We start from the raw sequence: 72089 nt of genomic DNA on the forward strand, positions 1-72089 counted from the left end.
GGTCTATGATTGAGAACCACATTATTTTTGGGTTTTCTGGAGAGGCTCAAGCGTTGTTGGAAGGGGCAGGGGGTTCTCCTCAAGCCAAAGGGCGAAGCCATCCTTTCTGCATTCACAGGCCTCCGCTTTTGAGATCCAAGTGTCCTCCTTGAGTGGACACCCACGCCACTTGGTGAGGTATTCGGGGAAGCCTCTTTGTTCCCAGCGTCGGAGGAATGCTTCTACTTTGAAGGGACCGTTGGAATGGAACATTGGTACATGCCGTCCCCATTGGTTGTCAGGATAGAACCTGCGCAAAAGACGAGCATGAAATGCATTATGAACACAAACACTGTCTGGTAGGTCCAGTTTGTAGGTGACTTCGTTCAGCACTTGAGTGATTCGGTAGGGTCCATAGTAGCGGTGATTGAACTTGGGGGTCATGTTTTTGGGAAGTGACATATTCTTGGAGCTAACTAGGACCATGTCTCCTTTGGCGAATAGTACAGCCTTTCTCTTCTTGTTTGCTTGCTTTGTCATGGTGATCTTGCTCTGCTCGAGGCTTTGCTTAGTTGCTGCATTTCGGTCTCTCCATTTCTTCAAGAATTCTTCTGCATCTTGATCTTCCGCTTTGGCCGCTCCGAATGCTAAGGCCAGTGGGGTAATGACTTCTTTTCCTATGGGTAACTCGAAGGGGGTATACCCCGTTTCCGAGTGGATGGAGCTATTATAGTGGAATTCCAAGACATCAAGGTACAAGGCCCAATCTTTCTGGTCCACTCGGGCATAGCTCCGAGGATAATCTTCGATGCCTTGGTTGACTCGTTCTATCTGTCCATCTATCTCCGGGTGGAAGGATGATGAGAATCTCAATTGTGTTTCCAGGGTCTTGAAAAGTTCCTTCCACATGTCGCTCATGAATCTTCCATCTCTATTTGATACAATGGCCAGTGGTAAGCCATGAAGTTTGAATGCATGTGTGAAGAAGAGGCGTGCTACCTCCTTGGCATTCAGTGGTGGTTTGGTCAGGATGAAGTGTGCCTGTTTGGAAAAATAGTCCACCACTACAAAGATGATTATGTACCCATGGGACTCAGGTAGTTCCACAATGAAGTCCATGCTGATGACGTCCCATGGGCGGTTGGGTACTGGTAATGGTTGTAGTAGTCCTGCTGGTCTTGATCGTGGTGCTTTGACTAGTTGGCAAGTGGGGCAAGTTTTGATGTAGTCTATCACTTCTTCCTTCATATTCCGCCAAAAGAACTGCTTCCTAAGGGCCTCCAAGGTTTTTCTTTGCCCTTTGTGGCCTCCAATTTTGCCATCATGTATCTCATGCAAGATGAGTTTCTTCAACTCCAAATTGTTGGGGATATACAATCTCTTGCCTAAAAATATGATATCCTCCTCTAAGGTGTACATTCCATGTGGGGTCTTCTCTGCTTCCACATCTCTGATTATCTTGTGCATTTCTTGGTCTTGCTCTAGGGCCTCTTTGATGAGTTCTATGAAGTTGCTGTGCTGACCACACTGACAGCTTTCAGGTCAGCTTTTCGGCTCAAGGCATCTGCTATCTTGTTAGTGGAGCCGGGCTTGTGCTTAATCTCCAGGTCGAATTGGGTTAGGAAGTCTAGCCAGTGGGCTTTCTTTGTTGATAACTTGGGTTGAGATTGGAAGTATTTGAGGGAGATATTGTCAATGAAGACTATTATATGCTTGTCTTGAACATAGTGCTTCCATTTTCTAAGGCAGTGGATGAGTGCCAACATTTCCTTCTCATGTGTGCTCCACCTTGTTTCAGCATTGGTAAATTTCTTTGACTCATAAGCAATGGGGTGACCTTCCTGTACCAGTACACCTCCTATGCTGTACTCGAATGCATCTGTAGAGATTTCAAAGGGTTTGGTGAAATTTGGCACCCTTAGGACGGGAGTTTGGCTCATGCACTTCCTCATCTGCTCAAAGGCTTCCTGTTGCACGTTCCCCCATGTAAAAGAGTGATGTTCTTTGGTGAGGTGGGAGAGGGGGGTAGTGATGAGGCTTTAATCTTTGATGAACCTCCGACAAAATACTGTGAAGCCAAGGAACTCCCACACTTCTCTTACAGTCTTCAGTACAGGCCATCTTTGGATGGTATCCACTTTCTTACGGTCCACTTTGATTCCATTTGCTCCTACAATAAAGCCTAAGAACTCCAACTCTTTCACTGTGAACTCACATTTTTCCGGCTTGGCATATAACTGATGCTGCCGCAATTTCTCAAAAACTCGGCGTAAGTGCTACTTGTGCTCTTCTAGGGTCTTGTTGTAAACTAGGAGGTCATCTATGTAGATAATGACAAAGATATCTATCTCCAATCTAAAGATTCCATCCATGAGGCCACAAAATATGCCTGGCCCATTGCTTAGGCCGAATCCTAATACTAACCACTCAAAACTACCATATCGGGTGTGGAAGGCTGTTTTTGGGATATCTTCTTCGGCTATGCGGATTTGGTGGTATCCTGATCTAAGATCAATACTGCTAAAGTACTTGGACCCATGCAGTCTATCTAAGAGGTCTTCCACTAGGGGCATGGGGTATTTGTTTTTTATGGTGATTTTGTTAAGGGTCCTATAATCTACACAAAGTCTAAGTCCCCCATCCTTCTTCTTTACAAATAACACTAGGGCACCAAAGGGGGATTTGCTAGGGCGAATGAATCCTTGTTCTTCTAGTTCATGTAGTTTCTTCTTCAATTCCATGAGCTCAGTGTGGTTCATGCGATAGGGAGCTCGGGCCGATGGGGCAGACCCTGGGATCAGCTCAATTTTGTGATCCACATCTCGCCTAGGTGGTAGACCCTCAGGTAGCTCGGCTGGCATTACATCTTTGAATTCTTCAAGTATTTCTACCACCTCTGTGTTCTTCTTTTGTTGTTTGGGTTTCTTGCCATTTTCTTCTTCTTCAATTGGTCGGATCATACACAAATAGACCATATCTCCTTGTTTGACTGATTTTTCGACCTGCTTGGCACTGCATGTCATGATACGTGGCCTGATAACGGTCCCTTGGACCGATGCATTTTGGGTCTGGCCCCTTGGTTGGGTTGTAGTTGGTTTCACTGTTTGGCATGATACTCCTGCTTATTCTCCTTCATTTGCACTTTGATTGGGGTCCTGCTGGGCAGTTGCATTCTTTCACATGGTACTCTGATGCCTTCTCCTTGCATATTTAGCATCATTTCATTTAGACCTTTAGCAAACATTGCAATGGCATACTTGTCATAGAATTCCAAGCCCAATATCACTTCAAAATCATCCATGGGGATTACTAAGAAGTTGAGTTTTGCTTTCCACTTGTTGGCTTCTACTTGGACTGCAAAGACTTGTTTCACTTCCTTGGCTTCTCCTTGTGAGAATGTTACTGTTAATCCTTCCAAGGCCTTTGATAGTTTTAATCCATGTTTTGCTGCACACCCTGGTGTCATGAAGTTGTGTGTTGCTCCTGTGTCCACCATGATAGGTTGGTCTCCTTCGCCCACTCGGCCTTTGATGTATAGATGGTGAATTGCCGCTACTCTGGCTGCCATGCATTGGGGTTGGGCGCTAACTAACCCTACCCTTGGGTGGTCCATGCTTTCCTCACTCCCATTTGGGATTTCTTGGATACGCGGTGGTTGTGGTTCTTCTCCTCCATATGCGCTAGTTGCATTCACCCTTGATCCACTTGATGAAGTTGTATCTTCTATTGGACATCTGCTTTGGTAGTGTGGACCCTTGCATTTGAAGCATTTGATTCTGACGGACAGGCATGGGGGTCTCCACCATGATGTATTTGATCCTGCGGGCCCATATGATGTGCTAGGGGTTGGCCTGTAGTGATTGATGTCAAGATTGTGGGAGAGAAGGAAGGAGTCTCACTTGTAGCTTTCTTGCTTGCACAATGGGGGAATACACACAAGGGTGGAGGCTGAAAACAGTTTTCCTCTTCTTAGTTGTGTAAGCCAAAAGAACTCACTTACAAAGAAATAGAAGAACCCTATATATGGGTCTCAAACCAAACTCAACTAACTAAGGTGGCATACTAACTAAGCCACGAACTAGAGTAGATAAGGATAGCTATCAAATAGCTATTATTCATGGGCGGTGTACCAATCGCGCCTGCAACTGACAAGTCGGTGACATAAATACACAACGGTCACCCTGGCGTATCATGAGTGGAGCTCGATATCTCAACACTCCCCCTCGAGCTCAATCCCAATTCCTGCACACCAAGCAGGTCTATGAACTTGCGCAGCTTCTCTGCACCCAATGCCTTTGTAAATATGTCAGCTACCTGATCCTCTGTGCTGACATAAACTAGATCAATAAGACCTAGTAAAACCCTCTCCCGCACATAGTGATAATGCACCTCAATGTGCTTTGTTCTAGCATGATAGACTGGGTTATTTGCCAAGTGTATACTACTCATGTTGTCACAATAAATGACAACTGGCCCATTTGTAGACTGATGCATATCATAAAGTAGCTTATGCAACCAAGCTACCTCACATGCAGCCATTGCTGCACCCCTGTACTCGGCCTCTGTGCTCGACAAGGTAACTGTAGGCTGTTTCTTGCTGCTCCAAGTGACTGCAGCACTCCCAAAAGAGAACATATATCCACTGGTAGATCGTCTATCAGAAATACTACCAGCCCAATCAGCATCAGTGTATCCATGCAGCTGTATCTGAACCCCAGTCTCATAAAATAGTCCATACTGCAATGTGGACTTCACATACCTGAGTATGCGTCTAGCCGCATCCAAATGCAGTTTCCTTGGAGCCTGCATAAACCGACTTACCAATCCAACAGCATAGCTCAAATCTGGCCTGGTAATAGTCATATAAATCAAACTTCCTACTATGCGTCTATACATAGTAGGGTCCTCTAGAAGCTCACCTGCATTTGTGCTCAGCTTCACATTCTGCTCCAAAGGAACTGAAATAGGCTTACAGCCTGTCATCCCATATTTGGACAGCATGTCCAATCCATACTGCCTCTGCAAGAGCTGTATCCCACTTGGTGATCTAATCACCTCAATGCCCAAGAAATAATGCAGCTCTCCCAAATCCTTCATCTTAAACTTCTGCTTCAATAGCATTTTCACATGAAGGATATCTTCATCACTGTCACCTGTCATAATCAAATCATCAACATAAATGACAAGTAGCATAATACCTTTCTCTGTTTTTCTCACATAAAGTGAGAAATCTGCCTTGGAAATCTGAAAGCCAATAGTGACAAGATACTGTCCTATCTTGTCAGACCATGCTCTAGGTGCTTGCTTCAAGCCATACAAGGCTTTCTTCAACCTACAAACAAACTCAGGATGAACATCATGCACATAACCTAATGGCTGCTCCATATAGACCTCTTCTTGCAAATCACCATGCAAGAAGGCATTCTTTACATCCATCTGATGTAAAGACCATCCCTTTGATGCAGCCATAGCAATGACTGCTCTTAGGGTTGCCATCCTTGCAACCGGACTGAGTGTTTCTTCATAATCAATGCCATATGTTTGTGCATACCCTTGACTACTAATCTTGCCTTGTATCTGTTCACAGAACCATCTACATTGTGCTTCACCTTATAAACCCACTTACAGCCAATTGCATTCTTACCTTTAGGCAAAGGTACCAATTCCCATGTAGCATTTGCTTCCAAGGCATCCATTTCTTCATCCATGGCTTTCTCCCATTTTTCTTTTCCCATGGCTTGCTCAAAAGAAGTGGGTTCTGGTTCCTGTATCACCTTGACCATATATGCATAGTGAATGGCTGTAAATCCATCATAGTTCAGCCTATCCACAGGATACCTAACTCTGGTAGACCTGCGCAAAGTGGGTTCACTCCCAGGTGCTCTCAAAACATCCCTGGTCTTCCTTACTTCAGGTGTAACAATAGAAGGAATACCCAACTCATCATCAATGCTCTGTTCTGAGCCACTGGATTCACCATCCACATAAGAGTGACCTGCATTCACATCAAACATGGGCTGATCTACCTTCTCTTTTCCTTTTCGTGATACCTGCATACCACTATCTGCATTACTTTGAGAAGATTCTCCTTATCTCAATCTGCCTGTCCATGGCGAAGAATGTGAACCACTCCTAGAGGACACTCCAGGTCCACTAATATTTTGTGACTGCTGCTGTGAATTTTGTGCAGCATTACCATTTTGTGCATCTACATCATCAATCACATTTACTGGTTTATACCAGCTACTCATCTCATAAAAAACAACATCTCTGCTCACTGTAAACTTACGAGTAGAAGGGTTATAGCATCTATACCCTTTTTACTACAGAGAGTAACCAATAAAGATGCACTTCTCAGCTTTTGGATCCAACTTGGATCTCAACTCATCTGGCACATGTACATAGGCAATGCAACCAAAAATTTTCAAATGAGAAATATCTGGTTTCCTACCAGTATACCTCTCCTCTGGAGTCATTCCATGTATTGCTGCAGTGGGAGTCCTATTCATTATGTAGACTGCTGTAGCAACTGCTTCAGCCCAATAAAAATCTGGCATGTATTTTTCATTAAGCATGGCACGAGATACCTCTCCAATATGCCTATTTTTTCTTTCTGCAATTCCATTTTGCTGTGGGGTATGACTGCATGAATATTGCTGCTTTATGCTATGCTTCTGCAGAAACCTTGCAAACTCATTTGAGAGGTACTCTCCCCCTCCATCTGACCTTAGGCATTTTATTTGCGGGCCTGTTTCTTTTTCAACCATAGCTTTAAGAGTTTTGAAATGCCCAAAAACTTCACTTTTCTTTTTCATAAAATACACCCAAACTTTTATGCTATAGTCATCAATAAAAGTGACAAAATAATGACAGCCTCCAAGAGATGCAGCTTTAGTAGTCCACACATCAGAGTGGATTAATTCCAATGGCTTCTTACTCTCTTGAACATGTCTAGGAAATGGTTTCCTTGCCTGTTTTCCAAACTGATAGGCTTCACATACCTTATGCATTTCTGCAACCTTGAACTTAGGCAATCCTGCAACAATGTTTTGGGCCTGCATTGATTTAAGTCGCTATACATTAACATGACCAATGTGTTTATGCCAGATATCAATATCTGCAACTACACCGGTCCCATGTGCAAACATTGCTGCACTCAATTCAGGCATGTCTGCATCCAATGTAAACATTCTGCCCTTCTTCTTTCCTTTTGCTATCAAGCGACCTTTATTTTTCATATCCTCAACAAAGCATCCATGAGGATTAAATCTGACCTGCAAGCCCTGTTCAACCATTTGACCAACAGAAACCAGATTCTTGGTGATATTCGGGACATGAAATACATCAGACAGGTATTTCTTTTTCCCATCCTGCATAGACAAAGAAATTTTTCCAATCTGCACAATCGGATGTGCAGTATCATCACCAGTCTCCACAAATCCTGTTTTTTCCATTTTCCTTGCATCCTCCATCCATTCTGCATGACCTGTCATGTGGTTTGATGCACCTGAGTCAACATACCACACATCGTTGCTTTCTTCTGCACTTGTCACAGAATTGTTCGTGTGCTGCACCATAAACAAATGCTCATTTCTGTCATCACCCTGTCTACTAGAAGATGCATAATTTCCTTGTTGCAGTTTTCCATTCATGATGTCATTCTGCTTTTTATAGCAGTCTTTAGCCATATGACCCATTTTACCACAATAGTAGCATTCAACATTACTGTTTGCATTTTGACCTCTTTGCCATCCACCACGACCTCTTTGGCTCCCCCTGCCTCTAGAGTTACCACGTCCTCCTCCATAGGACTGGTTTTCTTGAGTTTGCTGCATATTCTGATTTCTACCACGGCCTCCAAATCGGCCTCCTCTACCTCTGCCTCTACCTCTTCCAGCATTTGAGTAGAAGACAGCTTCTTTTGAAGTTCCTCCTGAAGAAGATGCACCACCATTTCTCTGCTCCTCAGAAATTAGAAGAGCAATCAACTCCTCAAAATCAGGAAATCTTTCACGAACTGAAATGGATGTCCGAAACTGTGCATAATCCTTTCCTAGACCATTCAAGGTCACAGAAACTAAATCATCATCTTCCACTGGCGACCCAATGGAAGCAAGTGCATCTGTAATCTTCTTCACCTTCATGTGGTAGTCATTGATGCTCATATTTTCTCTTTGCACATTGTGCAACTCTTGCTTGAGCTGCATTTTCCTGGCTTGCGTATTTGTGCTATACATTTTTGACAAAGTATCCCATGCCTCCTTTGGCGTACTTGCATCCTGAATATGCACAATCATAGAGTCTAAAATACTGATAGACAGCCAATACATAACTTTCCTGGCTCTCTCATGCCATGCTTTAAATGCCTGCATTTGCTGTTGATTGGGAACATCAGGAAGAACTGGTTCTTCTTCATTTCCTGCAACAAATTCCCAATATCCTTTTCCCATAAGGAAATTCGTCATTCTAAACTTCCATGCTTGGAAGTTGTTCTTGTCAAGCTTTTCAGTGACAATCTGTGAGAGAGAATCAGACGCCATTACAGAACACTGCAAAAAATTATGTCACTGCAAACAGCACAGCTTCAGCCTCAGAAAGGCAAATCTGCAAAACTGACGAAAGTGGTATTTGACCACACAGTCACTTCCTAGTGACGATTTTGCATCAACAGGCAACAGGGATGATTCTGTAACTCCCAATGTCTCTGCACACAAGCATACGATGCAATCTCTGTGGTAACTTTTCACCGACCTGTAGAACAGTGGTCGCACAGCATAAAACAAGGCCTTTTCCTGAGTGCGTGCAGAAAACTTCCGCCTTCAAAACAGGCCCTGAAATGGCCTCAAATCAAAAAAACAGGGTCGCCAAGAGCTAAAGCTCTTACCCGCAGCATATACTGCCCTCTTGCTTCACCGCGAAGGGCGTCTCAACCTGAGACAATGCACTCCTGCAATTTCCGGCTGTGCTACCTGCAGAGATCTGCTCCCAAAACAGAAAATGAAAGCAACACTGCTCCTCTTACCAGAACACCGCGAGCTTGGCTTGCTTTCTTGAGCTCCTTACCACGAACAAGGCTCTGATACCATGTCAAGATTGTGGGAGAGAAGGAAGGAGTCTCACTTGTAGCTTTCTTGCTTGCACAATGGGGGAATACACACAAGGGTGGAGGCTGAAAATAGTTTTCCTCTTCTTAGTTGTGTAAGCCAAAAGAACTCACTTACAAAGAAATAGAAGAACCCTATATATGGGTCTCAAACCAAACTCAACTAACTAAGGTGGCATACTAACTGAGCCACGAACTAGAGTAGATAAGGATAGCTATCATGTAGCTATTATTCATGGGCAGTGTACCAACCGCGTCTGCAAACTGACAAGTCGGTGACATAAATACACAACGGTCACCCTGGCGTATCACGAGTGGAGCTCGATATCTCAACAATTGTTTCCCCATCTTCTTGCTGCTCCTCTTGGTACTAAAGCGGCTTGTGACACGGCCATGGTGGTGGTGGTGTTTGGCTCCTTGTATCTGTGAATGCCCCTCTAGGAGCATTGGGCCTTTGGTTCCATGAGTTGTTGTTCTTGAAGGTGTTGTTGAAGTTGTTGTTGAACCTGTTTTGGTTCCCTTGTGTTGTTCTTTTGCCTTCTAGGTCCACTATTTTTTCGGTCATTCTCATGGCTTCTGCTAAGCTTGTTGGCTCCTGTCTCTCCACATCTCTTCTAGCCCATTCTTGCATCCCAAACAAAAATCCATGTAGCTTAGTGTCTATATCCATGTTTGATAGCTGCAGCATGATCTGCCTATATTTGCTGACATATTCTTTCATCTTTCCCTGTGTTTGCTTGAGGTTCCTCCATTCATCTCTCACTTTGAATTTTTCCATCTTTGGAATGAAGTAGTCTTTCAATTCTTCCTGGAGTTCTTTCCATGAAAAAATGGTGTGGCCTTGCTCTTGTTCCAGCAGGTACCATGGTACTGGCAGCGTCCTCCTCCAAGTAAATGGCTACCACCTCCGCCTTCCTGCCTTCGGTTATTCATGAATACTTCAAGTACATGTCCACCTCTGTGATCCATTTCTTCAGAACCAACCCATCTCTCTCTCCCTTGTAGTTGGCTGGTTGGGGTATCTTGAATTTCCCATAATCATCTTCTAAACTATCACTATCTTCCTCCTCTTTACGGTGGTGTTTCTTCTCCTTCTTCTTGTCTTTCTTTTTACTTCCTAATTCTACTACTTTCTCCTTCTCTTTCCTTGTATCTTGCGCCCTCCTAGATGTCTCCTCTCTACCCATTCTATGCATCTCCTCTTGCATTCTGTGTCTTTTCTCCTCTTCTTGTTGTTATATCACCCATTCTCTACAGCCCTGCTCCACTTCTACTTTTTTCTTCCTTTCTTCCTCCTCTTCCTTTATCTGCATGTTCCTCCATATTGACTCCAACATGCCTGACATACCATCTAATTGTCTTTCTAGTCCAACCACCTTCTCCTCTTGGGCCACTCTCCATTCTTGTCCTCTACTCTTCTTCCTCTCCTCCATTGTTGGTAGGGTGACGTTCTCCCTTTCGTCCTCCATGTGGTTGGTAGTGGTGTCGACGCGGGGAAGCTACGTTTCGCATGTGGTGGTGTGGGTTGTGCCGTGGGGAAGCCGCGTCACATCTTTAGACGGTGGGGTGTCAAGGTTGGGGCGTCACGCCGGGGCCGACGCGTCGGGGGGGAGGGAGGGGAGGGGGGTGGGTGTCGCGACGTGGGGCGACGCGATGTGGGGCATTGTGTTGTGGATCGTTATGACTTTGATCTCTTCGGGGCACAAGATCTTTCCTCCTGCTTCCATGAGCACTTCTTCACTCCGAGCAAGAGTTGCTCTGATACCAAGTGTGATAAACCTGCACTTGTTACGCACTCAACACGGCACAAAAAGGCGACACGATATATGAGCTCAAGGTATACTCTTGTATTATTCAATCCAAAAAGTAGGACAACATAGACACATCCTAGGACTACATCCTCATGACGCCGCACATGAGAGGGTTCACCACCATTGGGTATAGGGAATCACACATAGAGTGGAAACAAGGCAGGGATTTGAGTCACTACTACTCCCTATATAGGTGCATTCGGTAGCAACGGCATGGTATAGCTACAAAGCCCTTACAAGGGGGGGGGAGGGGGGGGGAGCGTGGGTTAAAGTCCCAAAGAGAACCCCCCCTTTGGCCTAAGTTATGGTCCACCTTTTCAAATCTTGGCCAATTTTTGGCCTCTTTCCCGTCCGAGCTCCATTTCAACCTCTGAAAAATCTTGCGCATCCATCTCAACATCCCACATTGACTGGCACCTCTTGGAATCCTGTACGGCAGTCGAAAAAATTATCAAAAATCCGCAAGTGTCGCTCGGGCACCTTTAAAAGCCATCTTTCACTTAGTGCTTAAAATCGTCTTAGCTGCAGCCTCCGCCTTCAATGTCGAATATTTTTTCCCTAAATTTCGGATTTTTTGGCAAATTTTAGGCACATTCCGGGCTCAAAAATCCACTCTCACCTTGGCAAGTTTTGGTCAAATACAAAATGATGAAAAGAGGATACTAGCCCTTCATAAAAGGGACCAAAGTAATTTACCCATCCAATCCCCTTGATGTAGAAGATGATGACTGGGCTCAAGCCATCATCATGCTTCATTTAGATGAATCTTTAATTCATCACATTCACCAACTCTTAACTACAAAAGAAAAGTGGGATGAGCTCAAAAGGCTCTATGGTGCTACAGGGAAGAACTTCAAGATATTTCTCAAGATTGATTTTTTTAGCTTGGAATACAAACATGAAGAAGATCTAAGCAAGGTCATTTCACATATGAAGGGGCTTATGGCACAGCTTGCCTCCATTCAAGCACCTATCCATGATGAAGATGCCATTTCCATCCTGCTAAAATCTATGAAGAAGGTCTTTCCAACCCTTGTGACTACCCTAACTAATATCATGAACCCAACTTTAGCAAGTACCATCTAGTCATGCTTGGATGAAGAGAAGAGAAACAATACTGAAGGTTCTTTAGCATTTACTTCGTGTGAGCAAGTGTTAGTCCATACAGCTTCTACTAAGTGCTCCTTCTATCACAAAAAGGGGCATATTATGAGCAACTGCTTGAAGATATATCCCAAAAAGATGAACTGCAATAAATGCAAAAAGATCGGGCATATCACCAGTAAGTGTCCTAGTGTTCCAAAAGTACTTAAGGAATTGGAGGTCAATTTTGCCTCCCAATCCACAGGTGACCGACTCTTTTGAGTCTTGTAACTCTCTCTACCTATAACCTTTTCTTGTAGCCTGATTTATAAAGGCATCTCATTGAGAATTAAGGGGAGGCATCCTATTATGTTTTATCCAATGCCACCTAGCATTGAGGGGGGTGTTGAAAGATAAAGCATAGGAGCTCTCCTTACACTGGAGAGGATAAGGGTAACTAGGTGTAAATGTAATGGAGGACAAGGGAAACCCTAACCCTAACTCCTCCAGAGGCTATATAAATAGCCTAAAGTACACACTCAAGTAGAGGAGAGTGTATTAGTTGTACTTTGAACAACTGACTAAACAAGATCTTGTTCTTGTACTTGAGCTCTCTCCCTCCCTCTTGTGTACACTCTCTCATGCTTTCAACTATTATTTGCAGTAAGTTAGACTCTCAAAGGTCACAAACCATGAAGAAGATGGTATATCAAGGACACATCTCTTTCTTACTAGAGGGTCATGAACTGAGGGAAGGATTTCTTAGATGATGTCGGAGCATTTGGGATCAAAATTCTACCGTGGGGGTAAGAGACATTAGGATGAAGGGAGATTCATGGAGAGGAGTAGATGGAAGAGAAGGGGTTTTAAGAAATAGAAGATATAGAAGAATACTCACATAGGTGAAGGTTGCTTTTACATTATGAGAATATAAATCTCTTATAGAAAAAAATGTGCATAAAACAATAACTTCCTCTATGCTGCTCAGACTGCCAATTTGATGCTTCCATTGGCTCTAAAAGGGGTGCAAAATACTAGGGCACTTGGCCAGAATTCGGCCAGATCACTCCTTCATCTCCTGGTTTAGAGTGTTGTTCACTGCTTGAAAACTGTGATCACACATCGCGCAATTTTGCCAATCCTTCTTTTTACATAAAATCCTCCCAAAAATGGCTAAAAGCTACATGCTTTCTTTTACATGTCATCCTATTCTAGAAGTTGTCTATATTTTTTGGATTTTTACAAGAGATAATATCTAAAATATAAAAAATCAGCTAAACTTGTCCACAAATCTAGTATTTTTGGACCATCCACATTACGAACACTAACATTAATGACTAATATGGCATTGGCTCTCTAGATCCATGAGAAAGCCACACTCTAGAGTTTTTCACACTATGTGCACATAGTGGAACGACATCCACTCCTCCTAACTTTCACAATGTTAGAAGAAGTATCCTCTACCATGTCAATGTCTTCATCTTCTATCTCTTCTTCTTCCATTTTCTCATTTTCATACTTAGCAAAATCTTGAATGACTTCATATATCTCTAAAGTGTCAACATAAATAACCTCTTTTTTGCCTTGTTTTTTAGCATTAATTGCTGCAAAAATTTCAACCATTGCATCAACATCAACTAACCTTGAAATACCTTTATTTGCAGTCATCAAACCATATGTCTTCATCGCTTTTTCATTCCATCCTACATATATCTTTTCAGCCTTGCACATGGCTCAAATATTCTTAAAACTACCAAGACTACATGCTGTCCATTCTTGCAATCCAAACACAAACACATTTTTCCCTTGCTTGGAGGCATAATTATCTTCCTAAAGGCCCTGCCATAGCCTCCACTTATATCAGTGCTATCTAAAAACCCTTAAACTCTCATGCATTAGGTGGCATGGGATTATCCCGCAGCCTATCCCAAGCAATTGCGGGGATAATTCACACAAACAGTGAGAAATTGTATTGCCTTTGTATTGTCTTTACTCCGAACCTGAGCATATGAAGAACCATCATCTAAGACTTTTGTTTCCAGCCTTGATTCCAAAATATAGGGCTACCCCAAAATCACTAGATAACTGCATGAATCGTGTACAAAAAAATGATATTCGTCCCTAACATCTCCAATAGTCATAGGTACATTCGGACAAGCTACATAAAGAACCCCTAATGAATTGTTTGTTGCCCGTATGCGCCATCCTAGATCTACATCAATCGGCCAACCTCCATTCTCATACAAGCTGCATGACATAACATTGATTTCGAAACCATTATCCAAGAGGGCTATGCAAGACATCTCTCTTTCTCCCACTTTAACAATTGTCTTGTTGTAGCACGAGCCCAATGTGTTCGTGAATAATGACTGCTTGGAATAAAATGAGCATCTTCTTCTTCATGTGCTTGTTGATGGACATCCCCATTATATATAGCCTTCTCTCTATGCTTACTATTGTCCATAATACAATTTAGCCACAAGCTTGCTATCTACAGTCCCATTTAATCCATTTTTAACATCAGCCTACCCTAAATCAACATTGCATGCATCATCATATTCCCTCTGAAGTTGATCCTCTATGTCTTTGTCAACCTGCATCGATTCTTGCAAAACTTCACCATCAAACTTTCTTTTTCATTTTAACATATCAATGATTGCATCATGAAATTTACGCTTTGTGACTCTAAGAACTTCACCAAGTGTAAATTCCACTCTAATTCCAAGTATGCGATCTTCCAAGATCTATTTAAGGTTTGTGGCAATCTCAAGATCTGATTGTAACCTGTGACCAAGCTGCTTATCCCTTTTCTTCCCTTCTTATTTCTTCTCTTGAGATGCATCCTCCATAACATGCTCAGGTATGGCTTTTTCTGCCTCTTTCTGCTGCTCCATCTTAATTTGTGTTATGCATTTAGATGGGCCTAAAGAGAAAGGACCACGAGTGTCCTCATCTCTTCTTCTCTTTTCTTCCACAAGAGCTTCTTGATTATGAACCTCAGCCAAATAAGCATAGGTTGAAAATGAATCCATTGGTGCACTCCATCTTGTTCTCCCTCGTATACTATAACTTGCATCAACCAATTCAAACTTTGCTATTTTGCCCTTTTCCATGCAATCCAATGCCTGCGTCCAAACACGAGATTTTGCTTCAACCATGATTCCTTTATGAGCTTCTTCTATCCTTTCATTTCTCAACCCATATGTGGTTGCATCTATGGCAACAAATGTTATCCTTGCAGTCATATCTTCCAACCTCTTCTACATGCCACCATTTCCAAAATTTGGTTCTATTGGAAGACCAATTTCTGTTGCATGTATTTTTCCATCTTTCCAAAAGACTAACCTTTTTGCTTCTGCTTCACAGTAAGTTGTACAGTCTTGCTTTTCATGCTATAGACTATCACACCAAATGCATTTCCTCTTGTACATGTCTCTATATGGCCTTTGGGCTATTGCCCAAGCCTTCTCTTCTACCTTAGCATCCAAATTTTTGACCTTTGCATAGATTTCTATCAAATTTAGCCTCAAATCATGCATGACTTTGATTAATTCATCCGCAACATCACCTTTAAGAGTCAGACCAACATGTATAGCTGGTTGTTTCGCCATACCTACAGGCTTCTTGGCTGCAATTTCAGCCCCCTTTTGAGCACTGGCAAGTGTGGTTTCTGTACCCCGTCTTAATTTTATCATTCTCTTTCTCTTTACCAACATATGCACTGCCTCAGTTACATTATTCCAATCTGATTTCAGCCCTCTTTCAGAAGAGGCATCTTCTAAATGATCAGTCATCTTCTCTTGCAAGATACGATTTGTAGACTTAAAAAACAAAACAATTTGATTGCTGCGCATTAGCATACAACTACGCATACCGACTTTCAAATTCACGAAGCAAAGCTGTAGCAGCCATCCAATCTATAAATTTCTTTTTAGTTACCAATCATGCATCTTCCAAGAAAAAATCTTCTCTCAAAGCTTTCTTAAAAGCTGCCCAATCAGCATCTTGAAAGGTGAGAAGGATTGAAGCTTGCTTGGAAGAGCTATGGCGGGAGAGCAAGAGTAAGAAAGAGAGAGAGACCAAATGGGAACTACAACAGTCGACATAATGTGTGACTGGCTTCCTTTATTCAAAATATCACTAAAAAAATAAATAATAAAGTGACGGTGATGGGCACCCGCCGCCTCCAATGTGTAGTGGCGAGTGTTGTCAGTATAGTAATACACGAGTGGCTAGAGGCAGAGGTGCATTTATCCCCAATAACCTCCCACTTAAAGGAAAATCTGCCCCTAAAAAGAAAAAAAAAAGACACTACAATGTACATATGTACAACAAGATGAGGAAAAACGTCATCTCATCCAATGCCCATCAATCTCCTAAGGAAGGCAAAGCGCTCAATAGTGAGGCTTTTCGTAAGCAGATCTAAAGGATTTTCGTCAATGGAGATCTTGACAAGGTTAAGAGACTTGTCCTCCATGACCCCACGTATGAAGTGATACCTCATCTCAATGTGTTTAGTCTTCGCATGGAAGAACAGATTCTTGGCTAGCTGAATAGCACTCATAGAATTGGAATGCAGCGTATGTTGAGATATCGAGCTCCACAGATACGCCAGGGTGACCGTTGCGTATTTATGTCACCGACTTGTCAGTTGTAGACGCGGTTGGTACACCACCCATGAATAATAGCTACATGATAGCTATCCTTATCTACTCTAGTTCATGGCTCAGCTAGTATGCCACCTTAGTTAGTTGAGTTTGGTTTGAGACCCATATATAGGGTTCTTCTATTTCTTTGGATTAGAGTTCTTTTGGCTTACACAACAAAGAAGAGGAAAACTGTTTTCAGCCTCCACCCCTGTGTGTATTCCCCCATTGTGCAAGCAAGAAAGCTACAACTAAGACTCCTTCCTTCTCTCCCACAATCTTGACATGGTATCAGAGCCATGTTCATGGTAAGGAGCTCAAGAAAGCAAGCCAAGCTCGCGGTATTCTAGTAAGAGGAGCAGTGTTGCTTTCATTTTCTGTTGTGGGAGTAGTAGCACATCTGAAAATTGCAAGAGTGCATTGTCTCAGGTTGAGACGCCCTTCGCGGTGAAGCAAGAGGGCAGTATATGCTGCGGGACAGGGCTTTAGCCCTTGGCGACCCTGTTTTTTTTATTTGAGGTCATTTCGGGGCGTGTTTTGGAGGCGGAAGTTCTCTGCAAGCACTCAGGAAAAGGCCCAGTTTTATGCTGTGCGACCACTGTTCTACAGGTCGGTGAAAAGTTACTGTAGAAATTGCATCGTATGCCTGTGTGCAGAGACATTGGGAGTTACAGAATCATCCTTGGTTCCTATTTATGCAAAATCGTCACTAGGAAGTGACAATGTGGTCAAATACCACTTTCACCAGTTTTGCAGATTTGCCCTTGTGAGGGTGAAGCTATGTTTTTTGCAGTGACAAAATTTTTTGCAGTGCTCTGTAATGGCGTCTGATTCTCTTTCACAGATTGTCACTGAAAAGCTTGACAAGAACAACTTCCAAGCATGGAAGTTTAGAATGACGAATTTCCTTATGGGAAAAGGATATTGGGAATTTGTTGCAGGAAATGAAGAAGAACCAGTTTTTCCTGATGTTCCCAATCAACAGCAAATGCAGGCATTTAAAGCATGGCATGAGAGAGCCAGGAAAGTTATGTATTGGCTGTCTATCAGCATTTCAGACTCTATGATTGTGCATATTCAAGATGCAAGTACGCCAAAGGAGGCATGGGATACTTTGTCAAAAATGTATAGCACAAATACGCAAGCCAGGAAAATGCAGCTCAAGCAAGAGTTGCATAATGTGCAAAGAGAAAATATGAGCATCAATGACTACCACATGAAGGTGAAGAAGATTGCAGATGCACTTGCTTCCATTGGGTCGCTAGTGGAAGATGATGATTTAGTTTCTGTGACCTTGAATGGTCTAGGAAAGGATTATACACAGTTCCGAACATCCATTTCCATCCGTGAAAGATTTCCTGATTTTGAGGAGTTGATTGCTCTTCTAATTTCTGAGGAGCAGAGAAATGGTGGTGCATCTTCTTCAGGAGGAACTTCAAAAGAAGCTGTCTTCTACTCAAATGCTGGAAGAGGTAGAGGCAGAGGTAGAGGAGGCCGATTTGGAGGCCGTGGTAGAAATCAGAATATGCAGCAAACTCAAGAAAACCAGTCCTATGGAGGAGGACGTGGTAACTCTAGAGGCAGGGGGAGCCAAAGAGGTCATGGTGGATGGCAAAGAGGCCAAAATGCAAACAGTAATGTTGAATGCTACTACTGTGGTAAAATGGGTCATATGGCTAAAGACTGCTATAAAAAGCAGAATGATATCATGAATGGAAAACTGCAACAAGGAAATTATGCATCTTCTAGTAGACAGGGTGATGACAGAAATGAACATTTGTTTATGGTGCAACACATGAACAATTCTGTGACAAGTGCAGAAGAAAGCAATGATGTATGGTATGTTGACTCAGGTGCATCAAACCACATGACAGGTCATGTAGAATGGATGGAGGATGCAAGGAAAATGGAAAAACCAGGATTTGTGGAGACTGGTAATGATACTGCATATCCTATTGTGCAGATTGGAAAAATTCATTTGTCTATGCAGGATGGGAAAAAGAAATACCTGTCCGATGTATTTCATGTCCCGAATATCACCAAGAAGCTGGTTTCTGTTGGTCAAATGGTTGAGTAGGGCTTGCAGGTCAGATTTAATCCTCATGGATGCTTTGTTGAGTATATGAAAAATAAAGGTCGCTTGATAGCAAAAGGAAAGAAGAAGGGCAGAATGTTTACGTTGGATGCAGACATGCCTGAATTGAGTGCAGAAATATTTGCACATGGGACCGGTGTAGTTGCAGATATTGATATCTGGCATAAACGCATTGGTCATGTTAATGTACAGCGACTTAAATCAATGCAAGCCCAAAATATTGTTGCATGTTTGCCTAAATTCAAGGTTGCAGAAATGCATAAGGTATGTGAAGCCTGCCAATTTGGAAAACAGGCAAGGAAACCATTTCCTAGACATGTTCAAGAGAGTAAGAAACCATTGGAATTAATCCACTCTGATGTGTAGACTACTAAAGCTGCATCTCTTGGAGGCTATCATTATTTTGTCAGTTTTATTGATGACTATAGCAGAAAAGTTTGGGTGTATTTTATGAAAAAGAAAAGTGAAGTTTTTGGGCATTTCAAAACTCTTAAAGCTATGGTTGAAAAAGAAACAGGCCTGCAAATAAAATGCCTAAGGTCAGATGGAGGGGGAGAGTACCTCTCAAATGAGTTTGCAAGGTTCCTGCAGGAGCATGGCATAAAGCAACAATATTCATGCAGTCATACCCCACAACAAAATGGAGTTGCAGAAAGGAAAAACAAGCATATTGGAGAGGTATCTCGTGCCATGCTCAACGAAAAAGACTTGCCAGATTTTTATTGGGCTGAAGCAGTTGCTACGGCAGTCTATATAATGAACAGGACTCCCACTACAGCAATACATGGGATGACTCTAGAGGAGAGGTATACTGGTAGGAAACCAAATATTTCTCATTTGAAAATTTTTGGTTGCATTGCCTATGTACATGTGCCAGATGAGTTGAGATCCAAGTTTGATCCAAAAGCTGAGAAGTGCATCTTTATTGGTTATTCTCTGCAGCAAAAAGGGTATAGATGCTATAACCCTTCTACTCGTAAGTTTACAGTGAGCAGAGATGTTGTTTTTGATGAGATGAGTAGCTGGTATAAACCAGTAAATGTGATTGATGATGTAGATGCACAAAATGGTAACGCTACACATAATTCACAGCAGCAGTCACAAAATATTAGTGGACCTGAAGCGTCCTCTAGCAGTGGTTCACATTCTTCGCCATGGACAGGCAGATTGAGATCAGGAGAATCTTCTCAAAGCAATGCAGATAGTGGTATTCAGGTATCACGAAAAGGAAAAGAGAAGGTAGATCAGCCCATGTTTGATGTGAATGCAGGTCACTCTTATGTGGATGGTGAATCCAGTGGCTCAGAACAAAGCATTGATGATGAGTTGGGTATTCCTTCTATTGTTACACCTGGAGTAAGGAAGACCAGGGATGTTTTGAGAGCACCTGGGAGTGAACCTACTTTGCGCAGGTCTACGAGAGCTAGGTATCCTGTGGATAGGCTGAAATATGATGGATTTACAGCCATTCACTATGCATATATGGTCAAAGTGATACAGGAACCAAAACCCACTTCTTTTGAGCAAGCCATGGGAAAAGAAAAATTGGAGAAAGCCATGGATGAAGAAATGGATGCCTTTGAAGCAAATGCTACATGGGAGTTAGTACCTTTGCCTAAAGGTAAGAATGCAATTGGCTGTAAGTGGGTTTATAAGGTGAAGCACAATGCAGATGGTTCTGTGAACAGATACAAGGCAAGATTAGTAGTCAAGGGGTATGCACAAACATATGGCATTGATTATGAAGAAACATTCAATCCGGTTGCAAGGATGGCAACCGTAAGAGCAGTCATTGCTATGCCTACATCAAAGGAATGGTCTTTACATCAGATGGATGTAAAGAATGCCTTCTTGCATGGTGATTTGCAAGAAGAGGTCTATATGGAGCAGCCACCAGGTTATGTGCATGCTGTTCATCCTGAGTTTGTTTGCAGGTTGAAGAAAGCCTTGTATGGCTTGAAGCAAGCACCTAGAGCATGGTCTGACAAGATAGGACAGTATCTTGTCACTATTGCCTTTCAGATTTCCAAGGCAGATTTCTCACTTTATGTGAGAAAAACAGAGAAATGTATTATGCTACTTGTCATTTATGTTGATGATTTGATTATGACAGGTGATAGTGATGAAGATATCCTTCATGTGAAAATGCTATTGAAGCAGAAGTTTGAGATGAAGGATTTGGGAGAGCTGCGTTATTTCTTAGGCATTGAGGTGATTAGATCACCAAGTGGGATACAGCTCTTGCAGAGGCAGTATGGATTGGATATGCTGTCCAAATATGGGATGACAGGCTGTAAGCCTATTTCAGTTTCTTTGGAGCAGAATGTGAAGCTGAGCACAGATGTAGGTGAGCTTCTAGAAGACCCTACTATGTACAGACGCATAGTAGGAAGTTTGATTTATATGACTATTACCAGGCCAAATTTGAGCTATGCTATTGGATTGGTAAGTCAGTTTATGCAGGCTCCAAGGAAACCACATTTGGATGCGGCTAGACGCATACTCAGGTATGTGAAGTCCACATTGCAATATGGACTATTTTATGAGACTGGGGTTCAGATACAGCTACATGGATACACTAATGCTGATTGGGCTGGTAGTATTTCTAATAGACGATCTACCAGTGGATATGTGTTCTCTTTTGGGAGTGCTGCAGTCACTTGGAGCAGCAAGAAACAGCCTACAGTTGCCTTATCAAGCACAGAGGCCGAGTACAGGGGTGCAGCAATGGCTGCATGTGAGGTAGCTTGGTTGCATAAGCTACTTTATGATATGCATCAGCCTACAGATGGGCCAGTTGTCATTTATTGTGACAACATGAGCAGTATACACTTGGCAAATAACCCAATCTATCATGCTAGAACAAAGCACATTGAGGTGCATTATCACTATGTGCGGGAGAGGGTTTTACTAGGTCTTATTGATCTAGTTTATGTCAGCACAGAGGATCAGGTAGCTGACATATTCACGAAGGCATTGGGTGCAGAGAAGCTGCGCAAGTTCAGAGACCTGCTTGGTGTGCAGGAATTGGGATTGAGCTCGAGGGGGAGTGTTGAGATATCGAGCTCCACTCGTGATACACCAGGGTGACCGTTGTGTATTTATGTCACCGACTTGTCAGTTGTAGACGTGGTTGGTACTCCGCCCATGAATAATAGCTACATGATAGCTATCCTTATCTACTCTAGTTCATGGCTCAGTTAGTATTCCACCTTAGTTAGTTGAGTTTGGTTTGAGACCCATATATAGGGTTCTTCTATTTCTTTGTATTAGAGTTCTTTTGGCTTACACAACAAAGAAGAGGAAAAATGTTTTCAGCCTCCACCCCTGTGTGTATTCCCCCATTGTGCAAGCAAGAAAGCTACAAGTGAGACTCCTTCCTTCTCTCCCACAATCTTGACAGCGTAGATATAGCATCAATCCCAAGGTCATGAACCAAACATCCTAACCATATGGCCTTCTTGTAGGCCTTAGTGGCTACAACATACTGGGTCTCAGTTGTAGATAGAGTCATACACTTCTGAACTCTGGCCATCCAAGAGACAGAACGTCCAACATAGGTGAATACATAGCCAAAAGTGGACTTCCTACTATATGCATGTCTTGCATAATCGGAGTCTGTGTACCCCACAACTCCTCTATCTTGGATGCCATAGCAAATACACATATCTATTATCCCCTTCAGGTATCTCATGATACCCTTCATAGCATCCCAATATTTCTTGCAAACAAGTGTAGCCATATAGCATGCCACAACACCAACTACAAAGGCAATATCTGGATGAGTGGCTATCATGGCATACATCAAACTACCCACGGCTGATGCATAAGGGATCTTGGCCATCTCGGCCCTTTGCTCATCTGTCTATGGACAATTGGCCTGTGAAACCTTCACATAAGAATGTAATGGAAAGCCAATAATCTTCACGTCCTTCATGCGAAAATGATCAAGGACTTTATGAATGTACTCCCTCTATGAGAGCCCTTTGTGAGAGGCAGAGTGGTCCCTGATGCCTGTCATGCTTAATGCACATATCAAGAATGTGAGAGGCCTATCCCAAATCCTTCATCACAAATCTCTTTTTCAGTTGAGATTTAAGAGCATCCAGCTCATCATGAGCTTTCCCTGCTATCAATATATCATCCATATAAAGTACCAAAATAAGCAATGAGCCATCATGGGCTTTCTTCTATAAAGACACAGATCCATAGCACTCCTGTTGTAGCCCTGTGACTGCATAAAGGCATCAAACTTATGATGCCACTCCCTAGGTGTCTACTTCAAGCCATAAAGACTTTTCTTCAACTTGCACACTGGGTACTCCCTGCTAGGTTCTGCTAAGCCCTTAGGCTACTCCATGTAAATCTCATCATATAAATCCCCATGCAAGAATGCAGTGTTTACATCCATCTGATACATTCCAAGTCAAGCTATGGGACTAAGGCCAAGAACAAGCGTAGGGTGTTCATCTTGACCACAAGAGAAAAGATTCATCAAAGTCAACCCCATGCTCCTGTTTAAAACCCTTAGCAACAAGTCTCGCCTTATAAGCTAACTTGGGGTGTCTAGGGGTACTTTTCAGCTTGTACACCCATTTGCATGGTAGAGTCTTCTTGCCAACAAGCAAGGAAACCAAATCCCAAGTCATATTCTTATGCAAGGAGTCCATCTCAAACTGCATAGCCCTCTCCCAAGAATGACTATCACCTCTACACATAGCCTCATCATAGGTGAGAGGCTCTCATGCATCTGTAACACATCTGTAACCAAGACATAATGCTCAAATCCATTAGGTGGACATCTAGCTCTAATAGACTATCTCATTGCAGGGTCTAATGCATGTCTAGCATCTTGTCCAATACCTTGGCCATGTGTGCCAACTATGGCTACAGGTTTTCCAACTGGCCGTGTAGGAGCACATGCTCCTCCAGGAATATAACCCTATGTATCTCTACCACCTTCTCAAGTTGCCTATGCATCTTGTCTTCATAGAAGACTACATCATGGCTATGGATGACTTTTTGCACTTGCATATCCCAAAGGCAGTAACCCATCTCACCAACATCTCCATAGCCAAGGAAAATGCATTTGACACTCTTAGGATCCAACTTACTACGCTTGTCCTTGGGCACATGGCAGAATGCCTCACATCTAAAGACACACAGATGTGCATAAGATGGAGGTTTCCTATTCCATACCTTCTCGATAACCTAAAAATCTAAACCACTAGAAGATGATCTATTTATGATATGCACATCTTGTAACGTGTCCACCTGTTCCCTTACAGGACACGTCTTAGCAGCCCATCGGAAAGAGGGTCTATAAGGCTCCGCCCGGCACTCCCATGGAATGTTACGGGGTTTGCGATCTAGGTCTTTCCAAGTTTGCCACGTAGCGAAAGTATTCCGACCATTCCCACTTAGGACCGACCTGAATCTGGGTTTCTCCTAATGGTCAATTTTCTAAAACAGCAGCTAGCGTCGAACCCCAGGCAAACTACTTTACGTAGAAATGTCAAGGTCAACTGCACTTGGTTCAAGGAGAATGGGAAACGAGAGGGATGCAAAGCTCGACCTCTCTACTCATAAGGCATAGTCCCATTCCGTTCCCCTAAAATAGTATAAATCGGGATTCTAAAGCCTAAACTCTAGGTCAGCGCTCTTGCTGTTCCTTTCCCTCGAGAAGAGCTCCTTGTCGTCCATTTTGTTTGAGAAAAGTTCCCGGCCAACTAGGACCACCCATCCATAGGACGAACCCATGGCCACATCCACTCACTTTCCTCAGGGTTGCTTTAGTTGTCTAATTACCTACCACATTTAGTTGTACATGCATCAAGCAGCTTCCTTAATTAGCTAGTTAGACACCAGTTCCTTCACGTAACCTTAGCACTTGACATAGAAAAACAGTGTCAAACCAGTTCCTTTTCAACAGGTTATCTTATTATCTTTGGAGTACATCCAAATAATCCAGCCCGTAGGCTATTCCATAATCCACCTGAAGGCTATCCATAATTCACCCAAAGGCTATCCAGCAATCCATAGGGATTACTAATCCAAGATTCCGCCTGTAGACTGGATCCAATCCCGAGTCGCATTGGCCTCTTTGCAGGGCCCGGAAGGCAAGGGATTTACGGCCAATGCTGCCCAGCAAGTACCATCAAAAGTACATAAAATCAGGATGATTTAGCATGAAAATTCCACATCAGTCCTTGCATAACTTCTTGCTATAATAAATTATAGCCAGGTACAATGAGAACAAATTGTAGGCAAAATGAATACACCAAGTCAACGACTGACTATCAAAGCATAATCAGCATCAAGTGGGCATAAATCAACATGTGACAGTCATATGGACATCAAGAAAACACCCAAGCATGTCCAATGAATCCGTCAATAAGCCAACACACCCGCTATATAATAGGGCAAAGTGTACACAACACCAGAAAGTCCTGACACAAGGAGGTGTATGCCGAGGGAGTGCAAAGCCCAAATCAGCCCACATACATCTGTGAGGACCAGCACATATCAACCATGCAACATCCAAGTGAAGATCTCCGTCTCAAGTATCCGAATGCTCAAGTAGCATAAACTACCTAGTCAATGTCTGTCAAGCATAACAAGACACTCCCATTGGCACAAAAGCCGTAAATATCAAACAAAGAAGCTCAACAAGGGCATATAATAGCACCAATGCTAGGCTGCCCTGCTTCATAAAACCTATGGACTTAAGTAAAGTAACAAAAGAGAGCTCCAATACCTTTGAAGGAATGCCCTAAGGGTGCCCAAATGGGTCGAGTAGGTGCTTGGGAAGCCAAGGAGTGATCGAAGCTTGAAGGAGTCATATATGGCTGCCAAGAGTGAGAACCAATGGTGTAGGGATTTGAATGAATGTTGAAGGAGTCACGGACCAAGTTAAAATGCTCAAGCAACCATGCTATAATACTAGTTGAAAGGTGAGAAGGATCAAAGCTTGCTTGGAAGAGCTATGGTGGGGGAGCAAGAGTAAGAAAGAGAGAGAGACCAAATGGGAACTCCAACAGTCACAATGTGTGATCGGGTCTTCCTTTACTCAAACGGTCACTAAAAGAATAAAGAATAAAGTGACGGTGATGAGTGCCTGCCAGCTACAGTGTGTAGTGGTGGATACTGTCAGTGTAGTAATACATAGGCGGCTAGGTAAAGGCGCCTTTACCCCCAACACATCTCTTCTATGTAACTCATCAATCCGATCATGTAATGCATGCATGGCCAAAAAGGAGAAATATAGACTCTATGTATATTGTGGTATCCCATGAAACAATATCTTTTCTTTATACAACCAGATGAAGGCCAAAACATTTTGACCCTCAAACTGCTTCAATTATTGTCCCGCTGCCTACAATGCATTCACAACTAAGGAATAAATTCTTTATGCTGCTTACCAAGTTTGTATTTGTTGTTGTAACAACAACTACTATTGTTATTGTTGCTGCAATAAAGCAATCATCTATTGTAAAGCATCACCACCACTTGAACCTGTAGAATCCCCCATCTTTACACACCTACTACCAACTTTCATGTCGGGTTCACCATTGTGGGAGCATTTGGGGTCGAAAGTCTACCACAGGGTAATAGATAGTAGAGTGAAGGGAGATTCATAGAGGAGTAGATAGAAGAGAAGGGGTTTAAAGAAACAGAAGATGTAGAAGAATACTCACAGATGTGAAGCTTGTCAATTTACTTCTGCAATATGAGAAGATAAATCTCTTGTAGACAAAAACATGCATAAAATAATAACTTCCTCTATGCTACTCAAACTATCAATCTGATGGCTCCATTGGCTTTGAAAGCGAGGTAAAATAACAAGACACCTAGCCAGAATTTTGCCAAATCACTCCAACTTCTGGTTCAAAGTGTTGTTCACTACCTGAAAACTGTGACTGCGCATCGCTCGGTTTCACCAATCCTTCTTTTTACATAAAATCCTCCCAAAAATGTCTAAAAGCTACATGCTTTCTTTTATATGTCATCCTATTCTAGAAGTTGTCTACAATTTTTGGATTTTTACAAGAGATAATATCTAAAATATAAAAAATTGGCTAAACTTGTCCAGAAATGTAGTATTTTTGGACAATCCACACTAGGACACTGACATTAATGACCAATATGGTATTGGCTCTCTAGATCAATGAGAAAGTCACACTCTAGAGTTTTTCACACTGTGCACGTAGTGGTATGACAACGACCTCCAGCACGAATGAATGCCCAAAGCTAGTATGAGTTGAAAATGGTCCACACAGAGTCGCATCTAAATGCAATGTTCTCAATTTTCTACGAGTTGCCGTATTGGACCCACTTTACAGATAAATCACTTGTTGAATCCCGTGCATATTTTCAAGAATGTGGATAGCTTACTATGGGACCACATCATAGAAAATAGAGACACTGCAAATAATGGCACGAATGGATTTGAAGGAGGTAGGCAAGATGGAGGTACTTTGGCCACAGTCGAATGTTGATGGTCGTTTGCAACTACCTCGCACTCATTGGGTTCTATCCACTAAAAAAGAGTGCATTGTGAAGCCAATTATCAGGTCTATTTGCACTCTGACGGGTATGATGTGTTCTCTCAGATTTGCTTTCTCTAAAGATGACCAACTATTAGGGCTAAAATCCCATGATTGGCATAAGATACGTCAAGTTTGTACTACCAATGGATTGCAATTAGTTTGCATATTTTTCTAGTTGTCAAATTTAGTGCAATGGATCTCAAGAAGGAAGGAGATCAAGACATCCTCTATTGAATACACAAGGCAGGGAGTAGTGGAGATGGTCTGTCTCTTTGAGAAGTACCTGCCCACTAGCATGCTCATGATACAAACCCACCTCCTGGTGCATCTTGTAGATGAAGTGGAGATTGTGGGACCTGTCCATATATGCGATGGATGTTCTTCTTGGAGTGCTTCATGAAAACCCTGAAAGGCTTTGTGCGACAACGAGCTCGGCTAGAAGATAGCATGGCTAAAGGTTGATTGATGAGGCGTTAGTTCATATTTCACAATGGCTACCAACGGTGAATTCAGATAATAGTATGCTATGGTCGCTGAAGGATGATGATAGACTCACCGGAGATGTGGTGGTTGGAAATGGAATAGTAAAAAGGATGAATGTTGCAATGGAGGAGAAAGTGAATCTTTTTTGTATGTTGCACAATGCATCCACGGAGACATGGCTCGCTAGGTACGAGCAAGCCAAGTTTTTTTCCTACGAGGGAGCTCTAGGAGATCTAACGCCTAGAGAGTGCTTCTTTGAGTAGTGCTAGACAAAGGATTTCAGGTTCTATCAATACATATTGATTTGATTCATTGGGCTTTATCATTATTGTGTTTACCTCTTGTGTATTATTTATCTTCTCTTCCATCTCCTATCTCTACTTCCTTCTATCTCTGATCCCCAGTGGATTCGACCTTTCAACAAAAACCCCTCGGACATTGGTGAACCTGACGTGAAAGGTTGTCAGAAGAAGGAAAGACAAGATGAGAGAACCTTCGAACACAATCTCCAGTTATGTTTTGCAAGAGTTGGTGCAAAATATGAATATGCTTATGTAGGTACAACAACAACAATAGGTGATGCAAGCTTCTGCTCAGACAAAAAGTGTTGTGATGACTGCTTTGCAAGCAGTTGAGCGTGAGGTGAAGTTATTCAATGGTAGGAATGTATCTACATATCTACATACCTATTCTCAAAAGATGGAATTCTTTGGAGTGGCTCAACTCGCATGTAGCCGGTATTTTGTACCTGTTACTGTACATGAACTGAAACTATGAATCGTTGAATTATACATGTAGGATGTTGACTAGGTAGCTTTCAAGAAGACACTTAGGGAAGAATTTTACATTGAAGATACCAATTTGATTACACACAAGACCTTTCAGGATTGGGTTTTACAACCCAATAAGGGTCTTGTGGCTACAAAATTGTTAAGAGAATTTGAAAGTCGATTTGAGCAGTTGGATCTTGCAAAATAGCAAGCTCTTGCAAGTCAGAAAATTGAATTGTTTCTACAGACAGCTAATCCTAAGCTTCAAGAGAAGCTTGATGATTTGCTTGAGGATCAAACTACAGAGACAAGTCTTAAAATAGAGTGGAGACATGTCAAGGAAGCTGTTACTGCACTTGTGAAGAAGCATAGAAGAAGAGAAATATTTCATATCTCTAGCTTGCCCACTATTAGGAGCAAGACAGTTGATGTATCCAGTAAGCCACCTACATCTGTGGTGGGTAACCCTATGGCTGGACATGTTATTGTTCCCTATGTTAGGGTAGATGTCTTAGATGACTTGGTCAAAGGCATGCGGGATCTTCAATTGAAGGTTGCAAAATTGGATGAAAAAGGACAAGAGGAAAGGGGACGGCGGACAGTAGCCCCTAAGCCAGGAAAAAGATGTATGTGGTGTGATAGTTTGCAACATGAGAGAAAGGATTGTGCTGCCTATCAAGAGGCATTGGCATGACTGCTCATCTTTTGGAAAGATGGCAAGATCCATGCACAAGAAACGGGATTGCCTCTTGCTTTGAATTTTGGAAAGGGAGGTATGCAGAAGTTATTGGAAGACTTGGATGTCCGAAATATGCGACGGTACATGCTTCTACTTTTGGTCTACAATTGGATAGAATGCATGGCCAAGTGATGGTTGGTCCAAAGGCTGAAATATGGACACATAAATTGCATGCGGTTGAAAGGAGAAAAGTTACGGATAGTGAAATATCTCATGCAGGGTAAGAAATTTATGACATAAGTGGCTAGGAATCACCGATAGATGCATATTCAGTGGATGCATATTTAGCAAAAGGGCAAAACATAGATGTATTTGTAGAAGAGAAATAGAAGAGAGATGAAGATTCTGCAGGAATATCTAAGGAAGTGACAAAAAGAAATGTGGATTTGTCTAAAGCTACAAATCAGCCACCTCTCGAGCAGTTATGGAAGAGATTGGGCAGGAGCAAAAACAAGATAGTGAGCAAGAGGACAAACAGCTGGGATATAAGTTGTAGTCTGATATTGAGACAGGCAGAGATACCTTGAAAGATCCTGTACTAGAAGATTTAGCCATTGCATCTATATATTTTCTTAATGTATTTGAAGAGATTTATGAAGATCATGTTTTACTTGATGCAGGGAGTCAAAGGGAGATTGATGACTTGTTGGATGCACGTGATTTGTAGGATAAAGTTATTACCTATGAGACAGTTCATGAGCTTGAGGATATGCATGTATTAGAGGACGTTAGATATGATGCTCCATAGTTGGAAATTGTTTCAGATGCTTTATCAAAGGCCTTGATAGAAAAATCAAATATGCTTCAAGATATGGATTGTTTCACTATTTTTAGTGATAGTGAGAATGTGTTGAATGCAAGTGAGACTCAGTTTATGTTGGAAATGAGGAGCAAAAAGGTTATCAGAAGCAACTTCCCATGGCATGGACTTTGAAAGAGCAGGCATGTTGCTATGTATTTGTTGATGGGTAGCATGTATATGGAGATTCAACAACCTCTAATGTATAATATGCACCAAGGCCTTATGACCCTAGATGGGGTACTAAGTATGGCTCAAGAGTTGTACAAATCCTGAGTCTTTTGATCTATGATCCAAGGGGATGCCTTCTTATATGCATGATAAGCAACAAGTTGATACTATAGGTGTTTGACTTGGGTGGTGCATCGGTGGCACATACTGGAGGATGTGTAGGTTCAGAGGGGGTGGATATCATGCCACTATGCGGACACGGTGTGAAAAATCATGGAATGCATCATCATCCAAATTTCTTATTGATCAAGAGAGTCAATGTGATCTGATTCAGTAGTGCTAGTACGAGTGGCATGGATTATCCAAAAATACTAGATTTTTGGACAATTTATCCTATTTTAGATATGTTGGATACTATTTATTGTAAAAATCCGAAAAAGGTAAAAAAAACCTTCTAGATTAGGATGCCATGCAAAAAGCAATTTACTTTTCCAGCCAATTATGGGATTTTCATTAAAAAGACAGATTGGTGAAATCATGGGCATCGCGATTGCTATTGACAGACTGAAAACTGTAGTTTGAACGGGAAGAGGAAGAAGAAGTGATATGGTAGATCCATGACCAGGTGTCGTGGGGTTTTACTCCCCTTCCGAAGCCAATGGAGCCATTAGATTTGGGTTCCAAGCAACAGAGAAGGAGCAGTTATTTCTGATACACATTTTTGTTCTACGAGGAAGCTCTAGGAGATCTAATGCTTGGAGATTGCTTCTGAGTAGTGCTAGACAAAGGATTTCATGTTCTGTCAATACATATTGATTTGATTCATTGTGCTTTGTCATTATTGTATTTACCTCTTGTGTATTCTTTATCTTCGCTTACATCTCCTATCTCTACTTCCTTCTACCTCTGATCCCCGGTGGATTTGACATTTTGACAAAAACCCCTCCGACATTGGTAAACCCAACTTGAAAGGTCATCTGAAGAAGGAAAGACAAGATGGGAGAACCTTCGAACACAATCTCTAGTGATGTTTTGCAACAATTGGTGCAAAATATGAATATGCTTATGCTGGTACAACAACAACAACAAGTGATGCAAGCTTCTGCTCAAATAGAAAGTGTTGTGATGAATGCTTTGCAAGCAGTTGAGCGTGAGGCGAAGTTATTCAATGGTAGGAATGTATTTGCATGTCTACATACCTATGCTCAAAAGATGGAATTCTTTGGAGTGGCTCAACTCGCATGTAGTCAGTATTTTGTATGTGTTACTATACATGAACTGAAAGCGTGAATCATTGAATTATACATGTAGGATGTTGACTAGGTAGCTTTCAAGAAGACACTCAGGGAGGAATTTTACATTGAGGATACCAGTTTGATTACACACAAGACCTTTCAGGAGTGGGTTTTACAACCCAATAAGGGTCTTGTGGCTACAGAATTGTTAAGAGAATTTGAAAGTTGATTTGAGCAGTTGGATCTTGCAGAATAGCAAGCTCTTGCAAGTCAGAAAATTGAATTGTTTCTACAGGCAGCTGATCCTAAGCTTCAAGAGAAGCTTGATGATTTGCTGGAGGATCAAACTACAGAGACAAGTCTTAAAATAGAGTGGAGACATGTCAAGGAATCTGTTATTGCACTTGTGAAGAAGCATAGAAGAATAGAAATATTGCATGTCTCTAGCTCGCCCACTGTTACAGGCAAGATAGTTGATGTATCCAGTAAGCCACCTACTTCTGTGGGTAACCCTATGGCTGTACCTGTTATTGTTCCCTCTATTAGGGTAGATGTCTTAGATGACTTGGTCAAAGGCATGCGGGATCTTCAATTGAAGGTTGCAAATTTGGATGAAAAAGGACAAGAGGAAAGGGGACGACGGGCAGTAGTCCCTAAGCCAGGAAAAAGATGTATGTGGTGTGATAGTTTGCAACATGAGAGAAAGGATTGTGTTGCCTATCAAGAGGCCTTGGCACGACAGCTCATCTTTTGGAAAGATGGCAAGATCCATGCACAAGAAACGGGATTGCCTCTTACTTTGAATTTTGGAAAGGGAGGTATGCAGAAGTTGTTGGAAGAATTGGCTGTCCAAAATGCTTATGCGGTGGTACATGCTTCTACTTTTGGTCTATGGTTGGATAGAATGCATGGCCAAGTGATGGTTCGTCCAAAGGCTGAAATATGGACACATGCTTTACATGCAAGTGAAAAGATAAAGGTTACTAATTGTGAAATGTCTCATGCAAGGCAAGACATTCATGACATAACTGGTGGGGAATCACTGGTAGATGCATATTCAGTGTATGCATATTTAGCAAAGGTACAAAACACAGATGTACTTGTGAAAGAAAAACAAAAGAGAGATGAAGATAACTCAGGGACATCTAAAAGAATGATAAGAAGAAGTGTGGATCAGGCTAAAGCTACAAATCAGGAAACTGCCGAGCATGTTATGGAAGAGGTTAGTCAGGAGCAAAAATATGATAGCAAACAAGAGGGAAAAAAGAAGGGCAAGTAGCCAGGATATAAGTTGTAATCTCACATTGAGATACCCACAAATCTTAAGAAGGTTCTTGAAGAACAAATCTTAAACAGTTGGGTGGAATTCACCTTGGGAGAGGTGCTTGGCATTGCCAAGCGAGAATTTCATGATGAGATCATTGACATAATTAAGAGGAAGCGTCAATTCTTGGTGATACCACTAGTGCATTGCTACAATTTGAAGAGGAAACTAGTTTGTTGGGTATTTGGGATGAATATGAACATGAAGTAAGTACTGGATTATCTATGCAGGATGCTACTAATCAGTGGACATCATGTGAAAAAGAGAAGAAAGTGGCTGAAAATGTATTGTCTTATGGCAATATACATGGTGGAGTGAAAATGCATTGTCTTATAGCAATATGCATGGTGGAGTAAGGCAAATGCAACAATACAGGGAAGAGACTCTAGGATTTATTCCTCAAAGTCATTACACAAGGAATTATTGGGCTAGGGCTACCACTGAAATGGTAGTGAAAATAGGGGAACGTGAAACTCCTTGTGTTGCTTTACTTGACCATGGGTCTGAGATAAATGTCATTGAGTGTGGATTGTATGAGAATGGTACATGGCCTGTAGATATTGATCGTGGTTGGCATATGAGGGCTGCAAATAATTCTTCGAGAGAGCTTTATGCTGCATGTCCTAAATTTGTAAAAGTGATGATTGGTGATGTACAAGAAGAGCAACACTTCTTTGTGCAAGATAATTCCTCATATGCACTGATTTTGGGACAGCTCTATATTACAGGAGTGCGTATGCAAACAAAGGTGTTTGATGATGGTTCTGCTTATGCAAGAGTCAGAAGCAAGGATGGGAGGAAAGCAGTCCAATTTCTTACTGTTTGATTTAATCATCCTAGAAATCGAGATACACTTCGAGAGTCTCCTTTGGCTCCAGATGCAAGGGAATTCAAAGACCTGGATTTTCATTAAGCACTGTTGTAATGCGGGGCTATAGTAGTGTTGTTCAAAGGATGTACTCGCCCCTTTATGGAATGAAGCATGTATTTACTATTGGTTATTCTCAGTTTATAGCAAACAGTTCATGTTGTTTTAAGCCTATGGAAGCTATATGCAAGGTTGAATGCATATTTATGAAATGAGCTACTAAGGAACTGAGAGCATTGGGATTGTTAGTTGAAAATGAAGGCATTTCAGGCATCTTTTATGGGCTAAATATTAATGACACTATGGCTGAAATTTCAGCAACTATGCATGTAGAAAATGAGGCTGTAAATAGAGTGTTGTTAGTATGTTCTTTGGATATGTATGATCTTATAGCATTGTTTGCTCAGTAGGAAGGATTACAATGGGTTGAAGCACTTGTGGAGATAAAGTATAAGACCATTGACAAAAAGGTGAAACCGATTGCTTTGCCACTTCTACCAGAGAGTGAGGGTTTGTATGAAAAAGTTTCAAGGCAGCCAAGCTTACAACATCCTAAAGATATAGATCATTAATTTACATCTGAAACATTACAGGAATTGAAAGTTGGTGCAGAAGGGTTTCTTTTGCCTCTGCTGAGAGAGATTGTTTTATGCGGATGTTGGCTAGGCATGGAAAGGCATTTGCATTTCAGCCAAGTGAAATAGATTGTGTGGATCCAAATTTAGTCTTTCCTATGGTAATATTTACTATGCCACATGTACCATGGAACTTGAGGCCTATTCCAGTGCCTAAAGCTTACTTGCCAAAGCTGATGGATTTGCTAAATGAAAAGATTTGCATGAAGATCTTGGAGCCCTCTTCAACCCCGTACTCAAATCATTGGTTTACTGTGCTAAAAAAGAATGGGGCTTTGATATTTATTCAAGGCATGCAACTTGTCAATAAAGTGACCATAAGAAATGTGGATGCAGGTCCTGTGGTTGATGAATTTGTAGAGGCTTTTGCAGGCAGAGTGATCTATTCTTTGGGTGATCTTTAGTCATGGTATGATCAGTTTCAGCTTGCAATTGAAAGCAGGGATATCACAACCATGAAAACTCCCTTGGGTTTAGTACAGATGTGTACTCTTCCACAGGTTCCAATCAAAGGATGTATAGTGGATGAAAAGAATGAAGAGATGGATGCTCGTGGACATAGATAGTTTGTTGTAGACCATATTGTCGATTGTGAGAGGCTTTTGACGCATCTAGAAGAGGTGCATTTAACTCTTTCTCGACAAAAGTCTGTCTCTGGAGTTGAAGAGGTTTTGATTGTTGTGCATATGTGTGGGCCCAATGGGCAAAGACCATCACCAGCAAAAATAGATAGGATTGATACAATGCAATATGTATGCATGAATGTATCAGAGGTGCATAGATTCTTGGGAGCATGTGTGTTCTATTTGATATGGATTCCTCACTTTGCACATGTAGCCGATGCTCTATATCAACTTCTGAGGAAAGGTCAAAGATTTCATTGGAAAAGAAAGCATAAAAAAGCAATGAAGAAATCAAAGCAATTCTTAAAATCTGCTCCTACATTGAGAAAGGCTGACTATTCACATGGAAAGCCTATCATTATGACTGTGGATACAAGCCCAATAACGATTGAATGGGAAATTGGGCAAGATGATGAGGAAGGGCTAAAGTATTGACTGAATGATAGAAAAGGTATCCACAAGATTTTGGCACATACCGGAGGATGTGTAGATTCAAAGGGGGTGGATGTCGTGCCACTACGCGGACATGGTGTGAAAAAGCATGGAATGCATCATCATCCAACTTTCTTATTGATCAAGAGAGTCAATGTGATTTGAGTCATTAGTACTAGTGTGAGTGGCATGGATAATCCAAAAATACTAGATTTTTTGATAATTTTAGTCTTCTTTTTATATTATTTATTGTTAAAATCCAAAAAATTCAAAAAAGCTTCTAGATTAGGATGGCATGCAAAAATTAAGTTACTTTTTCAGCTACTTATGAGATTTTTCATAAAAAAACAGATGGACAAAATCGTGAGCATTCCAATCGCTGTTGACATTTTGAAAACTGAAGTTTGACCTCGAAGAGGAAGAAGAAGATCTGGGAGATCTGTGAGCAGATAAACTAGGGTTTTAACCCCCTTCCGGAGACAAGGAAGCCATCAGATTTGGGTTCCAAGCAACAAAGAAGGAGCAGTTATTTCTGATCCACGTTTTTGCTCTATGAGAGAAGCTCCAGGAGATCTAATGCTTGGAGAGTGCTTCTGAGTAGTACCAGACAAAGGATTTGAGGTGTTCTATCAATACATATTGATTTGATTCATTATGCTTTGTCATTATTTTGTTTATCTCTTGTGTATTCCTTATATTCTCTTCCATCTCCTATCTCTACTTCCTCTACCTCTGATCCCGGTGGATACGACCTTTCGACAAAAACCCCTCTAACAACAGAAAGATAGGAGGCCAAGAATTCTTTGAGAACAAGGTGGAGTCATCCTTTTGTGGTGACATGTCTATCGACCTTCCAGTGTATGCAGAGTTGTGCTAGGAGATTGACATGGGACCATAGGCTATGTCACGCTGGTATTATCCGCCTACACAATTCGTTGATGAATCACTTATAAGGGTACTCTAGGATATGCATTTTAAGTAACATCATTTTTTTCAGAGTTTTATTACCGTGCTTTGCTTGAATCTTTATATTGATTATGATAACATCACTTTTTGTCTGTGCATGTGACCTTTGATGATATTTTGAAGAGCATGATGAGTTGAGGGATGAGCGATGACAAGTTGTAGGATATATTTACATGTATGTCTCCAGATCAAATGGCTCGATTGGACCAGGAGTTGTCTCTCGGACACCATCAGGCCATTTCGTTATATCTACATTGGCACGCTCTGATGCTTTAGTTTCCAGTAGATGAGGTTGATGGTCCAAAGATGGAGGGAGTGGTTCTGGGGGATACTGCAGAGATGTGGATGTGGTGAGCCCGTAGTCGGCTCATGACATAGGTGCTACTCCTCACTCTCATGCATGTTCGAGAGAGGGTGGCTCATGTGGTTGTTATGGAGGCACCGATGCAGTATCTCCGTCTCATTGTTCTGGTGGAGTTGTGTCACCCGTAGGATTTGTCACACCTCTGGGGATATCTACTTTAGTGAATCTTGCTTTTGCTCAATCGTCCGTAGGTGGCACCCCTATGTGTGCTACTCTGACAGATACGTAGGTGGCACCCCTATGGGTAGCAAGGGCACAAATGGAGGCGAGGGTGGTCCATCATCTTGGGAGTGAACACAATATTAGTGAGTTTGGGAATCTCCCAATTCCCATTTTTTGAATACTAAAAAGGTGGCACCCGGATAACATGCCCAAAAGTTTCTCAAAACCATATGATGTGACCTATCATTAGAAAGCACTTGCAAAATGGAATCTATTGAGCTATAGAGCGCTCGATTTGGAGTTCTAGTGTTCAAGTTATGACAAATCCAAAGGTTTGACCACGTGTCCCAAACTTATGGGAAATTCCCATATTCCCCAATATGGTGTTAGTGGCAGCCACATGACTTATTTAGAGAACTTTGCAAGTGTTTTTTTTGTTCTTCTCACTTTCTTTTTTGCAATATCACTTGTTCTGACAATTGTGTATCTAACAATTGTATTTTGTTCTCTTTGCAGCACTCCATTACAAACCATGATCCCATCGGCCTAAAGACTCGATATATGCAGAGAGACATAGTCTCACTGCATTGATCGATAGATTGTATACGCATGCGGCGGCCCAATAAGTCACTTATCTTTCTTGTCTGTAGTTAGTATTTTTATTAAAATGCATTATATATGGTGGACTGATGTGTAGTTGTTTTTTTTGCTAACTCCATTCGATACTCCCTTGCATTGTCGAAACGAGCTTTCGGATGGTGAGGATCTATAGCTCACACTTGGATTCATGGAGCGTACATCCTCTTCATTTTTTGTCCTGTGATTTATGCAAGCATCTTCTATGTACTATGTTATTATCATCCTTTGTATCTTGCCATGATTCAATGAGTTTTCATCAGCGATCTTGGATTTATTTTATGTTTCAGTCTTGTGGATTCTAGTACATTTTGCACTTATTTTGACGACCACTGTATACTTAACATATAATCCATTTGTAAAATGTAAATACAGCACATAGTGTTACATGTGGCAGGGCAGTAAGCTGCCCTGCCACAAATTTTTTTTCTATGTAACCATCGCTATTCATGTCGCAAATTTACTACATGCATCGCTATTGGCATTGCAATATGTATCGCAAACCATTGCTATCAGCATTGGTATTTGTGTCATTATCAACATCAGTATTTGCATCGTTATTTGCGTCACAAAAGCGATGCAAATAATGATGCGAATAGGAACGCACCAATAGCGACGGTTCTATGGAGATGCTAATACATTGGCATTTAGCAACAACAGGGGCAAATTTTTTTATGAAAATATTCGTCACTTTGAACGTTAGTATGAGGCATGTATCTTGTGGTGGACTTTTAAATTCTCTTAATAACTTTGTAGCCACAATACCCTTATTGATTTTAGAACCCACTCTTAGAAATTCTTGTGGGTAATCAAACAGGTGTCTTCAATTTAAAATTCTTCTCTAATGAGTGTCTTCTTGAAAGCTACCCAGTTAGCATCCTACATGTACAATTCAGTAACTCAAGCTTTCAATTCATGTACAGTGACTCGTACAAAATACTGACTCCATGCAAGTTGACCCACCCCAAAGAACTCCATCTTTTGAGCATAGGTATGCAAATATGCACATACATTCCTACCATTAAACAACTTCATCTCATGCTCTATTTATTGCAAAGCATTCATGACAACAATTTTTGTTTGAGCAGAAACATGCATCACCTGTTGTTGTTGTACATGCATAAGCATGTTTATATTCTGCACTAATTACTACAAAACATCAATAGAAATTGTGCTTGAAGGTTCTTCCATCCTATATCTCCTTCTAATGACCTTTTACATCTGGTTTACCAATGTCAGAGGGGTTTTAGTGGAAAGGCCATATCCACTCGAGATTAGAGAGAGAAGGAAGTAGAGAATAGGAGATAGAAGAGAAGAAAAAGAATAGAAAAGAGGTACACAAGACAAAGACAAAGCTCAATTTTTCAAAGTACCATGAATTGATAGAACCTGTACTCCAAATATTAGCTTCTTCTGTACTACTCAGATTGCAAATCTGATGGTTCCATTGGCTCTGAAAAGGGAGTAAAACTCAGGATACTTGATTAGAATTCTTCATAATCACTTCTTCTTCTTCTCCCTTGTTCGGAGTACTATTTGCTGCCTGAAAATTGCAATCACTTTTTTGGAGGGGTTTTAGTCAAAAGGTTGTATCCAACGGGGATCAAAGATAGAAGGAAGTAGAGAATAGGAGATAGATGAGAAAAAAAAGGAATAGGCAAGAGGTACACAAGATAAAGAGAAAGCTCAATGAATCAAAGCACTATGTATTGATAGAACCTAAAATTCCATATTTGGCACTACTTAGAAGCAATCTCCAAGCATTCGATCTTTTGGAGCTTCTTATAGACAAAAAATGTGCATCAAATAGTAGCTTCTTCTTTGCTGCTCACACCGCAAATATCATGGTTCTATTGTCTTCGAAAGGGGGGTAAAACTCTAGGGCACGTGCTCAAAATTCTTCCAGGTCATTCCTTCTTCTCCTAGTTCGAAGTGTTGTTTGTTGCCTGTAAACTGTGATCGTGCACGTGCACGATTTCAAAAGCTCTTCTTTTTTGCTTGAAATCTCCCAAAACTGGCTAAAAGAGCAACTTTCTTTTTGCATGTCACTCTGTTCTAGAAGTTTTCTACTACTTTTTATGATATTTATAATAAATAATATCCAAAATATCAAAAATAGGCTAAGCTTGTCCAAAAATCTAGTATTTTTGAACCATCCATACCACTGACACTAGCACTAATGACTAAGATGACATTGACTCTCTAAATCAATAAGGAAGCCTGGTGATGATGCATTCCATGTTTTTTCACACTTTGTCTAGATAGTGGCATAAGAGAGTGCCACACGAATTCGCAAGTCCCTTCTTTTTGCATGAGATCTCCCAAAATTGGCTGAAAAACCACTTGTTTTTTTGCATGTCACTCTATTCTAAAAGGATTCTACACCTTTTTAGGATATTTATAAGAAATAATATCAAAAATATCAAAAATAGACTAAACTTGTCCAAAAATCCCATATTTTGGAACTAACCATACTATGGACACTAGCATTAATGACTAAGATGGCATTGACTCTCTAGATTCATAAGAAAGCTGGATGATAATACACACAAGGCTTTTTCATACTATGTCCGCATAGCGATACGACAATGGCCAATCATTTTTATACATATGCTCGACTCTAAGCACACTCCAGTGTGTTTTATTAGTCAAAATTATGAAGCTAATATGGCTCCAATGCATACACTAAAATTTATTACAATTAGGTGATAGTACATGATCTCTAGCATCTCTACAATTAGGTGATAGTATATTATTACCTCTACACTAGTCACATTCTTCTAACATCAAAGCATATGGGCATTACAATTCATTGATATACAATTTTCCATTAATCTTTCATTAAACTCTAATGGACTCATTGTATATTTTTATGATTATAGTCAAGTAATGTGACTTAATTTTCATAGGATAGATATAAAAATTTGATTAAAGATGTGACTTATTTAGTGCCCTTTTGAGTATTTCTTTCTTAGTGATGGGACCTAAAATGGACCGGCACTGGCTATAGCACTAGCCGGACCTCATGCATTCTGTTGGAAACTGCAAGGAAGATGAGAGACGAAAGGAAGAGAGGAGAGAAGAGAGATATGAGACACCAGAAGTGGAACCCCAAAAGTATGTCAACTGAGCACACATGATAGGAATATATAGAGGGGACCTGGGGCACTATACATAGTGCTATATATAGACAAACTATATATAGCTAACACATACGATAGACAACCCCACCACATGGCCTCGCGGGCTAGGAGCATCTAAAACTCACTTTGCACTAAATGCTTATGACGATTTTGCGTTTGTATCCGATATGTAGTCCAACATTCACCTTCCCTTCTCCTTAGAGGGAGATCCCATAACATATAGGCATAATGCCTCGTAATACACACATAGGGAAGCACCTCTCAGCTAATTGCTGCGGCTCCATTGCGACTCTCCTACACCTCGGGGATTGGCCCCAAGATGTGTCGCTAACACATATAACATTCGCACAAACTCCACTCTTTCATAATTCAGTGTTTCAGGAGATTTTGATTTGCCTCAAAAAACATTCCCCAATGAAAACACTCGTCTAAAACCACAGCTTGGGTTTCCTATCCTCTCAGCGTTGGTCAAAGTTTATCAATCAATTACAATGCATTCCAAGAGATACCACGTGACATGCTTGATGCAAGGTGTATGAAGATTGTGCATAACCATTTTATGATTTAAAAAACAACCATGTGAGGTGCGAAAAACAGCCCTTTCATGAATGTTAACTAAGTATTATGTGCTGCGCTGCTTTAGGGACTAGCACCGGAACTTCCGTGCTACTAGTCGCCTATATTTAATTATGGAACAATCCCTAAATGCTATTCACAAAGAGGAAAATAAGAATTTATATCTTTTCAGCAATTAGATTGTCGCACAAATTGTATCCCCCCTCACCGTTTAGGTGTTGCTGCGATGCATAGGTGTAAATGGTTGTTTTGTATCATTTTTATATGTAAAAACTAGTAAACGTGTACTATAACATAAAGTACAAGGCCAAACTGAGGCTTAACCTCATGCTTTAACCTCATCAAACATTCGCATATATAAATCTTATTTTTTCACATTTTTAAAGTGCGAAAACCCCACTTTTCTTTATTTTTTACTATTTTTTCCTATTTATTATTCATAAAAAATAGGTATTTTCTTATTTATTTGTATTGCCTTATTATTTTGACTAAAACTTAATATTTTCTCAGAGTTTATCCCATTTCCACTCCTTTCCCCCAACTCAAAATCGAAAAAAGCCACTAATTTCCATAAAAAATGACATTTTACGGGTTTTAAAGAATTAATAACGGCTCTAAATCATTACGGGTTCTATATTTCTATAGTTACAGCCCTCAAAAATGATGCAAACAAGGTTCTAACAAAAATTTATTGCATATGAACAACATTTGGACCATGAAACATAAAAAACAATCAAATTTCTTTGTAAAATTAGAGCATACCGCGTGTCTTGCGTGTTGCGGGTTTTTTAATAATTATTCTGGGCAGCCCATAGACCGACCAACAACCATTCTTCAGTTCTGAACCTCTTTCTTCATCCTCCTCTTCATCTTGAAGCCATCCGATCACAGCTGGACAAGTATTCTTGAGCCCCTCCTTTTCTTGATTTCTTGCACATGAATTGCCTCTATGCAGGAGAGAGAAAGACTAGTTTTTTATCTCCACAACCAGCAGCCAATGGGGGAGCAGAGACCGGCGATTGGAAGTGTAGATCAAGGGTAGAACAGCCATGAGATCAGTTGGGGGGTTGTTTGTAGGTGTCATAGTCCCCCTTCTCCACAAATAGAAGAATGGTGTCCTCTCAGGCTGCGAAAAAAAACGCCCCCCCCCCCCCCCCCCCCCCCCCCCATTCTCATGAAAATTTTGGGGGGCTCCGTCAAGGGAGCCCCAAAGGTCATAACCTTTGGACTTTCTAAAGGCTATTCCCACTTGACTTTTTGGGCTTGGCCTCTTAGGCACTTCCTCTTCCTCATCCGATACCCGATTCAGGATCCGAAAAATCATGGACGTCTATCTTGAAGTCCTCCACTTCCGAGCATCTCCCAAGGTCTTGTCTATCATGCCAAAAAATTACGAAAATTCTCCGACTGCCATTCACTGGCTCTTTTAAGCACTTTCTGGGCATTGCCGCTTAAAATTGTATTGATTGCCACCGTCGCCTTCGACGAAGTCTATTTTTTCCCTGAAATTCGTAATTTTTGGCTATTTTTAAGCACTTTTTAGCATTAGAAATCATATGTCACTTAGTGATTTAATAATTTCAAAGGAACTACATGAATATCAAAGGTGTGTTTACAAATGGGAGTGAAATATTCTTATTTACATGCAAAGTTGAGAAGAAACCACTAAAAATATAAATGTGTAATGCCTATTGAAATCCTTTTGAATAAAGTCTCTTGAGAAAGACAACTTAGTTTTTGAGATAGTCTTTAAGCTACTCTGTAAGTCCAAATCCTAAAGGGTTTTGGTTTACTTCAAAAACATATTGAGTTTTTGTGAATATTCTACTTAATGCATTTCACTTTTTACATTCAAAAGTGGATCTCACTATGGAAGATCAATTGAATTCACTTTGCATGAAGTACAAAGCTAGATGAAGGATATGTGAAATTAGATTAGGCACCTTCTCTTAGGAGAATGCCACAACTATGACAACATAGTTCACTCATCTAGTCTTCTCTTCAGCTCTCATAAACTTTTGTGAATATAACACTCTATGTGAGATAAGTTCCTTAGGATTGCTATTCGAGAAGAAAAAACAAAGAACAATGTGGCTAAGTAAGTGTCATTTGAGAATGTCTTTAATTTTTAAATGCGCAAATGAACTACAACAAATCTCGAAAGTGCCTTGTGGGAATGAAATATTCCTATTCCCTTATGCAAAGTTGAAAAGAAATCACTACAAGTCTCAATGTGCAATGTTGCATGAAATCCTTTGGGATAAAGTAAAAAGCTAAATGAAGGAATATTTCAATCGTAGGAGGGTTGTAATAATGAAGCTAGGTGAGGGAATATTTCAATCATAGGAGAGTTGTGACAAATCATTGCGCCTTAGTAGTTACTAGGAATTGTTATTCATTCTTTTCTAAAGTACAAATATATTATGTGTTGCAAATAGTTCTTCACACTACTTGTTGTGTTATGGAAAGCATTTATGTGGAGTGAAATTAGTGTCCAAATGTGATGCAAGTAAAACAATGGAGCCTTTGAGCACTTACATCTCATAAGATTCAACAAAAGAAGATTTAAATTGTGGCTATTTCAAATTTCTACAACAAATTAATTTGCTATTCACTAGTAAAGCATGAGAAGAAAACATTCCAAGAAATGTGACCAACATGTTTTAAAAGAAATTGTATGGATTAAGCTAAGTTGGAAAGCATATATCTTCATGATTACAACTGAGGCCAATTTGATGGAAAAAGAGCTTTCTATTGTTTCTGATCAAATCCATCGCAATGAAGTTAATATCAAGCTAATTTTTTTACATGAAAAACTACCTTGATATAGAGGGCATACATTCCTATTGATACTAGTAATTGGATAAACATTGTCACCTCTTTCAATAGCTTGATATAGCTTGCCTTAGTATAATTTGGCTCAATTTTAGTGCATTTTTAGATTTCAAATATTACACAATAGTGTCTTTCTAGTTGAAAATTACTTCAATAAGATTTGACCGTACCATCCAACAACATGGGGAAGGCTCATGATATTTTGGCATTGCATGCACATGTCATTTAAAATACTAAAATAAGGCCCAAGCCACTTATGTGGCTAATTGCAATACTAGTGGTAACCAAGAAGAAAATGTTGAAAGAAGTGTTTTGATAGAGCTTTTTGTTTGGGCCCAAAGTGGACACTTTTTGTAGATGTTGCTATCAAGTGAGAAAATTAATAACATATTTTAGAATCTTTGCTACCACACATAGAGAGTGCATTTATATACAATCTTATATGGAGGGGATGATTGATCATAAAGTCAAAAAACATGCATTGAAAGACACATCAACAAAGAGCTTATAGTGCTTTAGAGTCATATTTGATGTTCATTGAGGCTTGATATAGACACTTAATATATGTATAAGTAAAGTTGTTGTATTAACAGTGTAGACAATATAGCTGTGTAATGTTATTGTATAAATAATGATTGCCCCATAGCGAAAAGAAAATCAAAATTAGTAAATTTTGCAAATAGTATGCCGCAACATGTGTTCATTAATAGAAATTTATTTTCTTATTAATTACTCTAATTGCTATGTCTAATTATATTTTCTTCATTGACAATCTTTATTTTGATGATATTGTCATTTAAGTGATGATTTGATTGCAATTATTGGGATGGTTTCTTGTTACAAATATATGCTATCAAAATGCCATACCTTAATTCAATATTAGGTCTAAATACAAAGGTGCATCTAGAAACATTCTTTTGTAGAGCAAGCTATTCAATCACCATAATATCTCCTTTAGAGATTGGAAATGTCATGTGTGTCATGCTTGCCTCTAGAGGTGAACTTGCACTCCCTTCTTTTGATGCAAGAAGAGTCTATCCAAGATGTTTATGATCTATTGTCCTTTTCTAATCATGTTATGTATAAGTCTAACTACCTCGTAGGAAAATGCACAACCACTTGGCTTCTTTAGATTTGAATCAATTTCTAGCAAATGATTCAGCTCAAAGAACTTACAAGAAAACTTTTGTAGTTTGTATAAGGATCATCTGAATGCAAAGCACACCTGAAAACATTTCATTACCTGGGTTGTCAAGCAAGGTGCATTATTTATTGTGAATCTAGCTCACTTCCGTTTAGTTTTCCCATATTACTTGCAAGCATCCAATACTATTTTACCTTGTATATTATTTCCCTAACGTCTATGTCTTTTGTGGTCTCTTTAGAGAATAGAATGAACCTAGTCCCCCCAAATTGATTGTAGCCCACCAAGTGATTCTAACCGAGTGATGGCTCAATGCTTCTTTGCTCCCACAAGCTTGGACTTGACCTAGTATACAAAACCTTAGTTTCTCCTACTCATTGCCCTTCCAATTTAGCCTATTGAACAACAATTACCACACTTAGGTTGCAATGCATCCATTCCCAAAAAGCAAGGCACATTTTTGTATGTGAAGATGTTGATACATGTAGTAATGTGTATGTAACCTTATTGGAAGTGTGGGCAATATTCACATGTGAACAAAAATGGATGTCCTTTGTTGGTGTTGCACATGCTTGAAGTCACAAGACTTGTCTTCTCATGCCTTATGAATGTTTCCATTTTGAAAAGAATGGTCTAAGGATAATGAGTTTTGCACAAGCTGTGGAATGAAGGAAAGAGATTGTGAGGAGGCTTGGGAAAAAAGAGTTATTAGAAAGAGGGTACCCTAGCGACCATGTTCTCAAGGGCCACATCAACAGCGTCAGGAAATGTTAAACTGGTGCGATTAAGAGGGTGGGAGTAAATGATAGTGGGGAGCATATGAACGATCGCTTCTTGCATGAGGCGCAAGCGGGCGGTCTCATGGTGAGCAATGTGAGCTAGCGCAGAGACAACGTCGACCCGGCCTTGCACCACGTCATCGGCATCGAAGAGGAGAGAGTAGAGGCTACCATTGCGTGGCAGGTGCCACATGTACTGGGTGTAGGCCGAGGACTTGGAGAAGAGGACGGGGATGCAGCCAGCCACGAGGCTGTCGAAGATGCCCTTCCTCGTGGGGCTGTCGCCGGTGGGTTGGAGGCAGAAGACGGAGCTTCGGAAGAGGGCGGTCACACGCTCCGGGCTCCCCGCACAGTCCAGGGCGTCCCAGCCGCACCTCAGCTCGCGGCACACTCGCTGTAGCCTCGGCCCTGCTGCCGCCGCCGCGCCTTCGCACTGCCTCGACAGCACTGCCCGCAGCTCCTTCGACTTCGCTGTCCCTCTCGACGTCGAGCCTACGAACGTGCACAGCCACTCTCTTTTCGGGTGCGCGGCCAGGAGCTCTTCCTGCAATCGATTAATATCAGTCTCTGGATCATTCATCAGCACGATTAATCGACGACTAATTAGCACGATTAATCAATCAGCTGTAAATCCAGCCTAAACATGTATAGTTATCATTAGCTCTGGACCATGGTAATCGTGACCATTATAACTCTCTGTGGTTATTGTATCGGCTCAGTCATAATATAGGCGTAATTAGGGCATGACGCCATTTCATAACTAATTCCTAGATGTGCTCCCATAATTTGACAGTAATCAGTCGTAGTTGGAAGCTCCCTGTGATTACTGTATCGGCTGACCATAATTGAGCCTAATTGCCTGGCGTGCAGCCCTGTTTTCATAATAAACCCCCAGTTTTAGAAGACAACGTTTAGTTGTGAAATTCTGTGTAATTATTCCCATGTCATAGTGCAAAGTTAACAAGGCGGTGCAGTTAATTTTCCTTGTATTTATTACCTGCCACAGCCTCATGTCCTCATCGCTAGAGGGATGGAAGGACGTTGGATAAGGTACCCCCACCTCGTCCTGTGTCCAGTCCTTCCTCTCGATCAGAAGCTTGGTCACATTCTGGAGCTCAGATATGGAGAGCAGGGAGCTGCCCCATCCATCCAAGGACTCTGGGTTCCGGCTGAAATCCCAGGAGATTCTCCCCAGCACCATGAAGTGAGGGCGCGACTGCCCGAATTTTACCCAAGCAGGGTTCCCGCTGAGCCACCCAACAAGGCGCTGGCTCAGCCTATCGCGCACGTGCAGGTGCGGTGAGAAGAGAGTGAAGGCTGTGTCCATGGCGGCATAGTAAGGTATGTAGAAAACCGTGGCGAGCTCTGCGTCGTCAGTAAGGCACGGGCTGTGCTTGAGCCTCTCGTGGAAGAGAAGCTCCAGAGAGAACTGCTCGGTCCGATACCACGCATGGGGTGGCACCAGCCTTAAGAGGCTGCTGGAGTTACTGACTGCATCAGCACGTCTGCTGTGGTTAGCTGCGGCTGCAGGAGCAATGGAAGGGCCGAAGCCTCCATTTTCGAGCCTCCCGCAGAGAGGAGCCCACTTGCCGGTGAGCCGGCCGCACTTGTCGACAAGGTCCTCATTGTACTCCCGAGGGAGCGAGTAGACGTAGATCCGCTTGCCCTTGCAGCGCCCGGGATTCGAACCTCGATCACCATCACCATCAGCAGAGGATTTTGCGTTCACTCCGGTATTCCTGTACCTCTGGTTATCTCCTGTCAGCTGTGCCTCTGTCCGGGGCCGTCGTAGTCTCACATTAATAAAGCCAAGACGTTCCTGCACGTCGTCCCCGTAGTGAAGTGAATCAAGACCCTTATGATAGCCTAGAAAGCCCAGGAGGAGGAGGATGGCGAGCAAGACTAGTGCAGCAGAAGAAGGATTTATTGAGCACCGTTTCTGGTGCTTTCTAGGGCTCATTAGTTGGCTGATCATGTCATCTACCCTCGGAAAGGGAGGAGTTTCCACTCTTTTGGGCTGCATCGTCATCATCTGCATACTGCCCTGCCGATCAGCCTGCACCGGCTGTGTAACATGGACAAGATTATCGTCTCTGACCAGGTGATATAGCTCAGATACAGACACAGAGACCTAGACAGACACAGAGAGAAAGAGAGAGAGAGAGAGAGAGAGAGGAGGGCGATGAAGTAGAGAAGAAGGAACCAGCAGTTGACGCAAAGCAACGTAGAAAATCGCAAAGAATAAGTGTAACCCGAAAGGCCACGTGGAAGGCTCTGCTTTAATATCAAAATTTACTTTTTTAGCCTTTGTCCTTTCCCTCTCAACATCACACTGTCGGCGATACAAAAACCTTCACTCTTCACTAGCCGGCCAGCGACCATTGAGCTAACAGTTCTTGGACTATCAAACTCTCTTAGGGGGATTTGAACTTCTCGACGACCAACGATACCCACGACAATGATCATATTCAAAGGAAAGCGTGTCAACTAGTCGAGCTAGAAGTCGTCTCTTGACCATTATATGAGGTTACTACATGTGACAACTTTTCTTTGTTTGAAGTTTCCCCTCCTACTCGTCAACAAGTTGGGGTTCACACCATATACTTCACCATGGAATCCATTGTGCATTTCCATCTTGTTGTTGAACATTTCTCTTGTCTTCACCTTTTTTTTATGCCCAATGTGTTGTTTGTCTTGCTCATTTCTCATGGCCTCACATGTATTGTTCTTACTTTACCAATTGCAATAAATAGCAAGTTTTTCAATGGAGCTTGTTCCCTACATATAATAAATAAAAAGATTCCAAAGTTCTTGCCATATCATACAGAACATTTACATGGGCCTATTTGTCAAAAGTAAGTATGAGAGGGGTTTCCCATTATAAGTTTCCCTTTGGAAAACCCCCTACTTTTCACATTTCCATGGAGTGTTTCAACACTCTTAGGGAACCCATGTGTTTGGCAAAACTTTACCAGAATGTAATAGTTTCACTACTCACAATAGGTGATGTATCTCTTTAAAGACCAAATTTGCCAATTGTTCTCACAATCGATATTCCATTCCCAAAAAATGAACAAAGCAAAGCCACTTAGTTCTAGTAGACTCACCAATCTTACCTCACTTATATCATAGTTGAAGATTGTTAATGGTCCCTCTATCTAAGTGGTATACTCCTTAACCCATGGCCATCCCCTCTTTGATCCAAAAGCCTCCCCTCCAAGTCAACCTCTTCAACCATCGCTCAAAGCCAAGAGAATAATAATAAGAATAATAATAATAAGGTGAAGTTAATGTTGATAATAGAGATGAAGCTTCTCCAATTGGTCCCTCATTGACTCCCTCACTCTCTCTCCCTCTCACCCTCTATTCCCTCTGAAGCTATGAAAGCAAGAAGGGAAGAAGAGATGAAAGCAAGGTGAGAAGATAGATATTGTCTCTCACTAATCCCTCACTCTCAAGCCTCAAGCTACAAAGGTTGTAAGCATCTTGGTGAGAAGATAATGAAGAAGAGGTCCAAAACATTTTGTAGACAGTAATAAGAACTTCAATTCATTTTACACATTGTATATTGAGGGCTTCCTTTTGGGTGGGCATCCTCAATTCTCTTACTCTTGTGATTGGTCCTTCTCTCTTTTACATTTCAAGTTGGCTTGTAGTTTTCTTACAATGGATTTGTGTACACAATCTTTATTGTTAAATGAATAGATATTTCCCACAACCTCCACAATAGTTACATATCTTCTAAATCTAACTCAAAAAGATATTATAAATTGCATTGAATCAACTAGGCCCATATTTTTCAAGAGAATACATAAAAAGGTGTATTCATTGGTGGTGATTGAGAATGAACTAATTATTATGCCTATTGGACTTACAATGCTAGGCATAAATACAATGGAATTATGAAACATTGCAACATCCTTCCCTAATATTTCTAGCACTTATAATTCCTCTTTGGTTGGCCCTTGTTGACTTCTTGATGTCCATCTTTGGCCAAATTCTTCCATGATACCTTTATCTTTAATTTAGTACAATTGTGCTCTCATTTTGGATTCACACTAGTGTTATAAGTGAGTCACAAAACTAGCTTAAAATCAACTAATTCGATAATAACTTACACATTGTACATTATTTTACACGTATAGGACTACTCAATTTTAGATTAATAAACATGACATGGTTTTGGATGATCTTATTTCATGTTTTAATTGATTTAAAAGATGACACTATAAATAAGGCCACAAATTTGGTATTTATTATCTTTGTGCCCCTAATTTCAAGTGCTTAAAAAGCTAACATTTTTCTCTTGTTGATAGCAATATCGATGTGGATGAGTTTCATACATATCAAAGTATTATTGACAAAAAGTCCTAAATGTTCAAAATTCTAATCAAAACTCTATGAAAATTATCATATTGTGCCATTTTTTCACAAGGCATTATTAATTTATGCCTCTTAAAAATACATTTTCTTGGCCAAAAATCATCTTATTATATTTTTAAAAAACTCTTATCTTGTTTTGACTACAAATCACTAAAAGAAACATGATCGATAATATATATTCAAAGAGAAATCAAAATTCTAAAAAGTTGTATGAATAATGATAATCACGACTTTTGCTACATATCTAGTGTTAATATTATCCCCTTACTAGTTGGGTGTCAGTCCCATGGTAGTCTCTATCAAAGATAAGGGGGGATATTAAGTCGAAGGCCTTAACTGTGGGGTTTAAGAGTTAAGGGTGCAAAGAGTACGATTAATATCGACATGTAATAAGTTGAACGCATTCACAATGTCATGTAGTTATATATTTAATGAAGGGAAACCATGGAAAAATTATCTATGTAAATATTCTAGATATATACTTATGGGATGCTTACTTAGGATGTGAACATGTTTTTTAAGGTTCAGAGTCATCTCCAAAATAGTATGAATACACATTATTAAGTTTTATTAGCTTAATGACAACTTTGGATGGATCAAGTTACATGGAAGGAGTTATGTTGAGTGCTGCAAGGTGTTGAAACCTAATTTTTTTTTAAAAGTAATGTATTTTAGGAAAAGCGGAATTTTCAACTATTTTGGGATATTTTTTTTGCAATACTACATGTTGATGCATGGGAGATTAGGTTTTTTTTTGTCAATATGAGTACCTAGATGATTATATTCTAAATTCGACTGAAAAAGTCAAAGAGAAAATAAATTGCAGCAAGTTCAAGACATGATTGCTATCCTCAAGATTTTGATATAGGGTTTCTTACTTAAGGCTTCTATTTGCCTACTATTGCTAGATGCTTTGGGCTATCAAAGGGACATTGTTTCTCATTATACTACTGTAGTGGAATTCTTTTGGGTTGCATAGAGTATCCAAGTTATCTTCTTGAAAAAGTTTAGTCTAAAAATCAACTTAAATGTAGTGTTTGTAACACAAGAGTGTAGCTACAATTGTACAAAGTTTTTCAAGAGCAACACACAACATCATTTTGGACCCTTTCTACCTTCCATCTGTCTTAATTCTTTTCTTGAACCCTTATGGTTTGTGGCTGACATATATCCCCCTCTAACATTTGGTAAACGTGACATGAAAAGCCTCATCCAAAATCGCAAAGATAGAAGATGCTATGGGATCTTCAAGTCATGCTTTTGGATCGTCTGATGAAATAAGGCAACTACTTCAATTATTTAATATGCATTTGCAATAGTAGTAACAAGAATAGATATTACAAAATTTCACAAAGTAAGAGTTCATAGAAGTTAAAGCATTGCAAGTAGTAGAGAACTGATTGCAATTATATGATGGCTATGGACTATTTGAATACTTCAAGCTATATGTTGCGAAAATGGAGTTCTTTGGAATACCACCACATAGGATGATCCAATATTTTGTTTGGATCTCAGCACACACAACAAAGATCTATGGAAAATATCCTAATTGGGATGAGTTTAAGAAGGTGATGAAATGAAATTTTTTTCTTAAAGATTCAAGCTTGGTGACCATATGATCTTTTAGAGAATGGATTCATAAGTTCAACAAAGGATTGATAGCTACGAAGCTTCAGTGGGAATTTGAGCTTAGGTTTGACCAATTGGATGCTGCAAAACATGCCACTCTTGAATATGAGAAAGTGGAATTATTTTTAGAGGCTATGGATTTTGCTTTGCAATTGAGTTTGGAGTAGTTGTTTGAAGATAAAACCTAAGAATGGGGTTTAAAAACTAGTTAGCAAGACGAAAAAGATGTTGTTTCTATGCTTTTTAAGAGAGAAAGATGAAGAGCTAGAATGCAAGTTAGATCTGTTACTTTGGTAACTAGTCCAGCAATGGAAGCTATGGAAAAACAGCCTATTCCTATTGCTATACCTATTAGGGATGATGGAATGGATGAATTAATCAAGAGCATGCATGACTTGCAAATCAAGATGGAAAAAATGGAAGAAAATAGTCGGCTTACAAGTTTTATAGGTCCATCTTTTGCTTCTAGATATCCAAATCGTGGAGTCTTTGCCATTGCATGTGGTGTGATAGCACATAACATAAGCGTAAGGGTTGTGATGCCTTTAAAGATGCTGTGTGGAAACATTTAATATTTTGGAGAGATGGGAAGATTTGTGCTAGTGAGACATACTTGCCTATTGCCACAAACTTTGCTAAGGGTGGTATGAAGAATATTTTGGAAGAAATGACGGCACACTCATCGTATGTTTCCATAGATGTGGCATCCTATGGCTTCACCTAAATTTTCTCCTGCACGATGCTTCACCTGGTCTTCCTCCTCCAGTTCTCCTCGTCCAACTCTTCTAGTTCGATTCTTCTCACTTAGCCCTCCGCCTCGTCCAAATTATCAAGGACTTTTGTTTGATCTTGATTTGGTTGGGACTCTCGTCCGATTGCTATGTCTGATTGATCAAGGCATTATTGGCATCCACAGTAGGCAAGGCGTGCCATCCGATTTCACATTAAGGGCCTCATGGTCGTTTGATTGCACTCAAGACTCCATCTCCCTTGCTCGGCTGAATGCTATGCCTCTATCCTCTCTCCGTCTGAAATTGGACAAGTGGCCTCATGGCCTATGATGGGGGAAGGCTTTGCTTCGTCCGAATTCTCAACTTCTCCTCCTCTACCCTCATGACTGACTTAGTCTTGCTATGGCCTCTCAAGGTTCATAGCCTCAAGGCCAAGTTTAGAATCACGTGGCCTTGTGGTCGTTCTTGATCAACTAGGCCTTGCGGCTGATGTTGATGGTGGTCGAAAGAGAGAGAGAGAGAGAGAGAGAGAGAGAGAGAGAGAGAGAGAGGGAAAGAAAAGGATCACATACAAAAACCTTCGCTCTTCACTAGCCGGCCAGCTACCATTGAGCCAACACTTCTTGGACTATCAAACTCTCTTAGGGGGATTTGAACTTCTCGACGACCAACGATACCAACGACAATGATCATATTCAAAGGAAAGCGTGTCAACTAGTCGAGCTAGAAGTCTTCTCTTGACCATCATATGAAGTTACTACATGTGACAACTTTTCTTTGTTTGGAGTTTCCCCTCCTACTCGTCAACAAGCATATACTTCACCATGGAATCCATTGTGCATTTCCATCTTGTTGTTGAACATTTCTCTTGTCTTCACCTTTTTTTTATGCCCAATGTGTTGTTTGTCTTGTCCATTTCTCATGGCCTCACATGTGTTGCTCTTACTTTACCAATTGCAATAAATAGCAAGTTTTTCAATGGAGCTTGTTCCCTACATATAATAAATAAAAAGATTCCAAAGTTCTTGCCATATCATACATAACATTTACATGGGCCTATTTGTCAAAAGTAAGTATGAGAGGGGTTTCCCATGATACGTTTCCCTTTGGAAAACCCCCTACTATTCACATTTCCATGGAGTGTTTCAACACTCTTTGGGAACCCATGTGTTTGGCAAAACTTTACCAGAATGTAGTAGTTTCACTACTCACAATAGGTGATGTATCTCTTTAAAGACTAAATTTGCCAATTGTTCTCAAAATTGATATTCCATTCTCAAAAAATGAACAAAGCAAAGCCACTTAGTTCTAGTAGACTCACCAATCGTAGCTCACTTATATCATAGTTAAAGATTGTTAATGGTCCCTCTATCTAAGTGGTATACTCCTTAACCCATGGCCATCCCCTCTTTGATCCAAAAGCCTCCCCTCCAAGTCAACCTCTTCAACCATTGCTCAAAGCCAAGAGGAGAAGAAGAAGAAGAAGAAGAAGAAGAAGAAGAAGAAGAAGAAGAAGAAAAAGAATAATAATAATAATAATAAGGTGAAGTTAATGTTGACAATAGAGATGAAGCTTCTCCAATTGGTCCCTCATTGACTCCCTCACTCTCTCTCCCTCTCAACCTCTCACCCTCTATTCCCTCTGAAGCCATGAAAGCAAGAAGGGAAGAAGAGATGAAAGCAAGGTGAGAAGATAGATATTGTCTCTCACTAATCCCTCACTCTCAAGCCTCAACCTACAAAGGTTGTGAGTGTATTGGTGAGAAGATAATGAAGAAGAGGTCCAAAACATTTCGTAGACAATAATAAGAACTTCAATTCATTTTACACATTGTATATTGAGGGCTTCCTTTTGGGTGGGCATCCTCAATTCTCTTACTCTTGTGATTGGTCCTTCTCTCTTTTACATTCCAAGTTGGCTTGTAGTTTTCTTACAGTGGATTTGTGTACACAATCTTTATTGTCAAATGAATAGATATTTCCCACAACCTCCACAATAGCTACATATCTTCTAAATCTAACTCAAAAAGATATTATAAATTGCATTGAATCAACTAGGCCCATATTTTTCAAGAGAATACATAAAAAGGTGTATTCATTGGTGGTGATTGAGAATGAACTAATTATTATGCCTATTAGACTTACAATGCTAGGCATAAATACAATGGAATTATGAAACATTGCAACATCCTTCCCTAATATTTCTAGCACTTATAATTCCTCTTTGGTTGGCCCTTGTTGACTTCTTGATGTCCATCTTTGGCCAAATTCTTCCATGATACCTTTGTCTTTAATTTAGTACAATTGTGCTCTCATTTTGGATTCACACTAGTGTTATAAGTGAGTCACAAAACTAGCTTAAAATCAACTAATTCGATAATAACTTTCACAGTGTACATTATTTTACACGTATAGGACTACTCAATTTTAGATTAATAAACATGACATGGTTTTGGATGATCTTATTTCATGTTTTAATTGATTTAAAAGATGACACTATAAATAAGGCCACAAATTTGGTATTTATTATCTTTGTGCCCCTAATTTCAAGTGCTTAAAAAGCTAACATTTTTCTCTTGTTGATAGCAATATCGATGTGGATGAGTTTCATACATATCAAAGTATTATTGACAAAAAGTCCTAAATGTTCAAAATTCTAATCAAAACTCTATGAAAATTATCATATTGTGCCATTTTTTCACAAGGCACTATTAATTTATGCCTCTTAAAAATACATTTTCTTGGCCAAAAAGCTTCTTATTATATTTTTAAAAAACTCTTATCTTGTTTTGACTACAAATCACTAAAAGAAACATGATCGATAATATATATTCAAAGAGAAATCAAAATTCTAAAAAGTTGTATGAATAATAATAATTACTACTTTTGCTACATATCTAGTGTTAATATTATCCCCTTACTAGTTGGGTGTTAGTCCCATGGTAGTCTCTATCAAAGATAAGGTGGTATATTAAGTTGAAGGCCTTAACTGTGGGGTTTAAGAGATAAGGGTGCAAAGAGTACGATTAATATCGACATGTAATAAGTCGAAGGCATTCACGATGTCATGTGGTTATATATTTAATGAAGGGAAACCAAGGAAAAATTATCTATGTAAATATTCTAGATATATACTTATGGAATACTTACTTAGGATGTGAACGTGTTTTTTAAGGTTCAGACTCGTCTCCAAAATAGTATGAATACACATTATTAAGTTTTATTAGCTTAATGATAACTTTGGATGGATCAAGATACATGGAAGGAGTTATGTTGAGTGCTGCAAGGCATTGAGACCTTTTTTTAAAAAAGTAATGTATTTTAGGAAAAATGGCATTTTTAACTATTTTGGGATAATTTTTGCAATACTACATGTTGATGCATGGGAGATTAGGTTTGTTCTAGTCAATTTGAGTACCTAGATGATTATATTCTAAATTTGGATAAAAAAGTCAAAGAGAAAATAAATTGCAACAAGTTCAGGACATGATTGCTATCCTCAGGATTTTGATATAGGGTTTCTTACTTAAGGCTTCTATTCGCCTACTATTGCTGGATGCTTTGGGCTATCAAAGGGACATTGTTTCTCATTATACTACTCTAGTAGAATTCTTTTGGGTTGCATAGAGTATCCAAGTTATCTTCTTGAAACAGTTTAGTCTAAGCAATCAACTTAAATGTAGTGTTTGTAACATGAGAGTGTAGCTACAATTGTACAAAGTCTTTCAAGAGCAACACACAACATCATTTTGGACCCTTTCTGCCTTCCATCTGTCTTAATTCTTTTCTTGAACCCTTATGGTTTGTGACTCACATATATCCCCCTCTGACATTTGGTAAATGTGACATGAAAAGCCTCATCCAAAATCACAAAGATAGAAGATGCTATGGGATCTTCAAGTCATGCTTTTGGATCATCTAATGAAATAAGGCAACTACTTCAATTATTTAATATGCATTTGCAATAGTAGTAACAAGAATATATATTACAAAATTTCACAAAGTAACAGTTCACACAAGTTAAAGCATTGCAAGTAGTAGAGAACCGATTGTAATTATTTGATGGCTATGGACTATTTGAATACTTCAAGCTATATGTTGCAAAAATGGAGTTCTTTGGAATACCACCACATAGGATGAGCCAATATTTTGTTTGGATCTCAGCACACATAACAAAGATCTATGGAAAATATCCTAATTGGGAGGAGTTTAAGAAGGCGATGAAAGGAATTTTTTTTCTTAAAGATTCAAGCTTGGTGACCATATGATCTTTTAGAGAATGGGTTCATAAGTCCAACAAAGGATTGGTAGCTACGAAGCTTCAGTGGGAATTTGAGCTTAGGTTTGACCAATTGGATGCTGCAAAACATGCCGCTCTTGAAAATGAGAAAGTGGAATTATTTTTAGAGGCTATAGATTTTGCTTTGCAATTGAGTTTGGAGTAGTTGTTTGAAGATAAAACCTAAGAATGGGGTTTAAAAACTAGTTAGCAAGATGAAAAAGATTTTGTTTCTATGCTTTTTAAGAGAGAAAGATGAAGAGCTAGAATGCAAGTTAGATCTGTTACTTTGGTAACTAGTCCAACAATGGAAGCTATGGAAAAATAGCCTATTCCTATCGCTATACCTATTAGGAATGATGGAATGGATGAATTAATCAAGAGCATGCATGACTTGCAAATCAAGGTGGAAAAAATGGAAGAAAATAGTCGGCTTACAAGTTTTATAGGTCCATCTTTTGCTTCTAGATATCCAAATCGTGAAGACAGGAAGAGAGGAGAGAAGAGAGATATGAGACACTAGAAGTGGAACCCCAGAAGTGTGTCAATTGAGCACACATGATAGGAATATATAGAGAGGACCTGGGGCACTATATATAGACAGTAGACAGACTATATATAGCTAACAAGGAGGAGCTTGTAATGTAGGGAATTTAACTTGAAGAGATAGATGCAAATAGTATTTTTAAGAATGTGGTTATTGATAGCATTGCATGATGCATGAAGACAGTAAAGAGTATACAACCTATAAGTATACAGAGAATGATGTATCTAGTATGATACCCCATAGCCATTATTCCAAGAACCATTGGACCCAAGCATGATTCATAACTTGTATGAAGGTAGCAGATGGCTTGTTGATGTAGAACATAGATGGCAGATGCATGTAGCTAATACATTAGGGAAGATTTGATGTCACTTTTTGGCCCTATAAGAAATCTAGGAGAGAGAGAGTGCAATGAAATTTATGAAAAATATTACTGGAAAAAATATTTATAGAAAAAATTATTGAAATAAAAATTGCAATCTTAGGGAATGTTGGCAGTTTTGTACTTTGGTACTTTTTCATTGCTATCATTCATTGACAATGAACCTTGAAGGCATCACATGTACTTGTCACCCTCAATGACTCACTACTTTACTTCAAGAGTCAATGACTTTCTCAAAATGTTCACTCTTTATTTTCCAATTTTCATTTCGGGGGATTGTAAACCACTTCCATTACGAGCTTGGGGATCATTTCTCGTCTCTCAAAACAACTTCCATTACAATCTTGGATCACCTCTTGGGAACTCAATTGCAAGCATGGGTAATTGTAAATATCCATACCACCTCCATATTGATCTGGATAATGAGTATACACCTATTTGCAAAAGAAACAAGGTGTATGGCCACAAATTGAGTGTGTCATTAGGGGAGATTTGAGGTCAATTTTTGGCCCTGTAAGAAATTGAGGAGAGAGAAAGTGTTGCGTAATTTATAAAATACACCATTAGAAAAAAGTTTCACAATCCCAGGGAAAAAATAGCCCTTGGTAGGTGAAATCATAGTTTGCTAGTACAATAAAAGGACCAATTTTTTCTATGCCCAATTAGTGCCTCCATTAATTCTTAATTTGGATTTTAGAGGGAACCCCTAGATAAGAAAAGTTACAATTGTATAGAATTTTGAGTATATTGTTGGCTCAAATGATGTCAACCCGCGATGTATATGTATGGTGCCATTATGATTGTATACAGATGGAGTTCAATCGAGTGGACTTGAGTTTAAACTATTGAGAAACGCATATCATGCCGCAAATGAATCTTGCCATCATCCAATTGATGGGGCGGCACACCAGATGTGCTAAAGCTTGCTACCCTAGATATAGCAGGAGCCCTCTCTAGCCATTAAGCTCTCAATGCAACCCCTCGGGCTCTTTTGTCAACAATCGCGTGGTGGGGGGACTTGCTTAAGATGCTGCGCCGAACACACATAGAATGCAAAAGGAGAAGCTCACTCAAGAGACAAGAAGAAAGATGGAGGCCAAAACGTTTTCTTGTTGGTTTCTTCTTCTTCTTCCACACACTTTACAATGTACATAAAGTATAGATAAGATACAACATAAAGGAAAGTGGCCTACTAAGTCAAACAATGTATAACCGACTACACTAGTCGACTGGCGCTATAACTATGCCAGCTGTAAATAGGTATAGCAACCTGAATATAATAAGTAATGAGTCAGTGGCCATGTGAGAGTCATAATGACCACTGACGTGCTAAGTGTAGATGTGTGGACCCATCTAACCAGGCAGTCCATCATCAATGTCCGCATATGTTGAGCTTGTCATCTCAACACTCCCCCTCAAGCTCAACTGCATCTCTGCAATTCCAAGTAAGCTTTGAAACTTTTGAAGCTTCTCTGTACCCAATGCCTTCGTGAAGATGTCAGCTATCTGATCCTGTGTACTGACATATACCAAGTCAATATCACCTGCTAGTACCTTCTCTCTCACAAAGTGGTAGTATACCTCAATATGTTTTGTCTTGGCATGGAACATAGCGTTCCTAGCCAACTGTATACTGCTCATGTTGTCACAATAATTGACAACTGGACCTTCCACCTGCACATCTAAATCAGCCAATTACTTTTGTAGCCATACTACCTCACATGCTGCAACAGCAGCACCTCTATACTCAGCCTCTATACTCGACAAAGCAACTGTAGATTACTTTTTGCTGCTCCAAGCAACTACTCCACTACCAAGAGAGAACATGTATCCGCTGGTAGATCTTCTATCAGACATACTACCAGCCCAATCAGCATCTGTGTATCCAAACACCTATACATCTGTACCTGCCTCATAGAAAAGTCCATAATGTAATGTGGACTTCACATATCTCAATATGCGTCTGACTACATCCAAATGTGGCTTTCTAGGTACTTGCATAAACTGACTCACAAGACCAACAGTGTAGCTCAAGTCTGGCCTTGTAATGGCCATGTAGATCAAACTCCCCACTATCCTCCTAAACATAGTAGGGCCTTCTATCTCATCCCCAACATCAGCACTCAATTTTACATTCTGCTCCAATGGGACTGAAAGTGGTTTGCATGCTGTCATACCATACTTGGACAACATATCCAAGCCATACTGTCTTTGGGACAGCCATATATCATCATCACATCTGATCACCTCAATGCCAAGGAAGTACCTTAGCTCACCTAAATCCTTCATCTCAAAATTCTACTTCAAAAAGTCCTTGACTTCAGCAATCCCACTATCACTATCACATGTACCAATCAAGTCATCCACATAGATGACTATGATGACCAAACCTGCATCTCCCTTTCTCACATAAAGTGAGTGATCAGCATCAGAAACATAAAAGCCAATATTGACAAGATACTCTTGATCTTGTCAGACCATGCTCTAGGTGCTTGCTTGAGCCCATAGAGCACCTTCTTCAACCTGCACACATACGTGGGATGCTCTAAATCTTCATAACCTGCTAGTTGATCCATATACACTTCTTCCTGCAAATCACCATGTAAGAAGCCATTCTTCACATCCATTTGCTGCAACCTCCAACCTTTGGCTGCTGCCAAAGCAATCACACATCTGACAGTTGCCATCCTAGCAACTGGACTGAAGGTTTCTTCATAATTTATGCCATATGTCTGGGCATAGCCTTTTGCAACCAACCTAGCTTTGTACCTACTAATAGAACCATCTGCATCGTGCTTAATCTTATAAACCCACTTACATGCAATAGCTTTCTTGCCCTTTGGCAATGATACTAGATCCCAAGTCTTATTGGCCTCTAATGCAGCCATCTCCTCATCCATCGCTGCATCCCAATGAGCATGACCAACAGCCTCCTCAAAACATGTGGGCTTAACATCCTCAATCACTTTCACCATATAAGCATAATGGTGAGCTGCATAACCTTCAAAACCAAATTTGTTAACAGGGTATCTCACCTTGCTAGACCTGCGTACCACTGGATCACTCAATGGAGTCTTTGCATTGACGCGTGCTCTCTGCACACCTGGAGTCCTCACTGAAGGAATACCAAGCTCATCATCCAAGCTCTCTGAGCCACTCGAGTCTCCATAAAGAACTGCATCAATGCCATTTGACACTTTATTCTTTCCTTTGTATTTACCTGTAGTGCTACTAGATGCACTTGAAGATGTAGAGCTACTCCTTAGTCTCCCAAACCATGGACTACTAGATGATGTCTCTGGTCCATTAAGAGTCCGTGATTCTTGCTTTTCAACCTGCACATGAGTGTCATGATCATCATCATCATCCAATGCATCACCACTAGATACATACCAACTGCTCATTTCATCAAAGATGGCATCCCTGCTCACTCTAAACTTACATGCGACAGGGTTATAACAACGATACCCTTTCTGCTCTAAAGAGTATCCAATAAATACAGATCTTTGTGCCTTTGGATCAAGCTTCTTCTGTAACTCATCTGGCATATGAACATATGCAACACAGCCAAATACCTTCAAGTGTGATACATCAGGCTTCTTGCCAGTAAAGCATTCTTCAGGAGTCATCCCATGAATTGCAGCTGTGGGAGTTCTGTTCATAATATAAAGAACAGTATGAATAGCCTCAGACAAAAAATGCTTAGGCATAAGGCGTGTGCAACTTCTGCAATATGCCTGTTTTTCCTTTCTGCAACACCATTTTGCTGTGGGGTATACCTGCATGTGAGCTGTCTCTTTATCCCATGAGACCTCAGAAAATCACTGAACTCATTCAAGAGGTACTCTCCCCCTCCATCTGACCTCAAGCACTTTACTTTCAAGTCTGTTTCTCTTTCAACTACAGCCTTGAAAGTTCTAAAGTGCTCAAACGCTTCACTCTTTTCCTTCATAAAATATACCCACAGCTTTCTAGAACAATCATCAATGAATGTGACAAAGTATGAACTGCCTCCAAGAGATACATTTTGTGTAGGCCCCCAAATATCTGTATGCACAACATCAAGGATATTTCTGCTTACATCTCTGTCATGTGAAAAGGGTTGTCTTGCCTGCTTACCAAACTCACATGCTTCGCATACCTTATGAGATTCTGCAACTGTAAATGTAGGCAAAACTGTAACCAATCCTTTGGACTACATTAATTTCAGCCTTTGTACATTTGCATGTCCAATGCGTTTGTGCCAAATTTCAATATCTGCAACAACACCTTTTTCTTTAACATACATAGCAGCATTCATAGTAGGAATTCCAGCATCCAGAGTAAACATACATCCAACTCTACTTCCCTTTGCTACCAACCTACACTTGTCATTGAAGTCTTCTACAAAGCAGCCCTTTGCATTAAATCTGACTTGCAGCCCTTGCTCTACCATTTGACCTACCATTTGACCAACTAACACCAAGTTCTTTGTAATAGATGGCACATGTAATACATCTGAAAGACTCTTTGTCTTACCATCATGCAAGGACAAGGAAACTTTTCCAATGTGTGAAATTGGGTGGCATGAATCATCACTCGTCTGCACATAACCTGCATTTTGCAAATCCTGCATCTCTTCAAACTATTATGCATGGCTCGTTATGTAATTGTATGCACCTGAATCAACATGCCAAACATTATCATGTGTTCCCTTTCCTGTAACAGCATTCAGCATATGCTGCATAACAAACAGACATTCATTTTTGTCTTCATTCTGTTGTGAAGACGATGCATAGTTTCCTTGCTGCAACTTATCACTGCGAATATCATCTTTCTTAGCATAACATTGGGCTGCAATATGACCTGTTTTGCCATAGTAGTGACACACAATACCAGAGTTGTTAGAACCTCTGTTCTGCCATCCACCTCTTTCTCTAAAGCTCCCCCTGCCTCTAAAGTTACCACGACCTCCTGAAACCTGCATATCGCCCAATTGCTGATTCAATCTATTTTGCTGGTTGTCACTACCACGTCCTGTACTACGGCCTCTTAAGAGAACCTACCACGTCCCCTTCCTGAACTGGAGTAGAAAGCTTAGACCTGTTCACCACTTCTTTCAGATGTCTCACTCTGCATGTTGATCTCTTCTGTGATCATAAGGGAGACCAACTCATCGAAATCTGAAAATGGCTTTCTGATATATACGGATGTTACAAAAGACTTCCAAGCCTTTTCGTTGTTAAGTCTACCCAAGGTAGACGACACCGAATCATCATCATCGGGCATTGCATCAATCACTGCGAAGGAATTTGCAATGCTCCTTACCTTTAGTGCATACTCATTGATAGACATCTTTCCTTTCTTCAATGTATTCAACTCTTGCTTGAGTTGAATCTTTCGTGCCTTTGTATTTACGAAAAACATAGTTTCAAGTATGGTCCAAGCTACATATGAATTCTCTGCATTTCTAATATGTCCCAGCATATTATTGTCAATTATTGCAGATAGATAATACATGACCTTTTTGTCTTTTGCATTCCATTCCTTTCATGCCTTTGTTTCTTCTACATTTGGAGGATCACTCACCTTCGGCTCCTTTTCTTCACCTGCTGAAACAAACTCGTAGAGGCCTTTTCCAATAAGGAAGTTCGTGACACGGAACTTCCATGAAGGGTAGTTGTTCTTGTCGAGCTTCTCAATGATGGGGTTTCCACTATTCTCTGCCATTATCACAAAACTAATGCCAAAAAGCAAGCAAATCTTCTGCAACCCTCGACCTTAGTGCACAGCAATACACCAAACAATCTTTTTCATTGTCTGCTCAACAATACATACAATCTGCAACTAGTTTGCAGATAAACCTTGTGTTTATTCATTGGTAAACACCTTTGAGCTTACAGATCTGAAATCTGTAACCTGTGCATCTGTATACAGCAGACACAATTGCAATTGCAGGGTATCTGGAACTGCTGTCCGCAACCTTGCAGCTCTAAAACGGGGCTTGAAACGGCCTTAGATGCCCAAAATAACTGTGGAAAAGCCCTAAAAGGCTAGCTTGAAGAATACACAGCGCTCTTCGTGCACACCAAATCTCACTGCAATCTGAGATTTTTGTTTTGCTCTGCTTCCGGTGCCTCCACAGGTACTATCCAAGAGAGAGAGTGGAAGGATGGGAGAGCTTCTTACCCATGGCTTGCTTGCTCGAACCTTCCTTCTTCTCCTTCACTTTAGCCTTTGAAATCAGCCTCTCTCAGTGGTGCAGCTCTGATACCATGTCAAGAATTGCGTGGTGAGGGGACTTGCTCAAGATGCTGCGCTGAACACACATAGAATGCAAAAGGAGAAGCTCACTCAAGAGACAAGAAGAGAGATGGAGGCCAAAACGTTTTCTCGTTGGTTTCTTCTTCTTCTTCCACACACTTTACAATGTACATAAAGTATAGATAAGATACAACATAAAGGAAAGTGGCCTACTAAGTCAAACAATGCATAACTGACTACACTAGTCGACTGGCGCTATAACTATGCGAGCTGTAAATAGGTGTAACAACCTGAATATAATAAGTAATAATTCAGTGGCCATGTGAGAGTCATAATGACCACCGACGTGCTAAGTGTAGACGTGTGGACCCATCTAACTAGGCAGTCCATCATCAATGTCTGCATGTGTTGAGCTTGTCATCTCAACATCTTTGCTATGCCGCTCAAACTCTTTTCTTCGTACTTTACACCTAGTTTGTTTGTTCACTTGTTGCCATGATGACTCCATTAAGGAAGGGGGACCATTAATACCACCCTAGTGAAGTCCCCAATGATGAAGCACAATGAGGGGACGAGATCCCCTCACAACATCAACAATATAGCATGGTCTATGCCAGAGGAGATGTGGATCTCAACCACTGGTGGCAAGTAAGGATAGTTGCTCCATGAGGAGTAGACTAAGAAAACATCATTTGGTTTAATGATGAAGACACATCCTCGATGAAACCTAGAGGTGAGCTTTTTGGGATTCACCTTGTTTGTTCTATGTTTTTCCATATTTAGCTAGGACTTCATGTAGTCTACCATATTGGCACATATGATTGATCTCAGTATTTTGATTCCTAAGAGCTTGATGATGGATCATGACCTTCTCATAGTTTAAATCCACAATGAGTCACTATAAAGTGAGAAAGGCCCCTCCCAAGGGTGAAGCGTACCATATTACTTGGTGATGACCCTTTTGTGTACTGAACCCTGTATGGGCCAGCATTAACAAGCGAGAGATCCCTACCTCAATGGTGGAGGACCCTCATATCGCATGGTCGTGACCCTTGTATATGGTGAGGGTGAGAATTGTGTTCAGGAGGTGAGAAAAGCCTATAGATTAGAGAGTCAACTAGTGCTGAAAATTGCAACCCTACTTGCCCTTCCTTTATCTGCAACCTTGCATATGAATGGCAATCAAATGACAGCTCTTGCCAATGCATGCCAAGTTGGACATGAGGCTTAGGAGACTTTCTGTTGATTGTATCCCTGAGATAGATAAAATTGCTACTTTAGCTTGCATCTATATAGCTAATATTTATGTAGCAATGCAAATGCAAGAGAATGTAGGAGAGATTGAAGTCATGCAAGGTTGCAAATAAGGCTTGGAAGAAGCCAAGATGTTGTTGGTGGATTGATGCCAAATTAAATACTCAATCCTTTTTAGTCTTTGACAAAAAACACCCACAAAGATGCATAACCTTCAAAACCAAATCTGTTAATAGGGTATCCACATAGATGACTATGATGACCAAACCTGCATCTCCCTTTCTCACATAAAGTGAGCGATCAGCATCAGAAATATAAAAACCAATATTGACAAGATACTCTTGATCTTGTGAGACCATGCTCTAGGTGCTTGCTTGAGCCCATAGAGCGCCTTCTTCAACCTGCACACATACGTGGGATGCTCTAAATCTTCATAACCTGCTGGCTGATCCATATACAATTCTTCCTGCAAATCACCATGCAGGAAGCCATTCTTCACATCCATTTGCTGCAACCTCCAACCTTTGGCTGCTGCTGCCAAAGCAATCACACATCTGATAGTTCCTAGCAACTGGATTGAAGGTTTCTTCATAATCTATGCCATATGTCTGGGCATAGCCTTTTGCAACCAGCCTAGCTTTGTACCTACTAATAGAACTATCTGCATTGTGCTTAATCTTATAAACCCACTTACATTCAATATCTTTCTTTCCCTTCGGCAATGATACTAGATCCCAAGTCTTATTGGTCTCTAATGCAGTCCTCTCCTCATCCATCGCTGCATCCCAATGATCATAACCAACAGCCTCCTCAAAACATGTGGGCTCAACATCCTCAATCACTTTCACCATATAAGCATAATGGTGAGCTACATAACCTTCAAAACCAAATCTATTAACAGGGTATCTCACCCTGCTAGACCTGCGTACCACTGGATCACTCAATGGAGTCTTTGCATTGACGCGTGCTCTCTGCACACCTAGTGTCTTGACAGAAGGAATGCCAAGCTCATCATCCAAGCTCTCTGAGCCACTGGAGTCTCCATCAAGAACTGCATCAATGCCATCTGACACTTTATTCTTTCCTTTGTCTTTACCTATAGTGCTACTAGATGCACCTGAAGATGTACATGTACTCCTTAGTCTCCCAGACCATAGACTACCAGATGATGTGTTTGGTCCACTAAGAGTCCGTGATTCTTTCCTTTCAGCCTGCACATGAGTATCATGATCATCATCATCATCCAATGCATCACCACTAGATGCATACCAATTGCTCATTTCATCAAAGATGACATCCCTGCCACTCTGAACTTACATGTGACAGGGTTATAACAACGATATCCTTTCTGCTCTAAAGAGTATCCAATAAAGAAACATTTTTCTGCCTTTGGATCAAGCTTCTTCCGTAGCTCATCTGTCACATGAACATATGGAACACAACCAAATACCTTCAAGTGCAATAGATCAGGCTTCTTGCCTGTAAAGCATTCTTCAGGAGTCATCCCATGAACTGCAGCTGTGGGAGTTCTGTTCATAATATAAATAGCAGTATGAACAGTCTCAGATGAAAAATTCTTAGGCATATTCTTTTCAGCCATCAAGGCATGTGCAACTTCTGCACTATGTCTATTTTTCCATTCTGCAATCCCATTTTGCTGTGGGGTGTACCTACACGTGAACTATTTGTTTATCCGATGAGACCTCAAAAAATCACTGAACTCATTCGAGAGGTACTCTCCCCCTCCATCTCACCTCAAGCACTTTACTTTCAAGCCTGTTTCTCTTTCAAGTGCAGCCTTGAAAGTTCTAAAGTGATCAAATGCTTCATTCTTTTCCTTCATAAAATATACCCGCATCTTTCTAGAACAATCATCAATGAATGTGACAAAGTATGAATTGCCTCCAAGAGATACATTTTGTGTAGGCTCCCAAATGTCTGTATACACAACATCAAGGATATTTTTGCTTACATCTCTGTCATGTGAAAAGGGTTGTCTTGCCTGCTTACCAAACTGACATGCTTCACATACCTTATGAAATTTTGCAACTATAAATGTAGGCAAAACTGTAACCAACCCTTTGGACTGCATTAATTTCAACCTTTGTACATTTGGATGTCCAATGCGTTTGTGCCAAATTTTAATATCTGCACTTGTCATTGAAGTCTTCTACAAAGCAGCCCTTTGCATTAAATCTGACTTGCAGCCCTTACTCTACCATCTGACCGACTGACACCAATTTCTTTGTAATAGATGGCACATGTAAATCTGAAAGACTCTTTGTCTTACCATCATGCAAGGACAAGGAAACTTTTCCAATGTGTGAAATTGGGTGGCATGAATCATCACCCGTTTGCACATAACCTGCATTTTGCAAATCCTGCATCTCTCCAAACCATTCTGCATGGTTGGTCATATGATTGGATGCACCTGAATCAACATATCAAACATCATCATGTGCTCCCTTTCCTGTAACATCATTCAACATATGCTGCATAACAAACAGACATTCATTTTTGTCTTCATTCTGTCGTGAAGACGATGCATAGTTTCCTTGCTGCAACTTACCACTGCGAATATCATCTTTCTTAGCATAATATTGGGCTGCAATATGACCTGTTTTGCCACAGTAGTGACACACAATACAAGAATTGTTAGAACCTCTGTTCTACCATCCACCTCTTCCTCTAAAGCTCCCCCTGCCTCTAAAGTTACCACGACCTTTTGAAACCTGCATATCGCCAAATTGCTGATTCAATCTGTTTTGCTGGTTGTCACTACCACGTCCTGTATCACGGCCTCTTGAAGAAAACCTGCCATGTCCCCTTCCTGAATTGGAGTAAAAAGCTTGGACCTATTCACTAATTTTTTCAGATGTCTCACTCTGCATGTTGATCTCTTTAGTGATCATAAGGGAGACCAACTCATCAAAATCTGGAAATGGCTTTCTGACATATATGGAAGTTATAAAAGACTTTCAAGCCTTTTCATTGTTAAGTCCACCCAAGGTAGACGACACCAAATCATCATCATCAGGTATTGCATCAATCGCTGCCAAGGCATTTGCAGTACTCCTCACCTTCAGTGCATACTCATTGATAGACATCTTCCCTTTCTTCAATGTATTCAACTCTTGCTTGAGTTGAATCTTTCGTGCCTTTGTATTTACGAAAAACGTACTTTCAAGTATGGTCCAAGCTGCATATGAATTCTCTGCATTTCTAATATGTCCCAGCATATTATTGTCAATTACTGCAGACAACCAATACATAACCTTTTTGTCTTTTGCATTCCATTCCTTTCATGCCTTTGTCTCTTCTGCAGTTGGAGGATCACTCACCTCTGGCTCCTTTTCTTCACCTGAAACAAACTCATAGAGGCCTTTTCCAATAAGGAAGTTCGTGACACGGAACTTCCATGAAGGGTAGTTGTTCTTGTCGAGCTTCTCAATGATGGGGTTTCCACTTTTCTCTGCCATTATCACAAAACTAATACCAAACAGCAAGCAAATCTTCTGTAACCCTCGACCTTTAGTGCACAGCAATACACCAAACAGCCTTTTTCACTGTCTGCTCAACAATACATGCAATATGCAACCTGTTTGCAGATAAACCTTGTATTTATTCGCTGGTAAACACCTTTGAACTTACAGATCTGAAATCTGTAACCTGTGCACCTGTATACGACAGACACAGCTAAAATTGCAGAGTTTCTCGAACTGTTGTCCGCAACCTTGCGGCTCTAAAACAGGGCTTGAAATGACCTCGGATGGCCAAAATAGTAGCGGAAAATCCCTAAAGGGTTAATCTGCAGAATACACAGCGCTCTTCACGCACACCAAATCTCACTACAATCTGAGATTTTTGCTCTGCCCTGCTTCTGGTGCCTCCACAAGCACTGTCCAAGAGAAACAGTGGAAGAATGGGAGAGCTTATTACTCGTGGCTTGCTTTCTCGTACCTTACTTCTTCTCCTTAACTTCAACCTATAAAATCAACCTCTCTCAGTGGCGCAGATCTAATACCATGTCAAGAATCGCGTGGTGGGGGGGACTTGCTCAAGATGCTACGCCAAACGCACACAGAATGCATAAGGAGAAGCTCACTCAAGAGACAAGAAGAGAGATGGAGGCCAAAACATTTTCTTGCTGGTTTCTTCTTCTTCTTCCATACTCTTTACAATGTACAAAAAGTATAGATAAGATACAACATAAAGAAAAGTGGCCTACTAAGTCAAACAATGCATAACCAACTACACTAGTCGACTGGCGCTATAACTATGCCAGTTGTAAATAGGTGTAACAACCTGAATATAATAAGTAATGATTCAGTGGCCATGTGAGAGTCATAATGATCAGCGACGTGCTAAGTGTAGACATGTGGACCCATCTAACCAGGCAGTCCATCATTAATGTCTGCATGTGTTGAGCTTGTCATCTCAATAATTGGTGGGCCGGAACAAGATGGGGGAAATAGGAAAATTGTGCAAGGGAGCAAACAAGGGAAGGCTATCTAATCAAATTTGAATTCCAACGTGTTTAGGGTAGGTTCACATGGAAAAAGATCCTAAAATCACATAATAGAACACCCGAAAATACGGAAAATTCAATAACTGACAAGTTGTGCAGCATTAGAATGATAGGCACTAAAGTTGCCTGTATGTCCCCACACTTAAAATATGACTGACTCTTGTCCTGATTTGAATATGATCAAGGAAAACCGTCATTGTCACGTGAAGAGTTGTATTCATCGGCAGGAGGTACCATGACTTGCCACATCACATGCGTCTAGCATGTAGGGATCACGTAGCACCTAGGGAGGTAGCTTGGTTGATGAAGCATTGGTTAGGTTATTAGTAGGCAAGGTACACAATACTCAATCTCGATAGTCACTCATGTTGGAATGTTAGATCAGTCACTCACCCCATGACTCACATCACTCGAAGAATAATGATAGAAACCCATATCTCACACCCAATTTTGAAATGGACAAGAGGTATGGCTTAGAGGGAGTATGCTAATGTGCACAGTTGTTGGTGCATCAATGTGTCCCAACCCATTTGGCATGGATTCAAGGAAGGCTAAGGAGCCTTAACGTGCAGTAGTGTGCCAAATAGAATGAGGTGTATAGTGATGGCGAAGAAGGCCCATCCCATTTGTACATTGGAAAACAAGAATGCACATTTCTCGAATTGTCAGAAAGTCTCTCAGTCCTCACCTCTTAGTTGATGAAGGGGAAATCAATCACAGTTAGTCTCCCCTTTGTCTCACGCTCTATTGATGATTATAGAAGGGCAACCGAGTTCCTCACACCAATTGATTGAAACCTCACTACTGCTTGTGCAAGAGTTATATGACTTGTGCGTAATTGATGGTGCAATCGTACGCCCTAGCATACGATGTGAGAATAAAGGCTAGGGAGCCTTATAGTGCTGTGCACAAAAATAATTTGTGCTTTACACATTGAAAATCCCATCCCATGCATGCAACACTCCATTCACACATCTCACCTCTCATTTGAATATCAAGGGCAAGGACTGGTCACTCACCCCACCCTTTGTCTCATGCTCTGTTAATGAATATAGAGGGAAACCCTCGAACTCACATCCCCATCCAGCTAGAATGAAAGCTCACATTACTTAAGGTTTGTCAATGAAGATTGACATTGTCTAGTTGGTAATGTCAACTTAAATTAGTTGTCGGTGAAGAGGCGTACCCATGGAGATAGCCAACATGGCTGGTACTTAAGTTGCACATTGAAAATATCGTGTGTTGTAGGAATCAAAAGCATTGATGGCATTGCAAGCGTTAGCCCACCAATGGAGGTGGCTTTGGAATTGCTTAGGAAAGAGTTCTTCTAGTAATTCCACTATCCTGGACTGTGGGGTGTTGCACCTTTTCCATTGTCAACTTCCTGTCCAAGGGTGATGGCCACCTTTTCTTGGAATGAGGCCTGTTATGAGATGGCATAGAATTTTGTCATTTTCTCCCATAACAATTTTGATTTTTTTTCTTTTGTCTCTTTTTCTTCTCTTTTGCCCTACTGTGAGCGTGTTTCCACCTTTTCTCGAAGAAAGGTTGGCATGATAGGGACTGAAGTCATTTTCTACCATGACCGATATATATTTATTCTTTCTTCTTTTTTTTTCCTTCTTTTGAAAGAGGAGAATGCTAAGAACACCATGTATCAAAACTATCCTTGCCACCTCTACTAGATCAGACAAAAAAGGAGCAAAGAAGGGGTGGAAGGTGGCTGTGAGGGGCTAACAAAACGAGGAAACCTCATCAAGATAAGCACAAGGGCTATCGAGAGCATTAAGCTAAGTCTCACTAATTGACTCGCAAAGAAAGAATGACTATCAGCGGTGATTGTCAGGATCCCCAGGAGGGTAATGCTTCTTGACGCAATAGCCATTAATCAGGAAGGGATCATCAGAAACATTGACTGTTTGCACTTGGACATAGCCATTAGGGCTGATAGCAAGTACCTTATAGGGGCCCATCCATCATTGTTGAAGTTTTCCTAAAAACTTGCAAAATCAAGAATCATAGGCCAAGACTAAGTCACCCTCTTTAAACTCATTTTGCTTGATGAAGCTATCATGATAGGCCTTTCTTTGAGCTTGTATGGCTTCTATGCACTGTCAAGAATTGCGTGGTGGGGGGACTTGCTCAAGATGCTGCGCCGAACAT

General features: G+C 40.6%; 1 protein-coding gene across 2 annotated transcripts; it reads right to left on the reverse strand.

The window, feature by feature from the left end:
* Nucleotides 1-45867: 45867 nt before the first annotated feature.
* Nucleotides 45868-48162, reverse strand: LOC148010151 (putative xyloglucan galactosyltransferase GT13). Of its 2 annotated transcripts, none has more exons than XM_087673227.1 (2): nucleotides 46948-48158; nucleotides 45868-46494 (listed from the first exon to the last, which is right to left on the reverse strand). In XM_087673227.1, exons 1-2 carry the CDS (start codon nucleotides 47986-47988, stop codon nucleotides 45880-45882), a joined length of 1656 nt encoding a protein of 551 aa, XP_087529353.1. In that variant the 5' UTR covers nucleotides 47989-48158; the 3' UTR covers nucleotides 45868-45879. The 2 variants fall into 2 exon arrangements, with proteins under 2 accessions (XP_087529353.1, XP_087529354.1); XM_087673228.1 differs by lacking the exon at nucleotides 45868-46494 and adding an exon at nucleotides 46538-46822 and having other exon boundaries at nucleotides 46948-48162.
* Between the last annotated feature and the right edge of the window lie 23927 nt (nucleotides 48163-72089).

This window comes from Lygodium microphyllum, chromosome 30 (assembly GCF_053477565.2).
Source record: "Lygodium microphyllum isolate KBCC chromosome 30, Lygodium_microphyllum_v1.1.10, whole genome shotgun sequence".
Lineage (NCBI taxonomy): Eukaryota > Viridiplantae > Streptophyta > Polypodiopsida > Schizaeales > Lygodiaceae > Lygodium > Lygodium microphyllum.

What these genes read in the sequence shown, in the direction of transcription:
- LOC148010151 (XM_087673227.1), bottom strand. Translation starts at nt 47,988, where the DNA reads ATGCAGATGATGACGATGCAGCCCAAAAGAGTGGAAACTCCTCCCTTT. An exon ending in AGGACATGAGGCTGTGGCAG is followed by an intron (nt 46,495 to 46,947) that starts GTAATAAATACA and finishes AATCGATTGCAG; the next exon opens with GAAGAGCTCCTGGCCGCGCA.